Raw genomic sequence first — 71290 nt, 5'->3', positions numbered from 1 at the left:
CCGCAAGCCCACCGCAGGTCATGTAACAAAAAACAATCGATCAACTTCGGCCTTACCATATAACAAGCTCGGCCGAACAGCTGATCATAGCTGAACACTAGGGCAGATTTGTACTTCTCATCTCGCAAGCGCTTGGAGACCGCAACGCGGCCCCGCTTTCCACGTGTTCCACGTAAACGCCCCAAATATAGTCCCAATATTTATAAACACTACTTAAAGGTGTACCAGTGATTCAGGATAAGACAAAAACACGGTTTGGGAAATGGATTCATGATGTACTCGCTCATTATATACATTTTGTACATTTTAAATACAAAAAAAGTTATGGATTTAATAATAGCTAATAAAAGTAAGAAAATAATGATGTGAATAATATACATATTGTTATTATTAAAACAGAATAATAATCAGCATGCATTCAATAAAGACATTTAGCCCTTTTTTGGTGTGTGTGAGTCTGGGGGGTGGTAAGGGACCTGGATAATGGATAGGGGGCGCTGGCCCAAAAAAGGTTGAGAACCACTGCTGTACAGTGACTGTAGCTGTGCCCATTGCGTCACTGTGGCGCGACAAAGGCTCTTCTTCTTCTTTATTTAAGTAAATTTGGTTTTATATTTGCACATTCGGACTTCCGCGTTCAATAACTTCATTAATATGCATTTAAAAAGGCTAACTTCGGTTAATTATCATTATCGACTATTATGAGCACATACTACAACGAGTTTTCTTTAGAACTCGACGTCTCTCTAAAGCAGATAAATACGCTTACCTCTATGGAGTGTTGTGACGTCATCATTATTTTAGGGACCATCTACAAATTACATGTTACGATTCACTGTAAATGGTACTCATCAGAGAACAAGACATAATAAAGGTTTATTTGGACAAACTCTTAAATAAATTTGAAATATTTCAAAATACTTTAAATGCATTTATATCAATAATAAATGTAAATGTATTTTGTAATTTTCTAAATTATAATTTTTCAATTATCAATTATAACTGTAGTGGTGTTTCAGGAGTGTTTATCATCTTGATCTTGTGTGTTACAATGAGTTTGTGTTTACCTAATATATGTGTGTGTGGTGTGTATAATTATTATGTATATATAAATACACACACATGCCTGTATTTATTTAAGACAAATGTGTTATATTCAGATACAAAATATGTTTTACTATATATACTGTAATATTATTGTTATATACATATATATATATATATATATATATATATATATATATATATATATATATATATATATATATATATATATATACAGTATAAACATGCAAATGTTTCTTAAATATATACATGTATGTGTGTGTATTCAAATATACATAATAAATGATCAGAGTGTCTATTTACACCAAGTGCGAATAGCATGCCTGGTTGGCTCTGCCTAACAATGCCAGTGTAAGAGTGGACTCCTGCAGATGGTTCAATCTGCAGGGTTGCCAGAAGACTAAAGAAACATTATCAGAAAGATGGAAGAAAACTGAACATTTCGCGTCTATTTCCATCCACTGCAACAAAAGGCAGGTTCGAATCCGCCTTTTGCAGAGCTTGCTCCATTTTCCCATCACATATCACATCGGAAAGGCATTTACTTTCAATAAAAATAAAGAAAATTTTATAAAAATGGAAATAAACAATTGCCTAAAGACATTTTTAAAGGGTTACTTCAGCGATTAGCATTAAGCTTTGTATCAGTTAAAACCCAGTAGTATATTCGAATGATCGTGCTTTTCTACTACATAACCAATTTAAAATACACATTATTCTTTCCAGCACTGAAGTACCCCCTTAATATTTCTAAAAACATTTATTGGGATGGGTTGGGGTTAGGGGTAGGTGTAGGGAGAGCTTTTATTGTCCCATTAAGGCGGCATCCATTTAATAACTTTAATAAAAATAATCATTTACACTATGTTATTATTGCATCCTCTTAATGTACAACAGTACTGAGATGCAAATATTATGTATCTGTCAAAATAAAGTATACATTTTATGTAACTACTATTTACACATTTTGCAAAGAACTGCTACTTTCACATGGTGTAAATATTATATATCACTATTTTCACTTGGTATGCTATTTCACTTAGTAAATAGCATCTATCACTATTTGCACTTAGTGTAAATATCATGTATCACTAAGAAAATTTTATTTTCACTCAGTGTAAATATAATCTAGTTGCTATTAAAACTTAGCTGCTTAAATAGCCGCTGCCAATAATTATACACAGTACACACACACACATATTATGTGAACATAAACTTTTATTTTGGATGTGATTAATCACGAAAAGGAGGCTCACGCCGCTTTAAAACAAGTTGTAAAATATTTATTTGACCCTAAAGAACATACTACAAGTCTTTAATGTAATAGTATTTACTCTAGATGTTTGATTTATACCATCACTGTGTTCTATAGGGTTAATTTCAACCCAAATAATATGGATTTAGATTTACCTAAATGCAATAAGATTTTGTTTTCAGAAAGCCAGTCTCTTATCTTACAAAGGTCCTCACCCAATATCACTTGTATTTGCCAACATCCTTGGCCAACATCAGTCATCAGCATATAAAATAAATTACATTTACAAACGGCTTGCATGTCGTTTATGTATACGAGTAAGAAAAGGGGGCCTAAGACACTTCCCTGAGGAAGAATCACCGAAGGAGAAATATCAAAATTATCAAAATCACCATTATGGTGATCAGTGTTTGCTTTAGTTGGGCTCTTGACCCTTGACTTTTTCATATTTAATGATTAATTATATTAATTTTATATATTATATTATATATTAATTATACAGGATATCCCATACTTTCAATTATTTGTTCATTAGGGACCCAAGATTGCACGCTCCGGTCAGTGATATTCAGAAATCAAAAATAGGTATGATGTGCCACATGCTCCTTTCATTGGGCCTTTAGTTTGATCTATCCTGACGCAGATTTGCAGAAATACTATACTACACTTAATCTACTGGTCATAATGATTTCAGAAGAATCCAGAATAAATCATTTTATTTATCAGGTAAAAGTATATCATGCCAATTACATAATTAAACAATTAGAAGCCAATTCAGAAACAATAAATACATGACATCAATTGCTCAAAGATGACTCTAAAGGTCCTTGAACAGTCCGATATTCTCATCCAAAATTATAATATTTGATATAATATAGCCTTTTTCGCATTTGTATAGCAAGCGTTTTGTCCATTCAGAGCCACCGTACAAGCAAATGCCAAAATCCGGATTGGCGTCTGACAAGTTAATCCACTTCATCTCGCAGTAAAAAGCACTGTATGGCAAACAAAGTGCGGGATACAAAGTATTTGCTAGCAAAGCATCAAACTGAGCCACTGACATCCTCAAATAAACTTTGAATCGCTTGGGATAATCCTAACATTTCACAGATTAAGGAGCTGGTTTTAGCACTAAAATGCTTTGTGAAATACTCTTAGAGTCCTAAAATTAGGACTGACACACCCATTATTTTTTCTGCAAGTTAGGAGCTACTTTTAGCTTTAAGATGTTTTGTGAATACACAATTTTTTTTAAATATTTGTAGCTTATCTTGTTAGTAAGCCATAACTGACTGTAAACCTTATTTATAAATTATACACAATTTTTAGAGAAAAGTGTAAAAATATTGAATAATTTTTAGATTTGACCAGATTCTCATTCTTTCATTTGATCACTGAATATATCGGACCCTCGTCTGTTGTGGTGTTTTGTGGATGTGTTGCTGTTGTGTAGATCAGTTCTGTCCTGCTGTCCTGTGTTGCTTCAGGCGACTTTATATTGGCATAATAATCACAGTCTGTATCTGTCACCTGATTGGTCGAGTGGGTGTGACCAGGGTTTGAATCCGGCTGCTGATTGGTTACTGTGGCATAAACAATAGAGACTTTAGGGCGGGTGTTGAGGTGTGATGCAGGCGTCTGATTGGATGAAGATGCAGTCGTCTGATTGGATGAAGACGTTACCGCGGTGGCGTCTGTGTTTGGAATCTCTTCATACATGCAGTCAGTCTGAAAAACAACACATACATCAATAATTTAATAGTTGATATAAATAATCCTAAAATCAGTGAACAATAATTGAACATGTATGTCTGATCTTCTACAGATAAAGATTTGAACACACACCTCTGTATTTTGATGCACACTTTGCTGAAATAAAGCTGAATGAAAACAGAGAAATACCAAGTCAATTCCCACTCTAAAACATAACTTAATAATGATAATAATAATAACAACAACAACAATAAGTCACAAACTGTACCTGTCCCACTTTTCCTCTTCCTCTTTTTCCGGATGAGGAACGTTCCAGAACACAGAATCAGAACCAGCAGAACCAAACCCAGACCACCAGCAACAGAAGCCAGGCCTGTACCAACATTATATTGCATAAAATACACTACTGATTCTGATTATACTGTCAAATGAACAATAACATTCTTATCATTGTTACAAATCATTTTTATTATAGTACTATAGCGTATTGTAATTATATTGTGTAACTGAAGTGAAACCGCAACGGTAAACCTCAACTCTTCAGAAGGAAACGCTTCTCTTTATGGTTGATGTCAAAGCAAGTTAACCACACCAATTTCCTTTCTCCAGAATGAGCTTATGCTATATGATCAAAGATGGGGCCGTTGCATTATGGGTAGTGTAGTTTGTGTGCTTACTGGTGTTTGGCTGAGAGAGTACATCTGTAGTATTTCCAGTTGTTGTTCGTGTTGTTGGTTCAGTTTCTATTTGATGAGTCACTGATGGAGAGAAACACCAGTGACGTGTGAATGTGCCGCTCATGCAGTCAGAACATGAACACACATAAACACAGCTCTAAAGTCACACACACAAACCATTCACATCATGTGAATATGAACAGAAGCTGTCTTTTTTATTCATAACACTGATTACTTACATTTTAATGTTCATTCTAAAGACACTTTCTTATCCCAAACTACTTGTACAGTTTTAATAACAGGGAGCAAACATCTGAGGACTTCAGTGTTCAACACAGAGCTTTAATCTCATATATAAATGTATTCAAGCACATTTAGATGCACAATATTCAATAAATAAGAGTCATAGAGCGACAGACAGAACTGACCTGACTGTGGATTCAGTTCTGTTGTACTGAAAGACGACGGTGTTTTTGAAGAAGGGCTGATGGTTGAAAACTCACTGGTCTTGTTTTCTGAAGGGTCACAGGAAATATCAAATAATGAATTGATCATTCACTCTAAGGGACATAATTACAGATATCAAAATGAACGACTCACCCTGTTTAACCTTCAACAAAATCTTTGAATAGACATCAGTTATAGACATATCAGTAGTTAAAGTCCTCTCCACAGCACACCAGTATTTGCCTTCATCCTCTGTTCTCAGATCAGTGATGGTGACGGTGAAAACTCTGGCCGTCGTGTCGTCAGTCAGAGAGAATCTCTCGTCTTTAGATGGAGATCCTGATTTAACCATGATGTTTTTATTTAACACTGAACACTCGCCTTTACAAAAATACTTTGGATTTGTTTCATATCCAGATTCATATGAGCATCTGATGTCAACTCTCTCTCCTCTGTGTCCTTTAACTGTCTCTGGAGCACCAACAACAACAGCTGAAAACACAAATATCATTATATAGAGCTGTTCTGTGTGAGCAAGTCATAAGCAGACCAGAATAACTTACAGATATCATCCATATGAGTCTGATGATCATGTGATAACAGAGGAAAAACAAGAGAACATGTCAAACTCTGTGTAAAAGAGCTCAGAGTCTCAAACTCACCTGTACAGATGCTGGAAAAGAGCAGCAGGACGTCCCACATGATGAAGTGTTTCGCTTAAATAAAACAACAAATTCTGTGTGACAGACGTTACGCTCATTCTCTTCCGTACTGAGTGAACAGTGTGTCAGCAACTGAATTAAACATTTCCTTCCCCTTCTGTCTCTTTAACCACATCCAGCTCTACAGGACATCTATAATGATTCACCAAAGCTGTGTTTTATTTGGTGCAGAGAGATTGAGGAAGGGATGATTCACTTCATTATAAGGGGGTAGGAGTATCTGTGACATATACAGTATGTCAGATGTGTTTTACACAGCATCCCAGTGTTGATGCTTATTGAATATTATAACTGCACTACTGCTTTATACGGCACATTTGTTTATTAAGATGTTTTATGATTTAGTATTCCCCTCTGTCTTCAATCTGCTGCACTCTGTGTCTCAGTTAATGAACAACTTCTAGGGTATATTAAATAGAAATGATGAGATAAAAAATAAAATATGGTGGTAATATGTGACCCCGTCTGTGAAACCCCGGCTAAAGTCGCATAATCTAATGATGAGATATAGAGCGTCAAAGTAGTCATAGCCATAAAAATGACCAAAACAGGCAATTTGTGTTTATTGCTGTGAATGATAGATTATACCAAGGGCTTTGAGATGTAGTACTCAATTTTTCATTTATAATATTATAAATACTGAAATAAATGATTTTATTGACGCTACGTTTTATTATTTTGCACCAAAAAATACCGGACGTGGGCTTCTTAAATATTGATTTAATGTTTACTTTCGACGCAGAAACAACTGCTGATTCTTATATCATTTTTTACAATTACAAAGTGCAAACAGACCATAATATCATTCCGCACGACCAACGATCAGGACAGTGTCGGGAAAGGCAAGAAAACGGCGACTTAAGCCGGGTTCCGATTTCTGTGTGGATTTCTTTGTGCCATCACCGACATTTCAGGAACAGCTTATTAGTTTTATAACTACACCTTCTGCCTATACATCCATCTTATTTTAAAGACATTTAATGGCTGCGACGTGTCGAAATAGTTTGGTTTTTGGATGCTGATGCGCTGGGTTTATGAATTCGCTCTCTGACAGGGCGGCAAGTGAAGCGCAAGGAACAGAACAGCTGATAGTTTAATTAATAATGATTAATATAGGCCTACTGTTTTTTTGTAGGCTAAATAAAGAACCCGTATTATATATTAATATAAAAAAGTTGCGTATGTCCTTCGGAAGCAAAGCTCTTGCGTCTGATGTTTTGGTTTCGGTTTGTAAACCTATACGAATAGAACATGCATGAATGAGAACATAAAGTGCAGGACGTGCTTTATGTAAAAGGGTTATTAAGCGCAATGAGCCATGAATAAATCATAATGAATAATAATCTAATCGAAAAGTGAAGATTCACAGTTATCACTAACTGTACAAAGTTTGAGACTGACCTGTTCACTTGGTAGGGCATTAGATTTACTTTACAAATGTTACACAGTGAGATTTTCTATGGATGTTTTATATATTAATGGATATATATAGGCCTATTCATTACATTTTCTACTGAGATTTCATTTTACTAATAAAGTTATAGTCTACAAATCATTAGAGTGAACTGACTTTGTAAATCAAGCTCTTGTGGTACCCCTATTCGTTTCAATGTTTCACACTTTTTGGACATGCACATTATAATAAATAGACTTGTTTTACAAAACTCTAAGAATTTTCCCATAAATGTGTCCTATATCACTGAAAATGGGAGAATCTTAGCTTTTATGTGGTATATGGCACGTAGTCAGAATAATAACGGTTCAAATGTTTTGCAATTTTAAAAATAAGCTTGATTTTAAAATTGGAATTTCTCAAAATCATGATTTTCTGAGGCCGAAATCCAAATAATTTTTGACATGGTCTTACTCAATCAATATTAAAGATATCAAGGTTATATTTTCACAGAATGTTCTTTACATTATGTAGGATGATTTTATGTATAAAACAGTGAATCACCAGAAAATGACTTTAGCTGGGTTTTCACAGACAGGGTCACATATGTGTTATGTGTTAAATGAAGGTATATTCATGTAAGATGTCAAGTTGAGTCAAGTCGAGTTTTATTTATGGAGCACAAGTTTAACACAACCGTAGTTGATCCAAAGTGCTTTACAATGCAATAAAAATAAAACAATACAAATAGAAATGGAGATAAAATCAAGTATCAAAATGTATACATACATAATGTAGAACAACAGCAAATTTAAAATACATACACAGCATCACTCGAACGCTAGAGAGGAAACACAAGTCTTTAAAATGGATTTAAAAGCCTCCAGTGATGGAGAGGTCCTGATGTTCAAAGGTAGACTGTTCCAGAGCTTTGGGGCAACTACAGAGAAAGCTCGATCAAATTTTGTTTTACAACGAGAACGAGGGACAGATAAAAGTAACTGATCACAAGACCTTAGTGACCTAGAGGCTGTGTATGGCCTGATAAGATCACAAATACAATATGGGGCCGAATTGTGCAGTGCCTTGTATGCGAAAAGAAGGATCTTAAAGTCGACTCTAAATTGTATTGGTAGCCAATGCAAAGAGGCAAGGACAGGGGAGATATGAACCCTTTGGCTGCTGAACTGAAGACAGTGCAGATTGAAGTAGGCCAACGTACAGTTACAGTAATCCAATCGAGAGGAAACTAGTGCATGAATCACAATTTCAAGGTCTTTACTAGAAAGAAAATGTTTCACTTTTGCTGTAGATCAGAGTTGAAAGAGCTACTCTTTACATGCTTGTCAAATTGGAGAAGAGGGTCAAAATGGACAGCAAGATTTTTTGAACGATTGTGTAGGTTGTTACTTAAGGAGCCTAACAGTGTTTTAATGGAGTTGTTGGTAGCAGCAGGACCCAGAAGAGGCACTTCAGTTTCATTTTCATTTAGTGAGTTATCTGTCACCCAGGTCTTGACTTCATTTGGGAATGCGTAGAGATGATCCAATGAAAAGTAATTTCCTGGTTTGATCAGAAGATATAGTTGGAGGTCATCGGCGTAACAATGATAATGTATGTTATGTTTCTGGAATATTGAGCCTAAACAACTTGTTCATAGGGTGTCTTCAATAATGCTCAATCATCACTTAATTAATCACTTAATTATCTCATTAACTCCAACACTGATTCAGTTTTACACTTAAAACAAGGAACACACCAAACGGACGCCGACCAACTAGTAGCGACGTAAGCAGACTGCAGAGTTGGCTCACGTCTCGGTCCAAAGTTGCCCTGACACACCAAGCCAACGCTTGACATCCGATGGCCAGTAGCACGTCCTTTCTGTGCCTGCGTAAGAGGAAATAGCTTTCCGTACCAGCTGGTGGCAGTCGTCTGTTTTCCTTATTCAAAGCGGGAAACCGGAAGAGCTACCCTGTATACCCTATATAAACAAAGCATATCATAATTTCGCTCACCACATTTTTTTTTCTTGTGCACTGGTTCGCTAGCAGAACAGCCAATCAGAACGATCAGATGGCCCGACTGACTGGTGTGGAACACACCGAGAAAACTTAGTTGGCCGACACACGAAAACTGCCCAAAGGCCGACCGTCGGCTTGGTGTGTTACAGGTTTAACAGCCTGTAGTGTGCACACTGAGCAGTGCTCATTTCATCTGGGCTAACACTTATGGGGTCAACATGGAAACGGCAGACAAAACTGGCTGTTAGACAACCCAGGTCAAACCCATCTGGGCCCACACGGCTGTGCTGGCTGGGAAGCGTCCCGTTAGCATGGCGGTGAGAGTTAGGGGGTTAACAGATTATATTCACAAACAAAACTTTGCCACAGATCAGACATTCTGAATTTTGACTTTAAATTACATTGTAGATTTATTTTAGACACAGAGACATCAAGAATCAGCATAGGAATCTCAAAAATGGTGACATGCTTTATGCCGTGTAAGAATGGATTTCACCTGAGAATGAACTCAAGAGATCTAAGGTGCAATAAGACAATAAAACTTCACTCATCTGAAGAGGAGATCTACAAGAGAAAGCAGGGCCCACCTGTTTCAACCTTATCTCCCCTCCCTGCTGAGTCCTGACCCTTTTCACCCTCCCTTTCTCAGGGCTCACACAAGCATGCAAATCTCACAGATACTGCAGACTCTTTCATGGTCAATATAAATACTTTTGATGCGAGTGGTAACGAGGTTTCAGTCCCACATCAGTAGAACCGGTTCAAATAAAGAAAACAATGCTTGTTCTCCGGGTGTGGGAGATGCTCATAGAGATCTTTTGATAAACATTTGCTGTCATCCCCTTCAGATAGGTGTGACCCTTTGGGCACGAGAAAAGTTCAACCCAAAAGCTTCATAAATATTTGGGTGCTGAATGTTTATTGTTCTTTTGTTCTGGGTGAGTATTTAAGGGGAATTGGCAAACCACTCAAGGAAGCATCTGTAACCAGAACTTCCCACATTGTTGCTGTGTGTCTCTATTGCCAGGTATGCAACTATTCTTATATTATTTTATAATTGGGTTTTCTATTATATGCTGATCAAGTTGTGTATGATGGATTATGTTTAATTCCTTAATTTGACATTTTTGCCTGGTTAAAATAAAACTTTCATCTTGATTTATCTTGTATGGTTCCGAAATCGTTATTCTAGTATGGATCGATGTAGAGTCCTTTATTACCGCAAAATCTAGGGTTATGATAGATCACACCGATGACGCCACGACTGAAGCATGGAGCGCAGCGTGCGCGATATTCCGATTTCTGACTATCGCTGGGTTAGCACGTTGTAGTCCGTGAATATTACTAAAATTACACTTTTTGTTGAGTGAGCATGTGCAACCACTTAAAGGTAAAATATTCACCCTGCACCCTCTGACTAATCACAGAAGTAACCGTTTTGTGTCCGTGAGCGCGCGAACCGGACGCGTCTGTCTCTCTGCGATTTAGGGTCTCTCGATGAACGAATATAAAAACTAGGAAGATATAAGGATAATCAACGATCTAAATTAAATCACACTTAATCATATGATCCGCAAATGTAACTGGTTTGATGAAATCACGTATATAATTGGGGTCAGATTAAATCATTCATGGAGTCAGATAATAAAGTTGGATCTTCACATTTTAATATCTTAAAGTGATTTTTACAGAAGTGCCAGAAAAGACATACACGCAGAAGTCCTTCACCCAGCTGCTGGATTTCGTCATTGAGCCAGTGGGTGGACTTTACAAAGTGGTGACCTCGACGTGATCTCCCAGTCTCAGGAGAGTGACGTCTTTTGGCGCGACAATTCAGATCCAAACTGAATGAGATGAGGTTTGAGGTTCTTCTTCTCTGTCTACAGCTGTCCTGGTAAGTTCATTTTGTTTCCTTTTAGAAAGTGTTGAGGGAAAGCCTAGACGCACCCAATATAGACACATTTGTAGAACGAGTCGGAATACTCATTATAGACCGGAGACCGTAGAAATCCGGTGGTGTTTAAGATATTAGCAAACAACATGGCTTATCAGGGAAATGCTAGTTCCAGCGTAGATCAGAATGTAATGGACGCTCTCTCAATACAATTTAAAGATCTCCTTTTTCGCTTGCGTAACAAGGGATTAGATTTTAATTGGAACAATGATCAAATTTTAGCCTGGTACAATACTGAGGGCCGAAAATTGGAAACTAAGGCTCCTTTTAAGAAAATTCTGGTCGCGATCGTCTATCTACTGCGTCGAAATGATTTGATAACTATTGCAGAAAACGAACGCGTGGTAGCGAGCATAAAAACGCTAGAATCACAGCGATCAGACGAGCTGAAAAAACTCAAAGCACAGGTCGAAGCATCTGTGTATGATAAACAAACTTGGGCAAGACAGGGCGACGCAATGGAAACACAAATGAAAAAGCTTGAAAAGAAGCGTCGATTAGATAAAAAGTACACGTCCGCACTCGAGGATTGTTGCAAATCCGCAGGATTTCCTGTATCTGCGGTAAGAGTCGCGGCGATCAACCGTAAATTGGGCAGTGAGATCAATAGTGATAGCGATGAAGATGATGTAGCAGCTCTCTCATTCAGTATGCAAGGACAGCTGGATTTGAGAGAGTGTGAACTTTCTTCAGCGCCCGCTAATGTGCAAAGCATGCCCGACGAGCCGAAACAACGTAGTCCTGTAATGACGCGAATTAAATCAGGAGCGGTTCTCAGAAAACCCGTGAAAATTGCTGTGCTTAAAACAATGACTAACGCTGATGATGAAGTCACTACAATTAGCCGTCCGTTAACGTGCGAAGAATGCACTAAACACAAAGAAGTTGTGGGAATGATGCCACGAAAAGGCCCTTTCCAACCCTACTGGGACAACTTAATGTTACAAGCATCGGTGTACAAATTAGAAGTCAGAGATGTTTGGCAAGTCGCCCTTCTTACTATTCCAGACGAGCTAAAACCAAAAATGCCCCGCGAATTGAGAAATGGCGAAATTGTAATCAAACTGGAAGATGAGGAAGACGATGAAGTCTATGAAAGACTGAGGGAGGTTTTATTAGAGTTAAGGGGGCCAACACACGCTGAGTGGAATAGGATTTTAGAAATTAAACAAACCAACAAAGAACCGTTTGAAGTTTATGCTGAACGCTTATGGGTAACATATAAAGAGCATTCGGGATTAGAGGATGCACAGCGTGATCAGGAAGTTTTACTGCAACTCCTGAAAAATAACGCTGGACCCCATATACAGCAAGCATTAGTTCACGGAGCCGATCCACCAGAGAATACCTACAGGTCATTGGTGGATTGGGCTTCGAAAATAGAAGCCAGACTAAAACAAACAAAGGCTCGTTCCATTTCTACAACACAATGGTTAGCGGAGGGGAAAGGTGCTAAACATCCTGAACCTAATTTTCAGTCTCGATGCCATTTTTGTAAGAAAAGTAACCACACTATCCAGAACTGTTTTAAGTTGAAACAAGTACAAAACAATCAAAGAATGCACTCTAAAAGTGACAGTGAAATTCTCAGGCGTTTGGGGGAGTTGATTGAAGGAAAGACAACTTCAAAAAACAGCTTTAAGCAAACTGAAGAGCAGCCGTCGAACCAAGAGAGGCCGTATAACAAATTACAGGCAGAGCTCACCGCACTGTTAGCAAAACATAGCGAACCCCAATAGGGGTACGTGGCCTCCGTTGCTATAGGAAGCGTTATCACAAGCGGTAATCGAATCAAAATACGAGCTAATCTTGGAGGCCGGTTAGTTAACATTCTCATTGATTCTGGAGCCGCCTGCTCTTGCACAAACATTCCGTTACCCCTAAGCACGAGAACAATTCAAATTAAAGGTATAGGCGATACTTTGATGACGGCAACACAAACAAAACCGGTACAACTCGATCTTGGCATTGTGGTGCTAACAGAACAATTCTGGTATTTACCAGATAATAGTGAAGGAACTGTGCTGGGAATGGACATAATGAGAAAACATGGCTTTGTAATTCATTGTTTTGAAAAGCAAATTGAACTGCAAACGAATAAAACTACAAAGAGATGCTTGCCTAAAGGCAATGCAAACGTTATGTCCATATCCAGTACAGATCCAGTTCAACTTCTCATCAGTAAACACAGCAATGTTTGGGCTGATCATGAACACGACTGCGGCCTTGTTGACTTTGAGGTTTGCATCGAAGGAGAGCCCCCTCCTCCACAAAAGCAATACCGCATTAAGCCAGAGGCGGAGGTCGCTGTTCATGAAATAGTACAGCAGCTCGAGGCAAGAGGAATAGTTAGGCGATGCAGTTCAACTACAAATTCTCCGTGCCTTCCTGTGCCAAAACCTAATGGTAAATGGCGTTTGTGCATTGATTATCAGCGTCTTAACAAAGTTTTACCTAAAGCGACACCAATAGTGGCAAATCCAGCTACCATCTTATCACAAGTTTCAACCAATGCTTCGTGGTTCACAGTGCTTGATATCAAAAATGGTTTCTGGTCTCTTAAAGTTAAACGACAAGACCAATGGAAGTTGGCGTTTACTGTAAATCAAATGCAGTATACATGGGAACGAATGCCACAAGGCCTTCACAACAGCCCAGCCATTTTTCACAGAGCTGTGGCAGATGTGCTCAGCCCCTTACTAGGGAATGGCAAGGTCGTTCACTATGTAGACGACATTCTGATAGCAACAGAAGGGCCAATTGAGAACCACTTGCAGCTGGTTGACGAAGTGTTACAGATGTTAGGTGACGCAGGCTTTAAAATGAACAAAGAAAAAGCCCAGATTGCACTAAAAGAGGTACACTATTTAGGATACATTCTGACCCAAAGCCACAGAGCTTTGACAGACGATAGGAAGAAATGCATTGCCGAACTGCCTCGACCTCATACTTTAAACTCGCTGCAAAAAGTATTAGGAACCGCAAACTATTTGCGAGAATTTATCCCTGATTTTGCAAACACCGCGGCACCGTTGTATTCGCTTCTAAAAGGAAAAACAAAACCAAGCGAGGTTCTTGAATGGACTGACGAACACGAACAAGCTTTTACTGATTTAAAACAGCGTTTGTGCTCAGCGCCTGCCCTGGGATTGCCCAATGTTTCAAAAGTTTTCCACATTCAAGTAGATGCGCATGAAAGCACACTAAGCGGAGTCTTAGCTCAAGAATATGGGGGAAAACTGCGTCCAATCGCTTATTATAGCCGGAAAAAATCTCTGGTCGAGCAAGGATTCGACGCATGTACACAGCATGTGCTAGCGGTGCATTGGATGCTAAAAACAACAGAACCCATTGTAGGTTTTCAGCCTGTTGTTGTACACACAATGCACACACCGGTACGAATGCTGTTACAGGGCCAAATAAAGGGAGTTTCTTCCCAAAGATTAGCGAGATGGCTAGCAGACATTCAAGCCCGTGAAATTACCATTAAGAACACACGAATTTTGCCACATCTGCTCGGGGATGTTGAGGGAAGTCCACACACATGTCAGCCTGTAAAAGAGGCACAAAGCCTTGTACATGACCAGCCATTACCAGGCCAAGCCCCTGTGTACATAGATGGTTCGCGATTCTGTCAAAATGGTCATTTTTATGCTGGATGTGCAGTGTGGGCCCCCCATCTTCCCGAAACAGATGCTAGGCAACAATTGTTGTTTAAATTACCATCTAACATATCCGCACAGGAAGCCGAACTCATTGCATTACTAGAAGCAATTAAAGCACACCCTGAACCGCTTTGCGTATATACAGACAGTCGGTATGCGTTTGGTGTTGTAACTGATTTTATGGCTCAGTGGCAATTGCGAAAATTCCTCACTTCTGCCGGAACGCCTATAAAACATTTCAACACCATAACGACCATATGGCAAGAAATACAAGCGCGAGAAACTCCCATTTCCATTGTGAAAGTGCGCGCACACATCAACAAAAATCCGGATGTGCATGAGGAAAACAATAATGTTGTTGACCAATTGGCTAAGCTGGCTGCTGTGAAAGGTGATCAGTGGCAAAGAGAAACACCCTCTGCTTCTGTAGCAAGTGCTGTCCAAGTCACACCACTTGACCTCAAACAGTATCAACAAGATCTGTGGGTCTCTGATGGAGAACTTGTACCTCACTTGAAACATGATCAGATGGTAAAAGTACTCGAAGGCATAGTAATCCGAGATGAAGAATTTGTCATTCCAGAAGCCCTCCAAAAACCAATAATCAAATTATATCATGATTATGCGCATGTATCGGCGAAAAAAACAACACAGTTGATACAAAATCAGTTTTGGTGGCCGGGAATGACAGCTGACATTGAAAGATGGTGCAGCACCTGCATGGTGTGTGCCACAATCAACCAGGGAAAACAAGGTCGAACAAACCTGCGTAGGCCAGAACCACCGAAAGGGCCCTGGGAGTCCTTGCAATTAGATTTCATTGGTCCGCTATCCAGTACCAAAGGGGGGTATCGGTATTGCCTCGTGATAATTGATAAATTCTCAAAATGGGTTGAAGCAATTCCCACTCGCAATAAGACGGCAAATACTGTGGCACGTGTGATGGCGAACCAAATCATCCCTCTTTGGGGAGCACCAATTCAAATTGAATCCGATCAGGGGACTCATTTTACTGGACAAGTAATGAAAAACATGTGCAAAATGCTGAACATCAAGCAACGATTCCACGTGGCCTATCGTCCACAAAGTTCGGGCTTTGTTGAACGGGTTAACCGCACGATAAAAGAAAATATTGCAAAGCAAATAGCGCAACACCAAAACAGGTGGATTGATGCTTTACCCACAGTTCTGACTGTACTGCGAGCAACCCCATCAAAAGCTACAGGCGTTAGCCCATATGAGCTTATGACTGGAAGGGTGATGAAGTTGCCCATTGATCCAGAAATTTCCCCAGCAGACCTGGGGCCTCTCATGCTTTCAACTCAGCAGACTGTGTTGGTGAAATTGCAAGAAAGATTGAAGGTGCTGTACGCACAGGCTGGACTGAAACAACAACAGTCAGACCTGTCAAATGATGCACACTTTAATCCAATCTCTGAAACAAAATTTTCAGAAGGGGATGTGGTGATGGTACGCGTCTTTGTGAAACAAAACGCATTTTCCCCTAGATGGCACGGGCCCTATGAAATCAAAGCTGTTTGTAACAGCTGCGTGGCCGTGACTATCAGAGGAAAATTAAGATGGTACCACATGTCCCAGTGTAAACCATTCAAGGGTTCAGTGAATTAATTATGATCTTCTTCCTTCTCAGGACAATCACTGCAATTCCATGGAGGCCGGACGCCCGGGAAATATCCGGACCAGCCTGCATCGAATTAGGACAACGCATCACACTCACACACACCTTAGGATGCGAGAGATGGGTATGGAAATACATTAAGGGGCCATTCACATCTTACACTCCAATTACATACAAAGAAGTAGTCACATGGCCCCCCGGATTAGCACCGGAACAAAATTGCGTCACAAAAATCTGCTGTAACGCGGGTTCTACCCATCTCCCATACCAAAACCTCACTAGCTACGCACAAGCACCAAAAATGCACCATAACCAGACGACCTGGGATCAATTTAAAGAATACCCAGATTCAAAAGTTGGTGGGATGGATGTATTTTATACGACAAACAATTATGGCACAGATCCCAGAAAATGTTATTCCATTACTGATCTAGAACCAGCAAGATATAGGTGCACACACAGAACAACACATAATGATACACATTTGAAGTTAACTGAACTTCTTTTTGATCTAATCAAGACACCGAGTAATATTGTAAAAACTTTTGTTTGGACCGGTCGGAAAGAAGGAACATATTGTGTGGGAAAATGTGAGGCAAATATGGACAATTTTACAAGCCCTCACAATTGTTCATGGACTTTAAACCATTGCTTTAATTTGACTACCTGTGGATACAGGAAACCCACACAGTGTCCAAAATTACATCCCACTCCTCCTGGTGGTCTGATCAAAGGAAATGTAAATAAGACGTTGCTTCATGATGTAAATCTTGTAATAACACATGTGACGTATAACATCTCTAATATTTTGTCTGCCTATGTAGAACACTGTAATGTTGATGACAAAACATACACATGGCTACAGTCACGCATCGATGATTTAGTTTCTGATTACAAAACTAGACTTGCAGTCCAAATTCCACCTGCTCGCACTAAACGAGATCTTTTTGGAAATATAGCAGGCCTTTTTGGTTCAGTCAATTCTATATCCAACACTTACAAAATAGCAGGTCAATCTCAATTTTCAACATGGTTGGAAAATCAGGTGGCCACTGGTTTTCAACACATCACTAATAGTAATGAGAATATTATCAAAGCTGTCCGATCTGAAGCGCAGGCGCTTCTGACGACCAGCCAGACAATTTTCAATCAGACCCGTACCATCGAGCATGACTTAGCCTGTAGGTTGTATGCACAAGATTTATTTACTGCAGCAAGACAAGAAATTTTAGATCTTCGTCTCCTTAAGACACCTAGACATGTTTTGAATGATCTTATTGAAATTTTAGATTTGCATAGATGGCTTGCATCAGAGAAAATGAAAAATATTAAGTACTCTGAATTATTATCGACACTAATGATGTATACTGGTACTGAATGTATTGGCTGTATTGGGTTCTTTGCCACTTTCCCTTTAATTCACCCAGATCAGGTTTACCTAGAGTCCACTACCATACGCTCTATTGGCGTTGTAGTGAAGGACCAAATTATTAAATGGGACCATCTGACGGGGTATATGACTTTGAAAGGCACTGAAACTTTGTTTACCACTCGCACCTGTTGTCATGAAACATCTAGTTACATTATTTGCACTTGCAACACTTTACAACCATTTTCTCCTAAAGACTCTAAGCTTGTTAATGTCCAGTCATTGCATGGGCATTCTGATGCTGTTCAAGTGTCTCACACACAGTGGTGTGTCGTTAGTGAGATGAATTCCTTCACCTACGGAGGTCTGACCTGCCCTGCGAACCACACTTTCTGTTTAGAAGTGAAAGAGGACTTTTCAATGGGTCAGATAAACATCCTGGGAAGGATACCAATGGACACAAACGTTTCCCCCTGGTGGGAGGACACTTTTTATGAACAAAGCACACAAGATTTGGTCAACACAATGGACTTGGTACAAGAACTGCTTTCACAGACGGAATATCATCTCAACCAAGCACAAGTAGAGGCAAATCTGGCAAAAAAGACTGCAGAGATCCTGTCCAGTTCCTCTACCCGCTCTGCGCGGGAGGCCTACACCTGGTGGGACTGGATGTTCCGTGGATGTGCCATCGCCAGTGTGCTCATCTTCATATTCACCCTCTGCCAGTGCTGTTACTTCCGATGTCTTCTTCGAGCGATGCGCACTTCAACCAACGTGGCCATCGCACTCAGCCCCTTACAGGTGCCAGCCCTACGAAAAGTGCATCTATAAAGAAAACGTCAAGAAATCCCTGGAAGTGGCCCTTTGGGGACTGCTCTGAATCTGCCCCAATGGACCAAGGGCGGTCTGTAAGAATGGATTTCACCTGAGAATGAACTCAAGAGATCTAAGGTGCAATAAGACAATAAAACTTCACTCATCTGAAGAGGAGATCTACAAGAGAAAGCAGGGCCCACCTGTTTCAACCTTATCTCCCCTCCCTGCTGAGTCCTGACCCTTTTCACCCTCCCTTTCTCAGGGCTCACACAAGCATGCAAATCTCACAGATACTGCAGACTCTTTCATGGTCAATATAAATACTTTTGATGCGAGTGGTAACGAGGTTTCAGTCCCACATCAGTAGAACCGGTTCAAATAAAGAAAACAATGCTTGTTCTCCGGGTGTGGGAGATGCTCATAGAGATCTTTTGATAAACATTTGCTGTCATCCCCTTCAGATAGGTGTGACCCTTTGGGCACGAGAAAAGTTCAACCCAAAAGCTTCATAAATATTTGGGTGCTGAATGTTTATTGTTCTTTTGTTCTGGGTGAGTATTTAAGGGGAATTGGCAAACCACTCAAGGAAGCATCTGTAACCAGAACTTCCCACACTGTTGCTGTGTGTCTCTATTGCCAGGTATGCAACTATTCTTATATTATTTTATAATTGGGTTTTCTATTATATGCTGATCAAGTTGTGTATGATGGATTATGTTTAATTCCTTAATTTGACATTTTTGCCTGGTTAAAATAAAACTTTCATCTTGATTTATCTTGTATGGTTCCGAAATCGTTATTCTAGTATGGATCGATGTAGAGTCCTTTATTACCGCAAAATCTAGGGTTATGATAGATCACACCGATGACGCCACGACTGAAGCATGGAGCGCAGCGTGCGCGATATTCCGATTTCTGACTATCGCTGGGTTAGCACGTTGTAGTCCGTGAATATTACTAAAATTACACTTTTTGTTGAGTGAGCATGTGCAACCACTTAAAGGTAAAATATTCACCCTGCACCCTCTGACTAATCACAGAAGTAACCGTTTTGTGTCCGTGAGCGCGCGAACCGGACGCGTCTGTCTCTCTGCGATTTAGGGTCTCTCGATGAATGAATATAAAAACTAGGAAGATATAAGGATAATCAACGATCTAAATTAAATCACACTTAATCATATGATCCGCAAATGTAACTGGTTTGATGAAATCACGTATATAATTGGAGTCAGATTAAATCATTCATGGAGTCAGATAATAAAGTTGGATCTTCACATTTTAATATCTTAAAGTGATTTTTACAGAAGTGCCAGAAAAGACATACACGCAGAAGTCCTTCACCCAGCTGCTGGATTTCGTCATTGAGCCAGTGGGTGGACTTTACAGCCGCAATGCATGCTGGGAGCCATGAGTTTTATACTTGCTGATTCTTGATGTCTGTGTGTGTCTAAAAACATTTTCCTGTAATGTATTTTGTAATAAAATTCTAAATGTCTGATCTGTGGTGAGAAAGTCTTGTTGGTGAATATCATCTTTTAATAACTAACTGTTCTGTAACTGTTTCTGGCTTTCTTTGCAACAGAATATGTGTTTTGATAAACACTGTTACAAAAACCACAAACTCACATACAAAGCCAAGAGTCAAACTGACCAACTAAACGAAACACCGATATCCATAAAGGTGACCAACTATTTAATAAAACATCTAAACCTCTGTTAATTCTCAATAATATCTCCTGCTGAGATCTTCAGAGATTTATTGACTTATCTTCAGTTGAGTTCAGGCTGTGTGGCTTTAAGTCAGTTGTAGTTGTTGAAGCAACATCACATTGAAACACTGATTCAATGCCATTACCATTGATTTTTGGATGGAATTCAACATTAATTGCGAGTGCAAACCTGAAGTTGATTCAGTGCAGTTAACGTTGATATACTAATATCTATTTAACATTGTTTTGATGGTTACTTGCTATCTGTGTAGGGTATTATTAGGAAATTTGGGTTTGTGTCATCCGCAGCATGTCCTGAAGGAGCCTGAGAAGATATAAAGGAGCCGTGTAGTGTTTTATGCATTATCTTGGCAAAGCTACTGCCTTTTGCACCTAAACTTCCTCACGGTGATGCTCTGATGCTTTCTTAGTCACTCATTCTGCCGCTTTTGTGTATTAACCCATAATCGCGGCGTGATGCTATATTTGACATTTCTATTAGCTGAACTGTGGATGAGGAGTACGAATTACAAAGAATATTGAATTGTGTGTCATTTTTACATTTTATTTACTTTTTTTAGTTTTTTTAACTTTTCTGGTTAGTAATATTATACACTTTATATAATACTGATAACAGTAAAGAAAACTTTCGAAATAAATAAATAAATGTAGATTTTACTAGATTTTTACAGTATTTTAAATTTATGGTTGATTCAAAATTCAAAGGCACATATACACACAATACAAATTACACACATCACAAAAACATAATTAATCCCCCCAAAAAGTACCTTAGTTACAAATATGTAATAAATAAATAAATAAAAAAACTAATATACAATATACTGATACAACTATTTGATCTAATTTAAAATAGAAATTGCAGGAGGAATAAAAGAGTTCCTGTAAGCTCTCTGTTTGGTCAAATGAGCTCTAAAGAGGCAACCTGAAGGAAATTAAACCAGAATACAATATTAAAGGCCATAAGTGATTCAACAAGAGAACGACAAGATATCCTGTCTTACATTAAAGCCCTTCCACCTTCTCAAAAGAAATAAGAGCTGTTGAGCCTTCTTATGAACACTATTCACATGCTGAGTAAAGGATAGATGCCCATCAGTATCAGTGCCCAATTGTGTGAAAGTCCCAACCTGTTCTACCCCCAGCCCAAGTGGTTCAGATAGAGGACGTAAGGTATCAGAACGACATCTCCCACAGCACAACTCCTTGGTCTTACTAATGTTCAACTCCAGTAAGCTTTCCTGGAACCTATGGACCATATAATCAATATATTGCCTCTGCCCATCTGTCATGCACGCAGCCAAAGCCATGGCATCAGCATATCTCAAAAGTGACATACCATTAACATCATACTTGATTTCATTCGTATAGATGGGAAATAAAATAGGAAATAGCACACAACCCCGAGGAACCCCTGTATTTACAAAAACACTATTAGATTTAGAACCATACATTCTGACATGTTGGGGTCTTTATCTGTTATGGATTAACTTGCAGTCTCTGAAGGGAAGTGAGTTTGTCATTGAATCATTTAAAAGATTAATTCCCAAACGCTGATCCATCCAATAATAAAACAGGTCGTGATGATTGAGACATCAACTCGTGATCTTTTAAATAGACTAAAACAATGACCATTTGTAAGAACCTCTAGTTTGCAGTTTATTTTGTTTAGTCGTCGGATGTTTTCGTGAATCTCAATTTATACAGAATCGTGGAGCATTAAGCGGACCCTCGTCTGTTGTGATGTTTTGTGGATGTGTTGCTGTTGTGTAGATCAGTTCTGTCCTGCTGTCCTGTGTTGCTTCAGGCGACTTTATATTGGCACACAAATCACAGTCTGTATCTGTCACCTGATTGGTCAAGTCTCCCGTTCGTTACAGTCTTTCTTCTATTAGATTGTAGTACAAGGACTTGGTCTTTGTAAAGTCCTTTTTTAAGTATTTGTGATATTCTTTATATCCTTCTAGATATGAGCATATGTCCACTCGTCCTCCCTCCGTTCCTGTCACTGTAATGTCCACAGACAGTGAACTGCTCACTGCACACACACACACACACACACACACACACACACACACACACACACATTACATATATTAATATTAGATAATAAACAGGTTTAGTAGCACTTACCCAACTAACAATTTTTGGTTCCCAGAACGTTCCCAGAACAAAGATTCTAACGTTCCCTATTGGTTCTCCAGGAAAGTTTTCTTTACGTAAATAGAACGTTCCCTATAGGTTAGGGGAACGTTGCGAGAACGTTATTAGATGGTTCCCATAATGTTCTCAGAACATTCTCCTAACCTATACATCCAGATATGCCTGTAGCCTACACCAGCAGCCATATCACCCTGTAGCCCAAGACTGGTTTCCCACTGAAGCTAAGCAGGCCTGAGCCTGGTCAGTACCTGGATGGGAGACCAACTGGGAAAACCAGGTAGATGCTGGTAGAGGTGTTAGTGAGGCCAGCAGGAGGTGCTCACCCTGTGGTCTGTGTGGGTCCTAACACCCCAGTATAGTGATGGTGACACTATACTGTAAAAAGCACCATCCTTCGGATGAGACGTTAAATCGAGGTCCTTACTCTCTGTGGTCATTAAAAATTCCAGGATGTCCTTCGATAAAGAGTAGGGGTGTAACCCCGGCATCCTGGTCAAATTTGCCCATTGGCCCCTCTCCATCATGGCCTCCTAATCACCCCCATTTATATATGATTGGTATTATCCCTCAGTCTCCTCTCCACCATTCAGCTGGTGTGTGGTGGGCGTTCTGGCGCAATATGGCTGCCGTCGCATCATCAGGTGGTGCTGCACATTGGTGGTGGTTGAGGAGATTCCCCCCTTCTATGTAAAGCGCTTTGAGTGCCTAGAAAAGCGCTATATAAATGTAACAAATTATTATTATTATTAAGTAACACAGTCTACAAAAAAATTGTCTACTTTGTTTATTGCTCAAAAATAAAATAATCATACAAAAATATTATTACAATAAATTTCATTTACAGAAAATGAATCTATAAATAAGCCATATATATCTTTTTTTTTAAAGGTCCCATGGCATGAAATTTTCATTTTATGAGGTTTTTCAACATTAAGATGAGTTCCCCTAGCCTGAATATTGTCCCCAAGTGGATAGAAATGTTGATCGGTGTAAAACCGAGTTCTGGCTGTCTTTCTCTGCCTTTGAGAAAATGACAGGCCAGACGAGCCAATCCTGAAGTCTCCTGTTTTGACGTCCAAGCAGGAACGGTAACCTCCCTTTCCTCCGCCCAGAGAATCTAGCACGCCAATGCAAGCGCTCAAGAGATCATGGCTTGTGAACGAGTGAATGCTGGCAGTTTCTCAGTGTTTGGATGTACAAATGAAAACAGAAGTCTTTTTTCAGTTCCTTCTGATCTGTGATCAGTGATTTCTGATGTGTAGCTAATTATTTATTATTCGTGCACACACTGCGGCTTCTCTCTCTCCCGACTGAACGGTGTTTTCGTGTTTTCTATCTTGTGAGTCAGTGTTTTTGTACGTCCTCGTCGCGTCTATCTGTTCTAAAATGTGCATACAGTCGTTTCTGCTCAACATAGAGAGCAACATATTTACAGATAAACCTCACACACGCCGAAGCTCCAGCTGACCGGTGGCCTTCAACATCCCCGACCCCCAGTACTGCATCTGGCCCACAGCGGAGGCACCAAACGCGGCGCGAGATTAAGCAGAAGGGGGGTAAGCGTGAGCGTAGCTAGGCTTGCCAGCTTTCCCCACAATAAACTGGATTACATTCGATTACTGCTGTTGTGTCTTTGTTTGCGCTGTGTACTCAATGCGCGTCACTGACGCTTTTCAAATGATAGGAACATGTCTAAAAATAATGCTATTATCAACACTTACTCGTAACTCGTTCATCTCGACAGCTGTAATGGTACTTTGCATGTGTTACAAAGTTGATAATAATGATGAAGACGGACTCGGCGTGACTGGGACTCGTGTTTATTCAGAACTCTCAGATACAAACACAATAAACTCGCGCTGACTGACAGCGCTCTCATAACTCAGTAGTTACTATAAATAACTTTGTTAGCAATCGCTTCGTCTCCGTGATGTCCAGTTCGGGAACGAATCATTCTTTTGAACCGGTTCTTTTTAGTGAACCGAACCAGTTCACCAAATCGGACTGAATCGTTCTAAACGGTTCGCGTCTCCAGTCAGCGCTGATCCATAATTTACTAAAGTTACTAACTTTCTGACATGAGTGACAGCCCCTCCGACTAGAAATAGACTAATAACCTGAAGTATATGCTGTAACTACAACAGCACTGAACTGAGACTGACAGAACTGATGTGAAGTGAACTCAGGTCCATCCGTCTCTCGTGCCTCGTAGACCTTGTTAAACCACGCCACCTCCGCTCATTTAAAATGCAAAGATGTCAGCCAATCACAACAGTGGCCGTTTTTACTGAAGTCTCACAGCAGACACGCCTCTTGAAGCAGGGCATTCAGCCACAGGGCAAACAGCAGTATAGAAAAAATGCCTTTTATTTCTAAATTATGACATTTTATGATGTAAAAATCATACTAACAATATAAGTACACCTCAGGAAACATTATAAAATAATAGAAAAATGCCATGCCATGGGACCTTTAAACAACACATATTACAAAATTCCATTGAAAACATATTAATAACCATGAACATGAAAATTCTAAAACTTAAGAGATTTAATTTAATAAATGTAAACAGGTCATATGTATCATATGCTACTTATTATCAAATAGAAACTATAGACATCACTTATTGTTCAGAACCATGAATAGTAATATTATTAAAAGAAATATAATTTGTATTTACAGAAACAATCTCTATAAACCATTTACATAAACCATGAACATATGTTAAACAACAAATACAAAATTGAACATAATAATCATGAACATGAATATTTTAAAACTTAGAGTTATAATAATTTAATAAATGTATATGTAATGCTATATTATCGTATACTAATTATTATCAAATACATCATGGTAAACTATAGCCACATGCTATTTTAAACAACATATTTACACATCATAAAATGAAATATGGAACAAATATTTCACTACACATCTTCAATTCCCCATCATCTGCAATTCTAAAACAAATAAACGAAAAGGACATGGGTCAAATTATAAACATTTCATTGTGCTGTTGAGTAATGTGTCATCATTTTACTACATAGGTAGGCCATTTTATTTTCCCTCACTCTACAACAAATCTTTAAAAGTCTTCACCTTCAGAACTGCCTTAATTCTACGTGGCATTGATTCAAAAAGGTGCTGAAAGCATTCTTTAGAAATGTTGGCCCATATTGATAGGATAGCATCTTGCAGTTGATGGAGATTTGTGGGATGCACATCCAGGGCACGAAGCTCCCGTTCCACCACATCCCAAAGATGTTCTATTGGGTTGAGATCTGGTGACTGTGGCGGCCATTTTAGTTCAGTGAACTCATTGTCATGTTCAAGAAACCAATTTGAAATGATTGGAGCTTTGTGACGGTGCATTATCCTGCTGGAAGTAGCCATCAGAGGATGGGGACATGGTGGTCATAAAGGGATGGACATGGTCAGAAACAATGCTCAGGTAGGCTGTGGCATTTAAACCATGCCCAATTGGCACTAAGGGGCCTAAAGTGTGCCAAGAAAACATCCCCCACACCATTACACCACCACCACCAGCCTGCACAGTGGTAACAAGACATGATGGATCCATGTTCTCATTCTGTTTACGCCAAATTCTGACTCTACCATTTGAATGTCTCAACAGAAATCGAGACTCATCAGACCAGGCAACATTTTTCCAGTCTTCAACTGTCCAATTTTGGTGAGCTCGTGCAAAATGTAGCCTCTTTTTCCTATTTGTAGTGGAGATGAGTGGTACCCGGTGGGCTCTTCTGCTGTTGTAGCCCATCCGCCTCAAGGTTGTGTGTGTTGTGGCTTCACAAATGCTTTGCTGCAGACCTCGGTTGTAACGAGTGGTTATTTCAGTCAAAGTTGCTCTTCTATCAGCTTGAATCAGTCGGCCCATTCTCCTCTGACCTCTAGCATCAACAAGGCATTTTCTCCCACAGGACTGCCGCATACTGGATGTTTTTTCCTTTTCACACCATTCTTTGTAAACCCTAGAAATGGTTGTGCGTGAAAATCCCAGTAACTGAGCAGATTGTGAAATACTCAGACCGGCCCGTCTGGCACCAACAACCATGCCACACTCAAAATTGCTTAAATCCCCTTTCTTTCCCATTCTGACATTCAGTGTGGAGTTCAGGAGATTGTCTTGACCAGGACCACACCCCTAAATGCATCGAAGCAACTGCCATGTGATTGGTTGATTAGATAATTGCATTAATGAGAAATTGAACAGGTGTTCCTAATAATCCTTTAGGTGAGTGTATATTATATTATATTATATTATATTATATTATATTATATTATATTATATTATATTATATTATATTATATTATATTATATTATTCGTTAATATACACATTGGCCCTCATTTATCAATCTTGCGTAGAAACGGGCGTATATGTTGGCGTAAGATTATGCTTACACTCCTCTCACCGCCTGATTTATGAAGCTGTGCGCACCTCTGAAATCCAGGTGTACGCAATACCTGCCTTTGATAAATGCCGCGGCTGAAAACGATCGTCATTAGAATAACACGCCCCTATATCTTGAAGTCTCTGCCTCCCCCACGCCCTCATTTTACGCCATGGACACTCGGAAGACGGCAATGAAGCGAAACTTCTCTGACGTGGAGATCGAGACCATCACCAGGGAAGTGGAAAAAAAATTAAATTGTTTTATTTGGGAGTTTAAAGAGTGGGATTAAAGGCGCCCACAAAAAGCTGTACGGTGGAAATCCAGTTTAAATAGCTTTTTGGATGAGAAATTACCTATCACAATTCATTATTTTACAGCATGTGTTTTGAAATAATATGCATTTAATTTCGTATCACATCACATGTATTGGGGTGTACAATAGTGATGATGATGTGATGTGGAGTACCATTCATTCACATTAATATAATTGCATGACAATTTGTTAGATTCTTATTATTATTATGATTTGTATTATTAATGACGCTTATTGTTATTTAGAAGAAGAATGTCGTTATTATTATTATTTATTTTATTATTATTTAAAAGAAGAAGAATGTCATTTTTATTATTTTGTCAGTCTGAATTATGTTCAGTACCAGTCCGTGCGCAGCTGCCGGGCCTAACCAACGTCAGGTAAAGCGCACAGGCTCGCAACTGGAGGAATACATATCAAATGCTTTGGTAAAGTCACACAAATTAAACATTGAAGTCCATGTTGCACAAAAATAAACACTGAAGTTTATAATTACTTCCCTATTCGCACGGGATTAGTATATGTGACCTCTGGTGATTTGTAATAATCGCAGAGAATGTCTGTGATCTTAATCCCGTGCGAATCGGCCATGTCTGTATATGTAAAGTAAAAATTCCCCCGCAAATGACCTACCATATTTCGCCAAACACTGAGGTCCTGTGATAATATTAGTCCCATGCGAATCGGCATCTATTTGGCCGGGATAAGGCGGATCGTATATAATTTTTGCAAGGTTTTTGTGTCCTGTGCGCATTTCTATCTTTATCTTTCACGAAGAATGGAGCTAGGCTGCATATAATGCGCATCGTTATGACTTCCCGTGCGGCCACGCGGATTATAGGCTAACTTTAACTTTAGAATGAGCACAATTTGGGAGTAATTGCTTGAATGGTGTGTTTAATATTATTCTTAATGAAAAACACAAAAACAGAACAGTACAATGACAACTCGCTTAAATTGGCACTTTTACATTAGCTTTGAAACTGAATCTTCCGTTGTATATTGTTATTATATTGCTCAGTTAGCCTACGTTTTTAATTGCGTCTGTTCTCTAACTGAACGAAATTAGGCTATTTGTATTACTATAAAACAATCAAAATGATATCGATACGACTGTTTATAATTTCATACAGCTATATAACGAAAAAACATTTTCAAGTAACATCATATCCGGGAGATAAGTCAGTAAATTCGAGTAAAATCACAGCTTATCCCGTGCAAATGCGCCACGCAAAACTCAGATGTGGTGGGGGAGTAATTTCTAAATCACAGGAGGTCCCCAGATAATACTTATCCCATGCGAATAGGGCTTTATTTGTTGTTGTTGTTGTTTTTTTTTACAGTGGGTCATAATATAGCATATCTTTGTCAGTGCGTTTTGTGGTGTTAGGAATTGTTTTTCTGCGCATTTTCGCACTAACTCAAAACGTGCGTACACCATGTTTTGAGTTAGTGCGAAAATGCGCAGAAAAACAGTTTGTACTGGTTCTCAGGCACCTCCTGAGCTGGCGTAGGATTTGAGCGTGCCGTACGCCAACGTCCATATTGATAAATCTCAAAGTCACCGTGGTTTTGGGTGTACGCCAGGTGTACGCTGGAAAATTGGTGTACACACTTTTGATAAATGAGGGCCATTATGTACAGTTGTGCTCAAAATTATTCATACCCTTTGTAAATATGATCAAAGAAGGCTGTGGAAAAAAAAATATGCATTGTTAATCCTGCTTAATTATTAATAAATATTAATTCATGATTAATTGTGAGCAGTGTGTATTAGAGAAATTAGATATTTCATAATGAGATTATTATTAGTATTATTATTAACCATTTACAATTCTTATTCTCCAATAAACGGTTGGATTTTTGTAAATTTTTAAAATAAAAGATCAAAATGATGAACAAAGCAGATTTATTTTCACAGCCTTCTTTGTTCATATTTACAAATGGTATGAATAATTCTGAGCACAACTGTATGTAATGACAAGTACATTTTATATTTGTAATTATTTCCCTGGTTCAGTAGGGTGTGCTTGTAAGAAACTTTCACCTTATAAAGACAGTCTAATCTTGTTTCTGTCAAATATGCCTGCTAGTTAATCCTGTCTGACTGTGTAGTGTCATTTTAACATAAAGCTTCCAGAGCCGTCCAAGTGTCAGTCTCCAGCGTTGCAGGCTCATGGACATGGGCTAAAAAAAATCTTGGCTAAACTCTCTGCAAAAAATAAACCTATATGGTATAATTTACTCATTACTACATGTGACAGCAGTGTTTATAGCACCTTAAAATGTAATTTACTTTACCTAATGTCGCTCCAGTCATGCATGACTTTTTGTTTCATGGAACAACACCTAGCTGTGACCTGTCGACAAAGCCCTTAAGACCACAGTAGAAGTAAAAGTTGTAACAATTTATCAATCCCCCCCCCCCCCCCTTTAATATCTAAATAATAGCCAAGTGAAATCAGCATTACAATGTTTCCAAAATGCTTCTAATTTATTATCTCCCCTTTATAGTGCTGCAGCTGCTCACCAAGGCTCTCTCAATTTAAAATGACACACTATCCCTGACATCACTGCCTATCACTGTTTTATTGTGTATGGGGATGTTCATGTTGAATTTGAGTGATGTTGATTATTTTGTTGCTTACTCTTGTGTGCATGAAGCTGAAACTATTCTTTACACTCTTGCTTTCAAAATCACCCCCCACCCCCTTTATTGGTCCTGCTATAAAACTATTTCCCCAGTTATATATTTTAATGCTGTAACAAGACCTTGTTCTGTTGTTCCATTTGTTCCTGTTTTAATAAAACTTTTTTTAAATGAATTGCTATTGTATTGTCGTCTTACCCAAGAGATTACAACCCAAAAATGTGTATGTAATGGTAAAAAAACACAAATATTTACACTGTCTTAACTGACTGCCTCTTTTTTATTTATTTTATTTTTTTCCCCCTAGTGAGCTGAATACAGAAGTGTTTTACCACTTATTAATGTGGTGCAGCTGTTTGAACACTAGACCTGGTTCCTTGACTACCCTTGACTTTTTCATATTTAATGTATTAATTTAGATATTTAATTAAACAGGAGATCCCATACTTTCTATTATTTGTTCATTAGGGACCCAATATTGCACGCTCCGGTCAGTGATATTCAGAAATCCAAAAATCCCACATGATGTGCCACATCCTTTCATTGGGCCTTTAGTTTGACCTATCCTGATGCAGATTTGCGGAAATATCATACTCCACTTAATCTACTGGTCATAATGATTTCAGAAGAATCCAGAATAAATCATTGTATTTATCAGGTAAATGTATAGCATGCCAATTACATAATTAAACAATTAGAAGCCAATTCAGAAACAATAAATACATAACATCAATTGCTCAAAGATGAGTCTAAAGGTCCTTGCACAGTCCGAAATTCTCATCCAAAATTTCTGCACGTTAAAAAATAATAAATACAACCTCACGTTGTCAAACACGTTCTGTTTACACACTGCCTTTTACGCATTTGTACACTCTCAGAAAAAAAGGTAAAGTGCTGTCACTGGGGCGGTACCCTAAGGTACAAAAGTGAAAAGGTACATCTTTGTACCTTACTCACCCCTAAATGGTACATATTAGTACCTTTTCAGATTTGTACCTTAGGGTACCACCTGACAGCAATGTACCTTTTTTATGACAGTGTAGCAAACGTTTTGTCCATTCAGAGCCACCGTACAAGCAAATGCCAAAATCCGGATTGGCGTCTGACAAGTTAATCCACTTCATCTCGCAGTAAAAAGCACTGTATGACAAACAAAGTGCGGGATACAAAGTATTTGCTAGCAAAGCATCAAACTGAGCCACTGACATCCTCAAGTAAACATTTCACAGATTAAGGAGCTGGTTTTAGCACTAAAATGCTTTGTGAAATACTCTTAGAGTCCTAAAATTAGGACTGACACACCCATTATTTTTTAGAGTTTCTCCTAAATCTGCAAGTTAGGAGCTACTTTTAGCTTTAAGATGTTTTGCGAACACGGCCCCTGGTGCACTAATTACAACAACAACAAAAAAAACATTAATTCACACAATTTTTTAAAATATTTTTAGCTTATCTTGTTAGTAAGCCATAACTGACTGTAAACCTTATTTATTTGTTTATAAATTATACACTGTAAAAAATAAATTGTTGAGCTAACTTAAAATAATAAGGCAACTTATCGCATTTGACTTTTTAAGTTATCTCAACTAATCTACTACAGTTAAAATTAACATAAATACTTGTGTTCATCTAATGAGTACCAGGTAGTCATTTGAACTTAAAACTCCTTGCCAAGTCAACTAAAAAATACAAGTTTAGCCAACTTGAAAAAATAAGGCAACCCATTGTACTCAATTTTTTAAGTTAAATCATTTTCTCCAGATAAAGTCAACTTAAAAACCTTCGTTCAGCTAATGAGTACCAGGTAGTCTTCTAAACGTAAAACTTCTTGTCAAGGCAATTAAACAATGTTTTGCAATGTATGCCAATACAATCGTTGTGTTTTCATTTCCATGTTTTATTTTCAAAGTTAACTTCACAACATTAACATAATTTGCCTTTTAATAGCAAAGAGCCATTATAAACAGGCACACCGTTTACCTATTTCACTCGGGCAAATGAGTCACAAAAGTTGCAACGAGAACCACATATAGCTAAACACCTCAACACGTCTCATGTCAACACAAATCTCAAATATGGTGATAATCAACAATTGTAATTCACAAAAATATGAACTCTGAACCATATGACAGCTAAATACCAGTGACAACAACAGCAGCAGCATTAATCAAGCCTGTTAATGCAAAGCAATAATAATTTTATATAGTTGCTACCAGAGATTTTTTTCAAGCTGCAAAGCATGCTGGGAACTGGCCCAACATTGTTGAAGGTAAACATGTTTGTTCAGATAACTCACTTTGTAAATATGGGACAAGTTTTGGACAAGTACTTGAGAGTTTTTTTTTTGTTTTAGAAATTAAATTTAGTTTTATTCTGGCTAAGTTGTACAAAAAAAAAACTTTTGTTAGTAACATTTTCTTCTAACAAATGTAAAAATAGATGCAGCTTGAAAAATGTATGTCTAAACATATTATTTATGCATTTTAATTGCATATACATTTTCCATGCATTTGGATTACATAGTTTTATCAAAAACAAATTAATAAACTGAATGTGATTCATATTTGTAAGTCATACATAAATGAAACAGGTACAATTTATGAAGTAGTTTAATAAAAATAATGTGATCAATATTTGTCATTCATACGTAAATGAAACAGGTCAGATTTCTGTAATAGCACACAGCAAAACACCGATGTTAAATAAACACTTCGAAGTGTTAATGCATGTGCTCACTACTGAGATAAAGTACCATTGAAGCAGTGTTGACGTTAATTAGATAATTGAGTGACGATTGAGCATTAATGATGAACACCTGATGATAATGAGCAGAATCACTGAAGGAAAGAGAAACAAGAACAGAAAAGAGAGAAACTTCCAGTCACAGCAAGTTATTAAATCTCTGAAGATCTCAGCAGAGGAGGATGAAACAACTCCACAAACAACAACTTCACACATTACCAACCATTTTGACTTAATTTCTGTAATTTCTGTTTTAATGAAAATAATAGTTTTGTTTGATGATCATCACCATGATGGTGATCAGTGTTTGTTTTAGTTGGGCTCTTGGCCCATGATTCTTTAACATTAGTTTTTCTCTGGCTGCTTTAACTATGTGTTTGTGAAGCACATTTGTTTTGGGAAAGAAAGCCAAGAGAAAATATTTTCAGGTGATCTTGGCTATTAATTGATGATGTCATCAAGTAGTGGCTGAATCACTGATCTCATTTGGAGGGCAATTATCTAGTTATAGAGATAATGTGTTATCATCTTTTTATTATGCATAGTAGCCATGTGATTGTACAGCACATGCTCCAGCAGTGCTGTGGTCTATTAAATAACTTGCAGTATTAAAAAAAATCATCTAGTGCTATAAAGGTTGTCATCTATAGCATTCCTTTGACACACACAGACATCAAGAATCAGCGTATGAATCTCAACAATGGTGACATGCTTCATGCTGCAGTGCATGCTGGGTACCACCAATCAAAACTCCCCCATGGGTCCCTGCATGCATTGCGGCATGAATAAATTATGCATCTGAATTGTGACTAATTTTCTTTGATTCTTACTATTTGCTTTTACTTTTGCTGTTTTTGTTTGACATTTTAGTTGCTTGCTTTATGTTCAGAGTTGATATTTATCTGAATATTTTTCATTGATTGTCACCATTGCTGAGATTCATACGTTGATTCTTGATGTCTGTGTGTGTCTAAGTGATACTGTAGATGAAACCATTTATGCACTATTTTATTAATATGCATATTATTTGATTACCACAACAGTGTTGGAACTCATGCTGTAGAATCAGATGTTACTATTATGAACAATTTAAAAATTGATAACACATTACCTAAACAACTAGACCTTTAGACTGAGAATGAGATCACTGATTTAAGCCACAACATGATGATTATGTCATCCTCAAAACATAGCCGACATCACCTGGACGCATGTTATATTGGCTTTTCTTGCCATACCACATGTGTTTCATAAATACACAGTTATAACAGTCAGAGACAAGAGTCAAGAGCACAACTAAAGCAAACACCATTCTCCATCATGGTGACTTCAAATGAAACTATTATTTTCATTAAAACAGAAATAAAGCCAATCTGGTTAGTAATGTGTGAAGCTGGTAATGCTATTTGTGGAGTTGTTTAATCCTCCTCTGCTGAGATCTTCAGAGATTTAATGTCTTTTTTTATCTTCAGTTGATTTAATCTAAGGCTGTGGCTGAAGTCAATTGTAGTTGTTGTGTTTCTCTTTCCTTCAGTGATTCTGCTCTTATCATCAGGTGTTCATCACTAATGGTTAATGATCACTTAATTATCTCATTAACATCAGCACTGTTTCAATGGTACTTTAACTCAGTAATGAGCACACGCATGAACACAAGGAAGTGTTAATTTACAATGGGTGTTTTGCTGACTATTACATAAATCTTACCAGTTTCATTTACATATGACTGGCATTTATGAATCACATTAAGTTTATAAATGTGTTTATGTAAAAACTATGTAATCCAAATGCATGGAAAATGTATATGCAATTCAAATACATAAATCTTATGTTTAGACATTTTTTTGAGTGTAGGTAATTATAATAATAAAAAATATTATTGCTTTGCATTAACAGGCTTGATTTATGCTGCTGTTGTTGTCAGTTATTTAGTTGTCATATGGTTCAGAGTTCATATTTTTATTGAACTACATGTTGATCATCACCATGTTTGAGATTTGTGTTGACATGAGATGTGTTGAGGTGTTGAGCTAGCTGTGCTTCTCATTGCAACTTTACGACTTATTTGCTTAAGTGAAATGGGTAAACTGTGTGCCTCTAAAAGGCAGATGTTATTCATGTTGTGTAGTTAACTTTAAAAAACAAACATGGAGATGAAAACACAAGGCTTGTAACTGTGTGCATTGCTAAATATTGTTTAGTTGCCTTTACAATAAGTTTTACCTTAAAAGATTACCTGGTACTCATTAGCTGAACAAAATTATTTAAGTTGATTTTGACTGGAGCGAATCAATTGAGCTAACTTAAAAAGTTTAGTGTGATAGGCTAACTTATTTTTTCAAGTTGGCTCAACTTGTTCCTTTTTTAATTGTCTTGACAAAGAATTTTAAGTTCAAAAGACTACCTGGTACTCATTAGATGAACACAAGTATTTAAGTTAATTTTAACTGGAATGGATTAGTTGAGATAACTTTAAAAGTTGAGTGCGATAAGTTGCCTTATTTTTTTAAGTTAGCTCAACTTAATTTTTTTACAGTGTACACTTAAAAAAAAAAACAGAAAAGTGTAAAAATATTGATTAATTTTATTTTACCAGATTCTCATTGATCACTGAATATATCAGACCCTCGTCTGTTGTGGTGTTTTGTGGATGTGTTGCTGTTGTGTAGATCAGTTCTGTCCTGCTGTCCTCTGTTGCTTCAGGCGACTTTATATTGGCATAATAATCACAGTCTGTATCTGTCACCGGATTGGTTGAGTGGGTGTGACCAGGGTTTGAATCCGGCTGCTGATTGGTTACTGTGGCATAAACAATAGAGACTTTAGGGCGGGTGTTGAGGTGTGATGCAGGCGTCTGATTGGATGAAGATGCAGTCGTCTGATTGGATGAAGACGTTACCGCGGCGGCGTCTGTGTTTGGAATCTCTTCATACATGCAGTCAGTCTGAAAAACAACACATACATCAATAATTTAATAGTTGATATAAATAATCCTAAAATCAGTGAACAATAATTGAACATGTATGTCTGATCTTCTACAGGTAAAGATTTGAACACACACCTCTGTATTTTGATGCACACTTTGCTGACATAAAGCTGAATGAAAACAGAGAAAAACCAAGTCAATTCCCACTCTAAAACATAACTTAATAATAATAACAATAATAATAATAATAATAACAACGAGTCACAAACAGTGTTGGGGGTAAGGAGTTACAAAATAACGGATTACAGTAACGATATTACTTTTTTGGGTAACGAAGTAAAGTAACGCATTACACTAAAAATATTGGTAACTACACTACTTTACTAGACTATAGGAACGCGCTTTCCTGTGTTACTCAAGCCGTGTTTGCCTGTGTGTAAAGATCTGATATGTTTAAGTGCTGCGTGCTAGCCTGGATGCCAGCCGAACTTAGCCCCGCCCACAACATTTTTACTCGGGCAGTTCGGTCTGGACTTGCTCAATAGAGAAGTAATTATGCCCGAACAGAAACTGTTCGGACCAATGAAATTGTCAGGGCGGGCTTTAGACGATGATGGACAGATGATAAACAGTGACGTAATCATCCACGTCATCAAAGAGCGCCTGGGTTGAATTTTTTCTTATCCTAAACGGAGAATATATGCATTGACCTTTACTATTTCTCTCAGAAATGATGATCGTGTTGGTAAGTACTCTGTGTCTCCTTAAATTCTTTTTTTACAACACCGGCAAAGTTCGTTTACACTCATCTTTTTCTTCTAACGTTAGGCTACTTATTCCAGCGTGCGTGCAGACAGGGTTGCCAAGTTTTACAATAAAACCCGCCCAATTGCTAACGTTCCTCAAAACTAGCCAAAAACAAGCCCAAAAGCTTTCCAGGGAGGGTTCTCCGGGAAAAAAAGGCATTTGGGGGGTAAAATATGTGTTATTTTGGAAGGACTGCCTGCTAAAATTTGCATTCCTGGGTCTGTATATCACATAATTGGGGTAGCTTCAACCCGTGGACTTGGCAACACAGTGCAGTTGAGTTCTGTTGACATTTGACTACTAACGTTATGCGTCGCTCGGTCGCTCCGTTGCTCTGATTGGTCGTAGGTCTATCCAATTGAGGTCTTTCCTGGTTCGGTTGAAACACGCCCCATAATCACAGCCCAACGGAGCAGAATCAGACTCATATTCTGACTAGAATTGAGTATGACGACGTCAGGCTAGCTGCGTGCACCGTTGCCATAGAGCAGTGTTTCCCAACCGAGGTGCCGTCTGACAAGAGCAGGGGTGCCGTGTAAAAGTCCTTCAAATTCTCTCTTTGTAAACTTTGTTCAATGCATATAGTGCTGCAGTATGTTCGAATACCAGTCATTTTCGCCGTCATCACAAATGAGAAGTTGCGCGCGCTGTGAGAATATTTTGTGTCTGTACTGCACTCATCCGAAAGCGCGCACACGTCTCACAGTGCGCAAATATTGAGTTCTCTTTCAAGTTTTGCTCTTGAACGGACAAACTCACACAAAAACTATGTCAACATGCCCATCTTGATGAGTATCCTAGCAGACATAGTCTGTATGCCTTAAAACGACGCATATCCGAGCATTAGGTCCAAGATTAGGTCTTAAGCTTGGAACATACTCTGCAAGAACAAAGACATTTGTTCGTTTTCTCGAGGTGGCAAGAGCAAGAACAAAGTTCGTTCTGGCCAGGACGTTCCATACTTCACGAGAAAAGCAGGTGCCGAACATCTCCATTTCTCCGCATTAACCCCCCTCACTTTAAAATTCTGACCAATCACACAATAGTTCTTGAACACCCACAAGTAAAAAGTTCTGCTCAGACGATGTGTCGAGAACGAGCTGCGAGAACTCCCAAACCAGGGCTCCGAGAACAAAATGACGTCATTTTGTTCTCGGAGCCCTGGGAGCGAGAACTTTTTTCTCTGTTCTCGCGGAGTATGTTGCGGCCTTTAAAGGGGCAGTTTTATTAGGTCTTAAAGGGGCAGTAGCCTTTACTGCTGTCTGTTTAATGTCAAACAACAAAAGACAAGGGCATCACTCACTGCTCTTGATTGAATAGATTTTGTAAATTTAATAGGATTAATGTTTAATTTATACAGTCAAATATGCAATGTTATTTTACATTTGATTTCTGTACCTGAAAACTAATGTTAGACATACCTGAAAAACCTGAAAAGCATTGTTTATTTTATTAGTGTCTTTGCTCAATAGTATTTATTTGTGCTGCTGCTTGTATTTAAATTATTTGTTCTTATTATTTTCTTTATCTTTATTTGATAGTCCTTTTTGTTTGTTTGGGGAAACTGCCATAGAGCCATGATGTTTGTCCATATATCTACACGGTAAATTAAGAAATGGGAAAGTAAAGTAATAAGTAGTGTAGTTACTTTTCAAATACAGTAACTAGTAAAGTAATCTCATTACAATTTACAGATGTAACTAGTAACTAGTAACTAATTACTTTTTTTGAGTAACTACCCCAACACTGGTCACAAACTGTACCTGTCCCACTTTTCCTCTTCCTCTTTTTCCGGATGAGGAACATTCCAGAACACAGAATCAGAACCAGCAGAACCAAACCCAGACCACCAGCAACAGAAGCCAGGTCTGTACCAACATTAAATTGCATAAAATACACTACTGATTCTGATTATACTGTCAAATGAACAATAACATTCTTATCATTGTTACAAATCATTTTTATTATAGTACTATAGCGTATTGTAATAGCTTATATTGTAATTATATTGTGTAACTGAAGTGAAACCGCAACGGTAAACCTCAACTCTTCAGAAGGAAATGCTTCTCTTTATGGTTGATGTCAAAGCAAGTTAACCACACGAGTACGTGCCTCCACATGTTCAAACCAATTTCCTTTCTCCAGAATGAGCTTATGCTATGTGATCAAAGCTGGGGCCGTTGCATTATGGGTAGTGTAGTTTGTGTACTTACTGGTGTTTGGCTGAGAGAGTACAACTGTAGTATTTCCTGTTGTTGTTCGTGTTGTTGTTTCAGTTTCTATTTGATGAGTCACTGATGGAGAGAAACACCAGTGATGTGTGAATGTGCCGCTCATGCAGTCAGAACATGAACACACATAAACACAGCTCTAAAGTCACACACACAAACCATTCACATCATGTGAATATGAACAGAAGCTGTCTTTTTTATTCATAACACTGATTACTTACATTTTAATGTTCATTCTAAAGACCAAACATCTGAGGACTGAACCGTCAGTGTTCAACACAGAGCTTTAATCTCATATAAAAATGTATTCAAGCACATTTAGATGCACAATATTCAATAAATAAGAGTCATAGAGCGACAGAAAGAACTGACCTGACTGTGGATTCAGTTCTGTTGTACTGAAAGACGACGGTGTTTTTGAAGAAGAGCTGATGGTTGAAAACTCAGTGGTCTTGTTTTCTGAAGGGTCACAGGAAAGATCAACTTAAAACACTGACACAGAACTCATTTAAAATACAAACAAGCTTACAATATATCTCTGTTTTAATCAGCGTCATGTTGTGCAAAAGAAAGCACATTAACTGAAAAAAGTGTAATTAAAAGTAAAGATGATGTGACAGTGGTAAACATGCCTCTGTCCAAATTCTTTTCAAAATCAAAATGTGTTTATATTTAAGAAATACAATTAAGTTGTTCAATGAAAACATTGGAAATATTTTGGCAGTAAAACAAGTTCTGCTATTAACAAAATTAATCACTTACCCTTTTTAACCAGCAAATAAATCTCTGAATAGACATCAATTATAGCCCCATCAGTCTTATAAGTCCTCTCCACAGTACACCAGTATTGGCCTTCATCCTCTGTTCTCAGATCAGTGATGGTGACGGTGAAAACTCTGGCCGTCGTGTCGTCAGTCAGAGAGAATCTCTCGTCTTTATCTGGAGATCCTGATTTAACCATGATGTTTTTATTTGACAAACAATGCCCTTTACAAAAATACTTTGAATTTGATTCATATCCAGATTCATATGAGCATCTGATGTCAACTCTCTCTCCTCTGTGTCCTATAACTGTCTCTGGAGCACCAACAACAACAGCTGAGACTGCTGAAAACACAAATATCATTATATAGAGCTGTTCTGTGAGCAAGAGTAATAAGCAGACCAGAATAACTTACAGATATCATCCATATGAGTCTGATGATCATGTGATAACAGAGGAAAAACAAGAGAACATGTCAAACTCTGTGTAAAAGAGCTCAGAGTCTCAAACTCACCTGTACAGATGCTGGAAAAGAGCAGCAGGACGTCCCACATGATGAAGTGTTTCGCTTAAATAAAACACCAAATTCTGTGTGACAGACGTTACGCTCGTTTCTTCCGTACTGAGTGAACAATGTGTGTCAGCAACAAAAATAACCATTTCCTTCCCCTTCTGTCTCTCTAACCACATCCAGCTCTACACGACATCTATAATGATTCACCAATTCACCAAAGCTGTGTTTTATTTGGTGCAGAGAGATTGAGGAAGGGATGATTCACTTCATTATAAGGGGGTAGGAGTATCTGTGACATATACAGTATGTCTCAAATTTCGATCAACTTTTGATTTACAACGAGAACGAGGGACAGATAAAAGTAACTGATCACAAGACCTTAGTGACCTAGAGGCTGTGTATGGCCTGATAAGATCACAAATACAATATGGGTCCGAATTGTGCAGTGCCTTGTATGCGAAAAGAAGGGTCTTAAAGTCGTCTCTAAATTGTATATTTAGCCAATACAAAGAGGCAAGGACAGGGGAGATATGATCCCTTTGGCTGCTGAACCATAGTTTAAGGCGCTGATGCTTGCCTACAGAGCCACCACGCGCTCAGCTCCTGCATACTTTGACTCGATTCTACAAATCCACACCCCCACTAGAAGCCTTCGTTCAGCTAAGGAGCGAAGGCTTGTGGTACCATCACAGAGAGGCAAAAAATCCCTTTCCAGAACATTTTCATTCAACGTTCCCAGCTGGTGGAACGATCTGCCCACCGCCATCCGAAATGCGGATTCGTGACAACATTCAAAAGTCAACTAAAAACTCATCTCTTCCATGAGCACTTAACCTCTTAAAAAAATAAAATAAAAAACATAAAATAAAATCTTCCCTTTCCTGTTTCTCCTCCTCTTTCCCTCCGTACTCCAGCCTGTGCTACACTGAGAAATGTACACGGACTAGGTATTTCAGGCACTTGTTGCGCTCACTCGACTCTTCACGACCAATCGCTTATTGTACCCCCAAGTTGTAAGTCGCTTTGGATAAAAGCGTCTGCTAAATGTAAATGTAACCATCTGTAACTGAAGATTGAGGTAGGCCAACATACAGTTACAGTAATCCAATCGAGAGGAAACTAGTGCATGAATCACAATTTCAAGGTCTTTACTAGAAAGAAAATGTTTCACTTTTGCTATAGATTGGAGTTGAAAAAGCTACTCTTTACATGCTTGTCAAATTAGAGAAGAGGGTCAAAATGGACGTGGAGGATTTTTTGCATGATTGTGTAGGTTCTTACTTAAGGAGCCTAACGGCCCTTACGAAACAAAAATATATTGCAATATACTAGAATTTATATTGCAATACATTAGAAAATATATTTCAATGTATCAGAAACGTCCTCATATATTTGAAAATATATAGCAATATATGGATGGACAACCGATTACTATATATTAATTCATATATTAAAATACATTGATACACAAACAAAACTGTATTACATTATTGCATGTATGTTTATTGAAACAAAGTATTTTTTTTTATGAGTTAAGCAAGCCCACGGAAAAACGCCAGGCTAAGCGGCGCTCCTGACGCGGACAGCTCAGGGATGGGCAGTTCTTTCCAGGAGATGGCAGCAGCTCCTTCCCCCGGTGCAGGGCCGGGGGAGAATCTTTCGTTCAGCTGCTGGCCCCCGGGTCAGCAGCACCCTGTTGTGGTTAAAGAAAGAACTGACACCCCTATCCCTGAGCAGCCAGAGACCGGCGATGACAGTGTGCGCCACCCCCGGGTCCTGGCACTCGCATCCCTCTCTGTCGCCAGCCTCCTCTCAGAGCAGACCCCAGTGGAACGTACGTCCTTCCCTGGTCTCCTCTGTCAGGACGCAGCCGTTAACCGTGCCCCCACACCGGGACGCTACGCCTCCCACGTCCGGGCCGATAATGCTGCCTCGCTGCCCCACCCTGGGTACATCTGTGGTCCGAATGACCCCGCTGGTGCAGTTCCTGGGAGCCTGGCTTAAGCTTCCGGGACTGTCCCGCTGGGTCACGAAGACCATCAGGCTCGGCTACGCGATTCAGTTCGCGCAGGCTCCTCCCCGCTTCAGGGGAGTCCACCATACCATGGTCGGGGCCAACGCCCCCGTCATGCGTGCGGAGGTTGCCACCCTGCTGGCGAAGGGTGTGATCTAGCCTGTCCCTCCGGCCGAGATGAAGTCCGGCTTCTACAGCCCCCCAAATTGAGAGCAAGAGTGCGGTTCCACTGAAGTTATTTCAGAGGCTCCTGGGGCATATGGCATATGGCATCTGCAGCTGCGGTAACGCCGCTCGGACTGCTTCATATGAGACCGCTTCAGCACTGGCTTCACGATCGAGTCCCGAGATCGGCATGGCGTTCTGGCACACTCCGGGTCCAAGTGACTCGGGCCTGCATACAGACGCTCACCCTGTGGTCGAACCTCAGTTTTCTACGGGCCAGTGTGCCCTTAGAACGAGTTTCCAGGCATGTTGTCGTATCGACGGATGCCTCTACCACGGGCTGGGGTGCCATGTGCAATGGACAAGCAGCCGCGGGCTCCTGGACTGGACCCCAGCGCATTCTGCATGTCAATTGCCTCGAGTTGCTGGCAGTACGGTTTGCCCTGCACCGCTTCCGAGCGTTGCTGAAGGGTCAACATGTACTGGTCAGGACAGACAACACGGCCACTGTAGCATACATCAACCACCAGGGTGGTCTACGCTCCCACTGTATGTCTCAACTCGCCCGCCATCTCATTCTATGGAGTCAGAAGCATCTGAGGTCCCTTCGTGCTGTCCATATTCCGGGAGAGCTGAACCGTCCAGCTGACGAGCTCTCACGGTTTCAGCCTCTTCTGGGAGAATGGCGACTCCATCCCCAGATGGTCCAGCTGATTTGGGAACAGTTTGGCGACGCACAGATAGATCTGTTTGCCTCCCGCGACTCTTCCCACTGCAGCCTGTTCTATTCCCTGACCGAGGGCACGCTCGGCACGGATGCACTGGCGCACAGCTGGCTGCAGGGCCTACTCAAATATGCGTTTCCCCCAGTGAGCCTTCTCGCACGAGTCTTGTGCAAGATCAGGGAGGACAAGGAGCAGGTCATGTTGGTCGCCCCGTATTGGCACGGCCAGACCTGGTTTCCAGAACTCTTACTCTTTGCGACAGCCCCTCCCTGGCCTATCCCTCTGAGGAAGGACCTCCTCACTCAGAGAAGGGGCACCTTCTGGCACCCGCGTCCCGCTCTTTGGAACCTCTGGTGGTGGCTACCATCACTTCCGCTAGGGCAGAGTCCACGCGGCATGCCTATACATTGAAGTGGAACCTCTTCGTCACCTGGTGTTCTTCTCGCCAAGAAGACCCCTGGAAATGCCCGATCGGGTCTGTGCTCTCGTTTCTCCAAGAAGGGTTGGAGCGAAGGCTGTCTCCCTCCACCCTTAAAGTATATGTGGCCGCGATATCTGCCTACCACGACCTCTTAGAGAACAAAAAGGTAAGTCAGCACGACCTGGTCATCAGGTTCCTGAGGGGAGACTAAATCCTCCTCGCTCTCCCCTCGTACCCTCTTGGGACCTCTCAGTAGTCTTAGATGCTTTGCAGAGGCCTCCCTTTGAGCCTTTGCGGTCAGTCGATCTTAAGTTCTTGCCTATGAAGACAGCGCTCCTGACCGCATTGGCCTCCATCAAGAGGGTAGGGGACCTGCAGGCAATTTCGGTTGACGAAGCGTGCCTGGAGTTTGGATATGTGCCCAAGGTTCCCACCACTCCCTTCAGAGACCAGGTGGTGAACCTGCAAGCGCTGCCCTTGGAGGAGGCAGACCCAGCCTTGGCAATGTACGCACCCTTCACGCTTACGTAGACAGGACGCAGTGTTTCAGGACCTCAGACCAGCTCTTTGTCTATTATGGTGGAGAGCGGAAGGGAAGAGTTCTCTCAAAGCAAAGGCTGTCTCACTGGATAGTGGACACCATTGTTTTGGCTTACCAGCAGCAGGGTCGACCATGTCCCCTTGGGGTTAGGGCCCACTCTACTCGGAGTGTGGCCTAATCTCCTGGGCTCTAGCGCATGGCGCCTCGCTAACAGACATCTGCAGAGCTGCAGGCTGGGCGACACCTAACACATTCGCCAGATTCTACAATCTCCGAGTGGAGCCTGTGTCCGACTATGTACTCGCCTCTACTAGTGGCCGGTAATGGACTAGGCTGAGGTGTCTTCGCTTGCTCGCCATTCCACTCCACGGAGTGGATACATGCAATATTTCCTCAGGTGAGCTCTCAGGGAGCCCTGAGCTCCTCCAGCACTGTCGACGCCGACACCAGTAAGCCCTCTTGAGCCCAGACCCTCGTGTCCGGCCAGGTGCCCCGTGTGCATGGTTCCCCTCCGGCAACCCCCACACATGTATTTCCACCGTAAGCCTCCTCAGTGAGCGGGGTTCTTCCCTGGCGGCCTCGCCACCCCTGGGGTTAAAAGTCCTCCTTCGGTGAGTTCCCCAGAGTTTCCCATATGCAGCCCACAGCGGGTCATATGTGTACTCTCTAAGTCTTCCCTACGGGTAGATATCTTGGCATATCTCCACTGGAATATGCTTCCCAGTGTACCTTGGTATTCCTGTGTTAAGTGGGAGTCCTTCGTCCGTACTAGTCTTACCACAGGGCACTCGCTCTTACGCAGGGCACTGGAAGACAGCCAAGTGGCCTGATTGAATTGGGACCCCCATTCATTGGTCACTAACGTTACGTTGTAGTGACTGAACGAAAGGGAACGTCTCGGTTACGGATGTAACCCTCGTTTCCTGAGGAGGGAACGGAGACTAAACATCCCGTCGCCACTCCGCTGTACTGCTGGAACGGCCGGGAGTTCAGTCTTGGCTCCTCAGCAGGACAACGTAATGCGATATTGCCACGTACTTCCTTTTATACCCACGCGGTGGGGCGGAGTTACGTATGCAAATACCGCATGCCCATGGCATTGGCACTGCCATTGGGCGTTGTTGAATTCTCGAAGATGATAGGCTTCTAAGCGAAACCCCCATTCGTTAGTCACTAACGTTACGTCTCCGTTCCCTCCTCAGGGAACGAGGGTTACATCCGTAACCGAGACGTTTTACTTTGCAGTAGACACATTGCACCTTGTTCTCTTCTTTTTTAAGAATGTAATGATCCCAAACTTTAGAGATTCTCTGCCGTTTATGGACATCTTTACTCTCCGCCATCGCGCCAACTAAATTTAAAATGTATCACGCGTTATGGTGCTTCCTGAACATTGAACAGCTGTCCGTGTGAATCAGATCCCTGCGCGTATAGTGCGCGTCATAGGAATTTAATGAGGCTTCGAGGCAGAGTTTTTGCCTCAAGGAATTTTTGTAATCTAATAACTCGATTAATCGTTTCAGCCCTACACCAAACGGACGCCGACCAACTAGTAGAGACGAAAGCAGACTGCACAGATTTGGCTCACGTCTGGGTCCAAAGTTAACCTGACACACCAAGTCGACACTTGACATCCGACAGCCAGTAGCACGTCCGTTCTGTGCCTGCGTAAGAGTAAACAGCTTTCCGTACCAGCTGGTGGCAGTCGTCTGTTTTCCTTATTCAAAGCGGGAAACCGGAAGAGCTACCCTGTATACCCTATATAAACAAAGCACCTAATAATCTCGCTCACCACAGACGCTCACTTGTGTTTAGTTTTTTTTCTCGTGCACTGGTTCACTAGTGAAGGGATTGAAAATAATCAAAGATATTTGATATTTGAAATCCAACAAAGAAATTTGCTTTACTGTTGTCAACACATTTGCTTATCCGAAGGACCACCTGAAAGACAATAGAGAGGCCTGTAGGCTGCATGGGGTGCCACACCTATCCTATACAGTGGGGGAAGTTTGGGCTGATTGGTCAGTTTGAATGTTATGTGTGAGTTTGGTCTGATTGGTCAGTTTAAAAGAATACATTTGGTTTCAGTCACATGGTCAAGGAATAGATAAAGGATTGGAACTGTGGCTCTCTCTCGCTTTTCCTCTGGCTCTTGAAGTCATCTGGGCTTCTCTTCTTTGCTCTCTTCCTCTCTCTCTCCCCCACTCGCTTTCTCTCTCTCTCTCTCCCTCTCTCTCTCTCTCTCTCTCTCTCTCTCTCTCTCTCTCTCTCAGGTAACATTGTATTCATGCTGTGTACGATTAATGGTATAAGTTTATCATCTCATTCATCCATTTTGAAACTATTTTAAGTGTAACCATAACCAGATTTTGTCATTAAATCCTTTCTATTACGAATACTGTGCTAACTAGTTTTGATTTAGTATTGACTTTGAAGTGCTCCCTATTGCAATACAATATAGTCATATTATAGCAACGCTCTCCCACATATTTTGCTATTGTAACTGCGCTTATCTCCGTCGTTGGTATAAGTTGCAGTGGGTGGAAATAGACGAGAAATGTACAGTTTTCTTCCATCTTTCTGATAACGTTTCTTTAGTCTTTGGCAAACCCTGTAGATTGAACCATCTACAGGAGTCCACTCTTACAGAAATAAATTGGTCAAAAGGAATTCTGCGTGTAAGCCTTTTCAGCCTTTCGGTGAAGTTCTCTTAATTTATTGATATCTCATTTTAAATCTGACTCCATTAATAATTTTATCTGACTCCAATTCTAAGTGACTCCATAAAGTGTGCTATATTTAGAGTTTATCAGCTGATTTTACGATTAGTTGCGATTTAATTTAGATCATTGATTTTCTTTGTATCTTCCTAGTTTTCATATTCGTTCATCGAGAGACCCTAAATCGCAGAGAGACAGACGCGTCCGGACCGCGCGCTCACGGACACAAAATGTTTACTTCTGTAATTAGTCAGAGGGTGTAGAGTGAATATTTTACCTTTAAGTGGTTGCACATGCTCACTCAACAAAAAGTGTAATTTTAGTAATATTCACGGACTACAACGTGCTAACCCAGCGATAGTCAGGAATCGGAATATCGCGCACGCTGCGCTCCATGCTTCAGTCGTACCGTCATCGGTGTGATCTATCATAACCCTAGATTTTGCGGTAATAAAGGAGTATACATCGATCCATACTAGAATAATGATTTCGGAACCATACAAGAGAAATCAAGATTAACATTTATTTTGGCCAGACAGGAAAAGTAAATACGTAAACAAGAATCCATAGTACACAACTGATCAGCGTAAAAACATAAAAAACAATTGCAAAGCAATATGAAAATAATTTAAAAGAGTCATCATGTCTGGTACATCTACATGCAGTTTGCACGGGGGGTTCTGACTACAGAATATTCCCCCAGAGAGTTAGAACATCCAGCCTTAAATACTCCAACTAGAACAAAAGGGTTGTAAATATTTGCAACACCCCCACCTGGTTTTGGGGGAGTGGATCAGATATCTTTGAAGAAATTCCTCAAAGGAGAACTGAATTCTCATTAGTTTTCCAATCTTTCTAATACTACTAGTGACTGCAGTGAAACTGAGACCATTTTACCATTCGCACCGAGACCTTTAAAAAGACATCAAACATGAAAGGGATAAAACAATAGATTTACAAAATACATCATCACTGGTATATCTGCATTTGGTGACTTGAAACCAGGACAAGGAGAGGGCAAAATGGGGAGGGGGGAGGAATGTTTGTCAGGGTGTTGTCACAGTTTCTGTGAGATCTTCTCTCAAGATTAGTGACTTTTATTGTTCAATTGCTGAGGTGTGTATCTCAGCTTTTGTCTTAGCACCAAAACCGACTCTTACACTAGCAGAACAGCCAATCAGAACGATCAGATGGCCCGACTGGCTGGTGTGAAACCCACAGAGAAAACTTAGTTGGCCGACACATGAAAACTGCTCAAAGGCCGACCGTCGGCTTGGTGTGTTCCAGGCTTAACAGCCTGTATTGTGCACACTGAGCAGTGCTCATTTCATCTGGGCTAGCACTTGTGGGGTCATCCCAGACAACCCAGGTCAAACCCATCTGGGCCCACACGGCTGTGCTGGCTGGGAAGCGTCCCGTTAGCATGGCGGTGAGAGTTAGGGGCTTAACAGATTATATTCACAAACAAAACTTTGCCACAGATCAGACATTCTGAATTTTGACTTTAAATTACATTGTAGGTTTATTTTAGACACTCAGACATCAAAAATCAGCATAGGAATCTCAACAATGGTGACATGCTTTGTGCCGCAATGCATGCTGGGAGCCATTAGTTTTATACTGTGCTGATTCTTGATGTCTGTGTGTGTCTAAAAACATTTTCCTGTAATGTATTTTGTATTAAAATTCTGAATGTCTGATCTGTGGTGAGAAAGTCTTGTTGGTGAATATCATCTATTAATAACTAACTGTTCTGTAACTGTTTCTGGCTTTCTTTGCAACAGATTATGTGTTTTGATAAACACTGTTACAAAAACCACAAACTCACATACAAAGCCAAGAGTCAAACTGACCAACTAAACGAAACACCGATCTCCATAATGGTTAACCTAACTATTTAATAAAACATCTAAACCTCTGTTAATTCTCAATAATATCTCCTGCTGAGATCTTCAGAGATTTATTGACTTATCTTCAGTTGAGTTCAGGCTGTGTGGCTTTTACCATTGATTTTTGGATGGAATTCAACATTAATTGCGAGTGCAAAAGTAAAGTTGATTCAGTGCAGTTAACGTTGATATACTAACATCTATTTAACATTGTTTCGATGGTTACTTGCTATCTGTGTAGGGTAGTATTAGGAAATTTGGGTTTGTGTCATCCGCAGCATGTCCTGAAGGAGCCTGAGAAGATATAAAGGAGCCGTGTAGTGTTTTATGCATTATCTTGGCAAAGCTACTGCCTTTTGCACCTGAACTTCTTCACGGTGATGCTCTGATGCTTTCTTAGCCACTCATTCTGCCGCTTTTGTGTATTAACCCATAATCGCGGCGTGATGCTATATTTTACATTTCTATTAGCTGAACTGTAGATGAGGAGTACGAATTACAAAGAATATTGAATTGTGTGTAATTTTTAAAATTTTTAAACTTTTTTTTTTGTTGTTGTTAACTTTTCTGGTTAGTAATATTATACACTTTATATAATACTGATAACAGTAAAGAAAACTTTTGAAATAAATAAATAAATGTAGATTTTACTAAATTGTTACTGTATTTTTAATTTATGGTTGATTCAAAATTTAAAGGCACATATACACACAATACAAATTAGACACATCACAAAAACACAATTAATCCCCCCAAAAAGTACCTTAGTTACAAATATGTTATAAATAAATAAATAAATAAACAAAAATACAATATACTAATAAAACTATTTGATCTAATTTAAAATTGAAATTGCAGGAGGAATAAAAGAGTTCCTGTAAGCATTCTGTTTGGTCAAATGAGCTCTAAAGAGGCAACCTGAAGGAAATTAAACCAGAATACAATATTAAAGGCCATAAGTGATTCAACAAGAGAACGACAAGATATCCTGTCTTACATTAAAGCCCTTCCACCTTCTCAAAAGAAATAAGAGCTGTTGAGCCTTCTTATGAACACTATTCACATGCTGAGTAAAGGATAGATGCCCATCAGTATCAGTGCCCAATTGTGTGAAAGTCCCAACCTGTTCTACCCCCAGCCCAAGTGGTTCAGATAGAGGACGTAAGGTATCAGAACGACATTTCCCACAGCACAACTCCTTGGTCTTACTAATGTTCAACTCCAGTAAGCTTTCCTGGAACCTATGGACCATATTATCAATATATTGCCTCTGCCCATCTGTCATGCACGCAGCCAAAGCCATGGCATCAGCATATCTCAAAAGTGACATACCATTAACATCACACTTGATTTCATTCGTATAGATGGGAAATAAAATAGGAAATAGCACAACCCCGAGGAACCCCTGTATTTACAAAAACACTATTAGATTTAGAACCATACATTCTGACATGTTAGGGTCTTTATCTGTTATGGATTAACTTGCAGTCTCTGAAGGGAAATGAGTTTGTCATTGAATCATTTAAAAGATTAATTCCCAAACGCTGATCCATCCAATAATAAAACAGGTCGTGATGATTGAGACATCGACTCGTGATCTTTTAAATAGACTAAAACAATGACCATTTGTAAGAACCTCTAGTTTGCAGTTTATTTTGTTTAGTCGTCGGATGTTTTCGTGATTCTCAATTTATACAGAATCGTGGAGCATTAAGCGGATCATCGTCTGTTGTGATGTTTTGTGTTGCTGTTGTGTAGATCAGTTCTGTCCTGCTGTACTGTGTTGCTTCAGGCGACTTTATATTGGCATAATAATCACAGTCTGTATCTGTCACCCGTTCATTACAGCCTTTCTTCCATTAGATTGTAGTACAAGGACTTGGTCTTTGTAAAGCCCTTTTTTAAGTATTTGTGATATCCAAAAAATAATCAAACGGGAACCATGTGGGAACGTTAGGGGAACGTTCTGTGTTTACTGAGATGTCAGCAGAAACACACAAACTGTCAGCAGGAACTTCATTTCTTCATCAGTTCAGTTCAGTAAATCAGTCTGAAACTCTCTGCAGTTCCTCACAGCACTTTCTGAAACTCAAACACCAATAAAACTGCTCTCATCTGTCGGCGGAGAGTAAAATAATACGTTGATATTAGTGGTGGGCTGTTATCGCCGTTAACGTGCTGCGTTAACGTGAGACTCTTATCGGGCGATAAAAAAAATATCGCCGTTAATCTATTCTCAAAGTTGGGTTGGGAGCTGGGTCTATACAACACAAGCTATGATGACTTTCACCTTAAAGGGGCTATATGCGTTTTTCTGAAATTTAAACTCGCGACTGACAGCTGTGGCCAAAAAATAGAACTGCTCTTATTTTCTGCTCGCTCTCGCAGCGGTGGTGACGTCACATCCGCAGACAGCGCGGGAAAAGACGACCCGCCAGAAAATAGGAAAAATAGGATACAGGCTTATAGGTGCACCCACTGTGAGCGGACAAGGTGTCAGTATGCTCATCAGGAGATGTTTGAGTCATAAATGGTAAAATAAAAAGGCTATTGTTACGTTTATTTTGGGGAAAAAGTTGCATATAGCCCCTTTAATATTTTAGCGCGGATGTATACCTAGCCGAATTGCACTGTAGGGGCGAGAGAACGAGTCTTTGAACCTGTGTGTATGCGTACTAGTGTTGTCAAAAATATCCATATTTCGATATGTATCGATACTGAAATATCTGAAACGATACGATACTAATTTTCTAAAGTATTGATATCAGCTGCGCTCTCCTCTCCTCTCCGACCAGTACGATACTAATATAATATCAGCGACTCCATAGACTTCAACGGGGAAAACTGAAGTCAGTTAGAAGCACTCACATGGCTGATGTACTGCAGCCTCAGACTGAGCTTGATGATATAGATGTGACGTGAGCAACCTGTCCGACAGTTGTACGTCTTCCAGTAGTTGAGCAAAGGAAAATCTGAATCACCGAATCTTGTAGAGACAGAGAGGGTGAGCAGGAGCAACTTTTGATGAATGAAGCAAGATCTGCAACATCTCTATCTGCGTTTATGCCTCCACGTCCCCCCAATTGCCTCATAGACAGTAAAAGATTGCCTGCGAGCTTCTCCTCGGGTCTGTACGGTAATTTGCTCAACAGCGCGTCACAGTCGCGTGGTTATGACGCAATCGTTAGCCTATATTTTACAAAAACAGCTTCAATGGGGCGAGAGTGTAAGATACAAGGTAATGGAGCCTTTTATACATTGTCGTGTTTGTTTAGAAATAAACAATGGACGAATGGAGTCTTTAAACGACTCAGATGTAAAGATATTCACTGTCAAAGTGAGGCCAAAATGAATGGGAGTCAATGGGATGCTAACAGCAGGGCTTGGTTAGCAATGGCCTATGGAAGGTACGGTTTCCGGGGGCTGGATTACCCCCTTGGTTGCTCTCCACCGACTGCGCTGATCAAAAGCATGATGGGAAATGACTTGCTGACGACACAGCTTAATGCTTATTGGTTTAAACAACCGTGATGTATGGTTCTCTTTCAAAATGTTTGATTTTAAAACTCTGATATCATGTTTTTATGTGTGAATATTCCCAAACTCTCGGACAGTGCGAACTCTCTGTGGGTTATGTGATTGTTATCATATGTATAAAAATATATACAAAAACATAAGTAAAAATTATTGATAAACACGTCTTTCGAATGGAAATAAATAACAAAAACTTTGGGTGTCTTATTGTCAGGGTTTTTCCTGCATAGAGAATTATGAGGCGGCCGCCTCCATCAAATTTCGTGCCGTCTCCGCCTGTCGACAAAATTCAGACAGGCAATAACTTGCTCAGATTAGGCCTGTCATGATAATTAAATAATCATCGGAAATATATATCGTCACATGATCCTTCAGCAATCATTATTATATTATGATTTGCTGGTACAAAGTCATCTAAAGCCATTCCATAGCTGAATCTGAGGAACAGAATAATATTTACATCGTTATGTTAAAGCCACACTGTGTGATATTTTCCCCCATCTAGTGGTGAAAAGGTATATGACCATCCAGTGAATATCAGTTTCTGTTCCTCTCAATTCCGATTTCGTTTTAAAGACGGCATGAAATCAAATTTTACAATTCGTATTTTTATATGTAATATTTTAGTGTTTACTACAAATGATTTTATCTATTTACCCCCCCCCCCCCCCCCTCGAAACGACTTCTCTTCTCTCCCGGTCATGTGCTATGGCGCGAGGGCGGGGCTATCGCGTTGGGCGTTTCTGCACCGCCTCTCAGACACCTGTCATGCTGATCGCAGCAATTTGCAATTAGCAATATGGTGGTTAGATACATTTTTGGTTGCGCTCCTCAGGTCCTCTTTCCTTTCCCTAAACAACCTACTCTGCGTGCCCGCTGGCTCGAATTCCTGCATTTCGAGGAAGCAGGAATAACGGCGAATTCGCATTTTACAGAAGAATGTTTTAAGAATTTGATGCGATATAAAATGGGTTTAGTCCAAGTACTGCATTTGACAGACACTGCTGTCCCATCGGTGTACACAGTCGGAACGTCAACGAATGTGAAGGTTAGTAAAACGAATTAACTTCCTAACTAGAAAGAATCGTGTAACGTTTTAGTTGGATGTTCTGAAACGCCTCTGTGTGTTTTATTAGTCTGATAGCCACTTACACAAGATGTTGGAATCCAGTGTCCCGCCAAAACTATGACCAGCATCGGTGTACAAGCTACATTCTCTACTCCAAAGCCGAAACGGCGGAGTAAAGGCAAAGTTATATTCTACATGTGTATTTTTGATATTATGAGCAAATAATTATCTATGTGTATTTCGTTCATTTTATGTACCCCACCCCACTTTTGTGTTGAAATTTCAGCGGTCCAGGTAAAACCTTTGTGCCCCTCTGTGTCCTGCTCAACGGATGATCTTGGCGCCAGCTTCGTTCCTCCTTTTATAACGTCTACACCGATCAAAAGGCCACGGATGGGAAATATTGCAGATGAGATCAACAACACCTCGTCGGGTACAATAAAGGAGTCAACAACTTTGGATTCCACATACGAGCCTGATATCACTCCAGATGATAGTCAAAAGTAAGTTTATCTTTATGTTATGCTGTGTGCGTGACTGACTTTAGTGTATAGTACTTATGTGTATGTGCCCTGCTTTCTGTACAGGGTTTGCAAACCCCTCTACAGTGCAGTAAAATATATTTTGTTGACACAGTGAGAACATATCTGTGCAATAATATTACAAATGGTCATCTGTTTTTTGTGTGATATATATATATATATATATATATATATATATATATATATATATATATATATATATATATATATATATTTTTTTTTTTTTTTTTTTTTTTTATTATTATTATTATTTTATTATTATTATTATTATTTATATATATATACAGTGAGGAAAATAAGTATTTGAACACCCTGCTATTTTGCAAGTTCTCAAATTAAGAACTTGCAAAATAGCAGGGTGTTCAAATACTTATTTTCCTCACTGTATATATATATAAATAATAATAATAATAATAAAAAAAAAAAAAAAAAAAAAAAAAATATATATATATATATATATATATATATATATATATATATATATATATATATATATATATATATATATATATATATATATATATATATATATATATATATATCACACAAAAAACAGATGACCATTTGTAATATTATTGCACAGATATGTTCTCACAGTGTCAACAAACCCCAGTGGAGGAGCCAGCCGTACATCAAGAATATCCCAGCTGGAAATCTGCACTTCTGGAGCATCATACATACAAGTTCACAAGGTCTGTTTTTAATCTTGCCATGTATAAATCTTATGGGTCACTATTATTATTCCGCCATATCTTATATCATTGGATCATTGACTCAAGACAAACGATTTCATTTCCGTTATGCTAATATATTGTATAAATATATGTTTACGGTTCTCTCAGCTCTGCGCCTTGAATGTGTGTGTCCGAGGACATTTTTTATCCATCAAAAGGTTGTCCTCATACCAACCATTTTGTGGCACTGGAGGTCTGACCAGAAAACACTTTTGGAACAGGCAAAGCTATCTGGAAAAGCCATAGTTCTGGGAGGTGATATGAGAGCTGAATCACCAGGTAAGAATTTTTTTTTTTTTTTTTTTTTGCCATTTAACTGTTTAAACATGAAGCCACTATTTATGTTGTTAATAATAAGACCCTAAAATAACAATTACAAAAGATTTTAGATCCAAAGGCTGCTGGCAATATCGTCACTTATTTAACTTGATAAACTTAACAAACACATTATTTCCCCCCCTTCTCTGCTCAAGGACATTTTGCAAAGTACGGTAGCTACACAATGATGAGCTTGGATGACAACAGGGTGGTGGACATTCAGTTGGTGCAGGTAAATAAATAACTAAACCCTTTATTTTTTTATTGTACCTTTCCACTCTCCAGCAGGGCAGATTGAATGTGTTGAAGGAATAACAATTATTTTATTCTTTCAGAGTAATGAAGTAGGTGCAAGCCCTCGGATGGAACTGGAAGGGTTTTTGGGGAGCATCAACTTCTCAGAATCTGAAGGTATGAAGATTGGTGCACTTGTCACTGATCGCCATCCTTCGATTCAGAAGTACCTCAGGGAGCAGCGGCCTGACATTCAAAATTTTTTTGACACTTGGCATGTTTGTTCTTTTCAACATGAATTTCCCTTGCAGTAGTTCAGAGTGGATCAATATCACAATATGCAATATGAATACCTTTTGTTTTATAAATAAGATGGTTGGGCTACTTGGCTGTCAAAGTTTAAATTCCATCTGGCTAGCGTGTGCTTGCCTTACACATTGTCAAAAGGCGGATACAACCACATGACTTATGACAACTTATAAATGTTACATGAAAGGGGAAAGTTCTTGCTCTGTGCTAATTTGACATGTTCTCTGTATTAACTGCCCAAGGTCTTGCCAAGAAAATAGATGCTCTTGGGAAAGAACAAGCTTGTGGAGAAGTTCTTTCCTGGAGAAAGAGTGTGGTGAATCACCTCTACTGGTGCGGAGTCTCTTCAAAGTCCGGAGAAGAAGCTGTGGCAAAGTGGAGGTCAATAACAAATCATGTGCAAAATGTCCATCATCACAACAGTGAGCTATTTCCTGTGTGTGCCCATCTACCACTTGAGGAGCGAGCATGGCTGAAACCTTGTAAGTAGCTTAACGTAGCAGTAACGTATTATTTATTTGGGGGGGAAAATTAGTTTTTGATTTTCTCTAAAATAATTAGATTGTGATGCTATAGCCCCCCCCTCGTGGCATAGCACATGAGAGAAGAGAAGTCGTATTGATGGGGGAGGGAAAGTTAACGTATTTGATTAAAGATTATAAGGGTAAATTAATTTTTAAAAAATTAATGAAGTGCACAGATAAATCAGTTATAGTAAACACTACAATATTAAGAATACAAATTTTATTTAATCTTTAATCTCTCATTCAGGCACTAAAGCTTGTGAGAAATCTTGTGACCTCATGCTGCAAGGTCGTCTCTTGAAGGACATTGCAAAATTGAGCCCTCACCACCAGACATCTTCAATTGAAGGCTTTCATAGCCTGATACTGAAATTTGCACCAAATAATGTGGTATTTCCATTCTCAGGAATGTTGAGCAGGTAGGACAAGTGGTCTTCCATTTTAGTTTAAAAGTCTTTTCTTGCAATAAAAATATGGCTTCAAGACCGTGAACAGAGAATGCAATTTTTCAGTAATGGCATTCTCTTTGCATTCTGTCTAACAGGCTAATCAGTATGTAAAGTTGTTGATATTGCATCTTAAACTTTCTCTAAAATATATACCCTTTTTGTAACCTGTAGATTACTCCTTGCTGCTCTTCACTACAATGAGAACGCAGATCGGGAACCAGCACGCAACGAGAGTGGTGACATGGTGGTTCAAGTGAGATGGCCAACGTTCAAGAAGGGCAAATACAGCATTTCCAGCAGGAAAACAGCACCTACATACAGTAATTTGGACAACTGAATCAAAAATGTATATGTTGTTACACTTCAAAATGATAATCAGCACAAATTCACATCTAATGACCCAGTGTTTCAATTCCCTTAATTAAAGATGGCTGGGCATTGACCACTTACTTTTTCAACACTTTTGATATTGTCCATCCATACTCTTATATTCAATTCAATTCAATTCAAATTTATTTGTATAGCGCTTTTCACAATACACACTGTTTCAAAGCAGCTTTACAGAAAGTGCATTTCATAAATGTACATTGAAAAATGTTAGAAAGACAATGTTAAAGAAAAATGTTAGAATAAGTTAATCAATCATGTATTATTTTAGGCCATAACAACGCTGGTGTTGAGTCGTCTCTTCACAGGCGTCGAGTCGTCTCATCACAGGGGCATCTGAAGTCTCCATGAGAGGCTGGATACAAACTGGAGCTGACGAACTAGTTACCTTGGGACTAGTGTCCCGAGATAACAACAGAAAAGCAGATGGGAAATAATTAGCATAGCTGCTGTTCAGAATATTAATGCTTTTGATCCGATTTAACTGTAGTATTAAACGTATTTATAATGTGAATGCTTGGCTAAAGAAATGCGTCTTTAATCCAGTTTTAAACTGGGACAGCGAGTCTGAACCTCGAACAATATCAGGAAGACTATTCCAGAGATTAGGAGCTAAATGTGAAAATGCCCTCTCTCCTTTAGTGGACTTAGATATCCTAGGAATGACCAGAAGCCTCGAGTTTAGTGATCTTAAAGAGCGCGATCTTATATTGCCTCTCGTTTTACCAGGACGTTATTGTAAAATCATTTTTGCTGTTACATTAAACATAATTTTACCATTTTAGACTATGTGGACACCCTGCTGAAGATACTTTTTGAAGATGTCGTTCCCAACCCTGGCCCATACCAGGAACACATGAGTGAACTGAAGGTCCCTTACAATCTGTGTGCTGCCTTTGAAAGGCCCGACCTGCAGGACATTGGTCCTGCTTTGCACAGCATCCTTTGGTTGTTTCAAGTGAACATTTAATGTATGAGAGAGAAACAGAATTTGAGAGTCAGTGAAAGAGGGCAAGTATGCATGAAAGTATGTTTTTTTTTTTTTACAGATAAAATGAGCCAAAAGAGATTTAACCTGGACTGAAAGGTCCAATATGAAATGCACATGAAAAGGATACAATACTAATGCAACACTAGACATTGTTTATAAGAATCACAAGCTGAAGTGTTGTAAAATACATGAAGATACATGCCCAATGAGCATTTCACTGTCCAATGGTCATGCCTAACTGCAACATCTAGTATTGTATTAGTATTGTATCCTTCTCATGGGCATTTCAAATGTTTTGACCTTTCAGTCCGAGTTAAATCTCTAATATGCCTAATAATTCTGCACACCTGTATATAAGGTGTTTTTCTTTCCAGCCTTCATGAACAATTATATATCATTTATAAATGATTAAATACAAAATGAATAGTACTTGTTAAGATTTTGTTTTGGAATTGGTAAAATGTGCTGGGGGAAAAAATAGGATCAGAAATAACGTGCCTAACAATCCTGCATGAGGTGTGTAGTTTTGCAAAAAAAGTCAAATGAGAATGAAATGGTACAAATCAAGTCTTGGCATCATTTATTACAAACAATTGAAACACTATGATGCATGTAACCGAGGCAGTTGGCATCCTTGGTAATGTTCAGAAGGAAATGTATTTCTTATGGGATAACAACGCGGACACTCTTCCCCAGGTAGCCCCAGCACCACCTCACAAATGTCCTGTAGGCAGTGTGACGGTATCGTCTGAAAGTGGAATAGTAGTAAACTTCTCAACCAGTTACGATTAACAAATTGAGATGTAAAGTGTACATTACTGACATGACTTGTGCAGAATAATAGTAATGGCTCAGGTATTCAATATATTACTTACTCCTCCTCTGTAAGGTCGTCTTGGTCATAATCGCCATAGTACTGGAGCATTGATGCATACTCAACTTGCAGAACCCATGGATTGAGACAGACTGCTTCGAACCCAGGGTGTTGAGTCATGCATTCAGGTTGGGGGTGAGCTTCAGAACATTTGTCCATAACCTTTAAAACGGTAACGAAAAAGGTTTGTTGCAGTGATAAATATATAATATAACATCAATTATAATGTTTTTGGGTTTTCCTCTTTCTGATTTGTAGCAAGTTGAATCTATCCTCACTCTTTATCTACTGCTTAAATCTGTGTGTGTGTGTGCGTATATATATGTGTATACATATATATATATTGCTATTGTATCGTGTGTGTATATATATATATATATATATATATACACACATGTACACCCAGCTAACACACGACGTAACAGTTACGTAATTTATTCAGACTTTTTGGTAATTTCATGCTTACCAACTGACAACGTAGTCTCAACGTCGTTTGTCTGTAATTTCCTTACCATAAAATGACCTTCTCACAACCTTGTCAGTACGATCTCTGGACGTTACAAGATTACCATCAACGTTCCAGATACGTACTCCACACGTAATGTTTTGGTAATTTTATGACTCAATGACAACGTAACTACAACGTTGCATGCCTGTAATATCATTGCCATCAAATTACCAACACACAACGTCGCCAGTACAATCTCCTAACGTTATTAGATAACCAAGGACGTCCCAGATACGTACTAAATTCGTAATATATTGGTAATTCCATGACTTACTGGCATCATAAATGCAACGTCACCTGCTCGTAATTTCGTTACCATCATTTGCAGGTTCTTTATGTTCTGATTTATTATGTTCACATTATCAGAATTTGCCATTTAAACTGTGTAATTAAACGTCAGACACAAGATTGAAATTCCCTTTACGTTAAATGTTTCTTTTCAACAATTAAGAATATGAACAATCTTTTTATATACAGTGACGTGACCACACAGGCAATATTATTATCAATATTATTATTAACAATAGTGAACTTGACCATCAGTCGCGTCATCTTGGTCCCTCTCTTGGTTCGCGGCCGGCAGAGGTTCGTATAAATACGGGGTGATTTCTTCCAGAAAATGTAGCTGCTCGCCCTCGTTCTCATCATCAGGCTCCTCAATAAAAAATGCTGCATGTGATGTTACTGGCGGTGAGTCCGGTGGAGAATAATCCTCCACAACTGAGCGAAAACTGGCATTCAAATCTGCCTCCATTTTGTTAACAACGCCCAACTTCCAACGATCCAATTAATTCCCGAAGGACGAAATCAAGCCCCGCCCTAAATTTTTTCTAATTTCAGAGGCCGTTTCACTCGGATATACGTCACAATAAGGAGAAAAAGACGATCTCAACTTCCGTTTCATGCCGCCTTTAACTCCTACGGTGGCCGATTTAGTCCAAGTTTAACATGGCTTCCAGTTCGACCTCGTCCACATTCAACACGGTGCCATCGAGTGTTAAAACGCCAAAGGCGAAGCTTGAAATCCACGGGTATGTCCCTCTTTGGCTAATGTACTTTCAAGATGGAGGAGCAACATGGCGACCGGCATTCAAACCCTCACCCGTATGTATTTTCAATGGCATATTATAAACTTACGAGAATACTTTATTACTTGAAAGAAGTAAATATACATTAATGAGCACATATATATATATATATATATATATATATATATATATATATATATATATATATATATATATATATATATATATATATATAAGGTTCATTTTACATTAGCCCTGCGGTCTGTCCACATGCTATTATGTTCTTAAAGGGTTAGTTCACCCTAAACTAAACACAAATGAAGATATTTTAGTGTAAATCTGATGGCTCTGAAAGGCCTACATTAGCACAATGCACAGTTCACTCTCAAGACCCTTAAAAGGCACTAAAGACGTTGTTACAAAGTCCATCTCACTACAGTGGTTCTAAAATAACTTTATGGAGTGACAAGAATAGTTTTTGTGCGCAAAAAAAACCTAAATAACGACTTATATCATGATGACCGATTTCAAAACAAGGCATCATGAAGCTTCGAAGCGTTATGAATCAGTGAGTCGATTCAGCAGTTTGAATCGCCAAAGTCACGTGATTTCAGCAGTTTGACGGTTTGACACGCGATCCGAATCATCATTCGGCTCACTGATTCATAACGCTTCGAAGCTTCATGAGGCCGTGTTTTGAAATCGTCATCACTATGTAAGTCGTTATTTAGGGTTTTTTTGCGCACAAAAACTATTCTCGTCTCTTTATAAAGTTATTGTAGAGCCACTGTAGTGAGATGGACTTTGTAACGACTAATATTTAATTTAATATTAAAAATACTATGGTAGTCAATGGTTGCTCTATCTGGCTGGTTAAACACATTCTTCTAAATATCATCTTTTGTGTTCAGTAGAACAAAGAAACTCATACAGGTTTGGAACAAGTTGAGGGTGAGTAAATGACAGAGTTTTCATTTTTGGGTGAACTATCCCTTTAACTGGAGTGCATAAGGAGATTTATTGAGTGCCATATCAACTGACCAGGTGCCTTTGCGGGGACTTATTTAAAGACTTCGCTCCAGGCTATATTGGAGATGGAAGAAAAGGAATCCAGTGTGCATTTTCCTCAACCAAAGAGTTTGAGGATTACTGCTCAGCAGACTGCTTCATCTGTGACGACAATCACTACAGCCCCAAGGACAACTAGAGTTCATATAAAACTGCTTGATCTGACTGCTGTGATCAGTTTGTTGAACTTGCCAAACAAAATATCATTAAGAACTTTTTTTTTTCTTGGTGCTTTTATTATTTTTGCATTTTCCTTGAATGTGTACATGTATTTAAGTTTTTAAAAAGACCTTGTTGTTTTATAACTTTGTGATTAAAATTAGAGACAAAAACTTGACTCCTTTTTGCCTCCACTCAACAGAAAATATGATCTGAATGAAATAAAATGGCTTTATTTTAAAATGTTCTATATACACATTAAAAAAATAATATTACTTGTGGTGATGCCATGCTATTAATCCATCAAATTTGGGTTTAAAAGCTCTACAATTGTGTGATTTAAAATGTTGCATGTATGTAGAGTGAAACTAGGATAACTTAAGCATCACACATGTAAATAATTACTTATTCATCAATAATGACGTATTATTATTTATCAGTACTAGTACTTCACACGTTAGAATGTCATCCCAATACAATATTGAGCGTTCATGCCATTTAAGACCAGCGCATGCGCATAACTGAGATCGGTACATATTGGATGATCCAGCTACGTCATCGTGCTACAGGCTGCAGCGAGGACTTCTTGCACTTTTCCCCCCACAAAACCATTTTATGGAATAATTCCGATATTAAAATTAGAAATAGATCCCTTTTTTTTGATAAATGGTTTAATAAAAACATAATTTTTATTGTAAACTGTAATGGTGATCTGTTATCTTATGAGAGTTTTATGAATACCTACCAATACCCTGTCCCGTTTAAAGAATTTAACTCTGTTATAAAGGCTATTCCAAGTGGTTTAATATGTCTGATGAAAGCTTCCCTAACCCATGAGTCATGTTCTAAACAACTATCTTTATGTTTAGGAGGTTTTTCCCTTTTAAGTAAAGATTGTAATAACAAATGTATCCGTCAACTCTCTCATTCAAGAAATGTAATTACTCCAAGGGGGACATTTTTTGGGGTTCTATAATAGATAACATTAAATGGAGGAAAACATGGTTACTACCATATAAATATTGCATACCCAATAAAATGAGAGAAGTGCATTTTAAAATTCTGCATAATATATACCCTTGTAATGCACTTTTATCCAAATACTGTGATGTAGATGATATATGCACCTTCTGTAAAAATGAAAATGAAGACATCTGTCATTTGTTTTTCTCTTGTAAGGTATCATCAATTTTCTGGAATGATTTGAGCTCTTATTGTTTTTCTAAAATTAATATGAACTGTAATCTATGCATCAAGTCTTTTTGAAAACCCAAACAAATCTTTAGAATCTTCTGTTAACTTCCTTATCCTTGTGGCAAAGTTTTACTTTCACAAACAGGGTTTCTTAAGAAAATTCCTACTTGTATAGACTTCTTATGCGAAGTAGAGTATTTAATCAAATCACTAAGAATAATTGAAAATAGAAAATGTACGTCTTTTTTGATGAAATATGATGAGATCTTTCATGTTACATGATTATTTTATGGGTGCCTTTTTTATTCTTTATTAATTTTTTTCTTTTTTTCTCTCTGTATGTTCCGTTCTTTTTATTTATTTCCATTTTTGTCCTATGATTGTTGTTTATTAAGCATATTGTCGGAAAAATATAGATTTATAAGAGATGTGTGTTTGCACTATTGTAATTTGTTACTTCTTGAATGAATAAAAAAAAAAAAAAGATTTGGAGAAAAGAAGAGTAAATATCTCCTCTATTATATATAAAAAAAATAAAAAAATAAAAAATTCTTGCACTGCAGCCGACTAGTCCCGGCTGAATTTCAGGCGAGGGGCATCTCCAACAAGCCTATTGGTAGCTGTGCCCGTTGCGTCACTGCGGCGCGACGAAGGCTCTTCTTCTTCTTCTTCTTCTTCCTCTTTGGCGTTTCACGGCAGCTTAAATCCAATTTGTTGCAACGAGGGCTCGTTCGAATGCGGCGTACGTCCTTCCTTCCCTGGGCCGCGAAGAGGGAAAGTACGAGGATCATTTACGGCCTAGCCTAGCCTAGCCCATCTCCCGTTCGCAGGGATTGGGACAGCCCTCGTCGCGCCGCGGTGACGCAATCGCACTTCCATTTCGACGGGTGTAGCCAAGAAAGAAGGAAAAAACAAGGTTGCACAGAATTGGTGCACACAGAGTTTGACTCTCAACGCCTAAATCGCCAGTATTATTGGTGTTTGAGTTTCAGAAAGTGCTGTGAGGAACTGCAGAGAGTTTCAGACTGATTTACTGAACTGAACTGATGAAGAAATGAAGTTCCTGCTGACAGTTTGTGTGTTTCTGCTGACGGGTAAGTGCTCAAGATCTCTACTAAACCTGTTTATTATCTAATATTAATATATGTAATGTGTGTGTGTGTGTGTGTGTGTGTGTGTGTGTGTGTGTGTGTGTGTGTGTGTGTGTGTGTGTGTGTGTGTGTGTGTGTGTGTGTGTGCGCGCAGTGAGCAGTTCACGGTCTGAAAACATTACAGTGACAGGAACAGAGGGAAGACAAGTGGAGATCACGTGCCCTTATATAGAAGGAAATAAATACTCTTACAAATACTTTTACAAAGGAGTTTACAGTAGCCGCACCAGTTTAATAGAATCTGATGGAATAGAGACCTTTGCCACGAATGGCAGATTCTCACTGAGGGATAAACGTCAGAGATCATTTATAGTGACCATCAGTCACCTGAGGATGGAAGATGCTGGAACGTACGGCTGTAAAGCTGGATATGGAATTGAAAACTACCATGAAATCCATCTGGATGTGATCAGAGGTGCCTGATATTCATTAAAAACACTGTTTATTGTGTTATGAATGTATTTGAATGGCGTGACGGCTCTTCTTCATTTCTCAGCTCCAGAGACAACAAGGGCTGTCCAGATCTCAACATCCACCATTCATCCATTCACAACCGCCAGCTCTGACCACACCAGCACAGGTAACTACACACACACACACACACACACACACACACACACACACACACACACACACACACACACACACACACACACACACACACACACACACACTGACCACACCAGCACAGGTACCTGCACACACTAGGGCTGTTAAAATTGCTAAAAAATTACGTTCGAATATTCCCTCTAAAAAAAGCATGAATATTCAAACTATTCGAACATCTGGTTGTGCATTTTATCAATGACGCGCATTACGTCAATAACAGGACAAATGAATACAAAGAGACATAACTACTTGTATAGGTAGTCTATTTAAGTTTACATATATTTGACAACGTATTACCTACACAAAAACAAGTAAATCAACTAATGACCGCAGACCTCACTCTCTCGCCCTCACGCTCTCTGCGCATAACGGTTTAAATGAACAAACACATTTTGAGACTGATCAAGAGTTTTGTGCCAGCAATTTAAGGTCGTGACTCTTGTCAAATATAGCAGGCTTCACTCAGTGATTGAAACAAATATTAATATAAGTTTTCCAGCATATTATTGAACGCTCCGAGCGAGCTGTGCTGTGGTAAACATGGAACTTTTCCTTGACATGAAACGGTAAATAATCAAACCAGTGGAAGCAGTGCATTTATCCTTTATTCATGCAATATCTCTTCAGTCAGTACCTCGGTTCCATTGCTGGACAGAACTCCATGAAGCCCCATCCACGACACTGATCGCTCTCATGTCCTTACTTCACCACTAGATGGGGGAAAATATCACACAGTGTAGCTTAACATGGCTTCCAGTTCGACCTCGTCCACATTCGACACGGTGCCATCGAGTGTTAAAACGCCAAAGGCGAAGCTTGAATTTACGGGTATGTCCCTCTTTGGCTAATGTACTTTCGAGATGGAGGGGCAACATGGCGACCCGCATTCAAACCCATTACCCATATGTATTTTCAATGGCATATTATAAACTTACGAGAATACTTAATTACTTGAAAGAAGTAAATATACATTAATGAACACATATATTTTTGAAAGAACTAAGTGTTTTTAGCTAAAAATAAACAAAAAAAGTTACACAGTGTAGCTTTAATATCACAGCATTTTCTTTATAGCAGTTTTCAGAAAATTAAACGCGTTGCTTTTCTGTACGTAGCATGGTTTATTACTATGCATTAAAGAGAAGCGTTTTTCATGTTAAGCGTTTTAAACTGTCACGTCTTCGCACATCAATCTTGAGGGTGGATAATTAATGACACAAATTGTATTTTCGGCTGAACTAACCCTTTAATGTGCCATTTTACCGTTTTCTTTAGCACTTTCTTTGCTCTGCAGTTTCTGAGTGAATTCATCGTCACATGAGCGCAGCTTTACTTCATGTGTGTTTTTCATTTGACAGAAACTTTTATCCAAAGTGACGCTGTATCGATGCAGATAATAAAGTGTCTTCTAGGGCTGCAACGATGACGTTGACTACGAAAATACATCGACATGCGTGAAATGCGTCGACGCGTCACATTATTTACGTCCTAGAATCGAACAGATCTAGAATAATGGCGGCTTCTGCTCCCTGGCATATTGAAAATGATCATTTATCATATAAAGCCAGACCGCGACATTCAAAAGTGTGGGAGTACTTTAAACAGAAGCCGAATAAAACTGTGCTTTGTACGCTCTGTAACGCCGGTTTCACACAGCACGCGGTGGCAGAGCAGAAGCTGTGTGTGTGGAGAGCAGGAGTCGCGCGCGCCCTTTTCGCCAGTGTTCGTCTCACGCAGCTGAACCGTGGCATGTGTATTGCAAATACAGACGAATATTGTCCATTCTGTCACATTTTCCGGTGTTCTTCTCCGACCCCAGTACGTCTCATGCTTTTATTTATAATGGGCAGCATATATCTGCTTCAAATGCGACCGGGTCCCAAACACATATGCAAATATAACATGCCTTATATAGGTTGTTTACATGATTAAAGTAGTGTTAAAGTTAAGATATGCCTCTAGTTTTAATCATTTAAATGTGTCTTTGAAGTTTGGGCAAAAACTTCTGGCAGCTTTAGTTGTTGTTTATGCACATGTATATCTTCAAAATAGACGACTAGTTATACATTAACACTGCTGAAAGCTCCCGTATGTGAACCTTTTGCAGATAAATACAAGTGCATTTTCATTTACTATTGACACAAATCATTACGTAAATCATACTCAACTATTATAGTAATCAACATTTCCTAGTTAGGCCTACTCTGTATACATTTTATGATGAATAGTATCATTAGTTATACATAATGTTTAAAATGCTTCTTGTGTTCATATATTTCATTATAAAATGGCTTAAGTACACTACCCTTCCTGAAATACAATTAATATTGTCATCATTCATTGATTTCATGTTAAAATAATATACAAATTCACTACCCTCTTTGAAATGCAATAATCAGTAAAAAAAGAACATCAGATTAATCCGGAAAATAATCGTTAGATTAGTCGACAGAAAAAAAAATCGTTAGTTGCAGCTCTAGTGTCTTCTAATGTAATGTGATTATCAGTCATCAGTGTGACGGACAGAAAACACATCCTCCGTTCATATGCAGCAATAGCACAGAGCCAACAATGTTATGTGTGTTTGTCTACTGTGATTATATCATAGAACTGACTCGTCGAACAGAAACCGTAAGAACAACAAAAGGAAATACTACTATCAACCAAGCACACAAACTACACTACCCATAATGCAACGGCCTCATCTCTGATCACACGATCGCTCTTTGAAAGGAAATTGGTTTGAACATTTGTTGAGACACATTCAGCTTTCATGTGTTTAACTTGGTTTGACATCAACCGTAAAGAGAAGATATACACAATATAACAACTATATATTTACAATATTACTACATGTTTAACAGGACAATAATCAAAATGATTAATCAAAATGATGCGTACAGGCATTCCTGGTGCTGTCGTTGTGGTTTCGGTTCTGCTGGTTTTGATTCTGTGCTCTGTAACGTCACTCATCCTGAGTAAGAGGAATAGGAAGAGGAAACGTGGGACAGGTACAGTTTGTCTGTGGCTTTAAAGTCCTGTTTTTAGTGTTTGAATTGATTTGACTCAGTCTTTTCTATCTCTTCAGCTACAAATGTGCAGCACAACACAGAGGTGAGTGTTAAAATCTTGTCAGAAATACATTTTAAATTATAGTTTATTGGTCAACAGAGTGTAAATTATAGATGTATGTGTTGTTTTTCAGACTGACCGCATGTATGAGATTCCAAACACAGATTTCACCATGGCATCGTCTTCATCCAATAAGACGCCTGCATCTGTATCCAATAAGACGCCTGCATCTGTATCCAATCAGACGCCTGCATCTGTATCCAATCAGACGCCTGCATCTGTATCCAATCAGACGCCTGCATCTGTATCCAATCAGACGCCTGCTTCACACCTCAACAGCGATTATACTGTTTACCCCACAGTGACCAATCAGCAGCCGGATTCAAACCCCAGTCACACCCACTTGACCTATCAGGTGACAGACACAGACTTTGATTTTTATGCCAATATAAAGTCGCCTGAAGCAACACAGTACAGCAGGACAGAACTGATCTACCCAACAGCAACACAAAACATCACAACAGACGATGATCCGCTTAATGCTCCACGATTCTGTATAAATTGAGAATCACGAAAACATCCGACGACTAAACAAAATAAACTGCAAACTAGAGGTTCTTACAAATGGTCATTGTTTTAGTCTATTTAAAAGATCACGAGTCGATGTCTCAATCATCACGACCTGTTTTATTATTGGATGGATCAGCGTTTGTGAATTAATCTTTTAAATGATTCACTGGCAAATACAAATCACTTTGCGATGTGAAACGGGCAGTGTTGGGCACGTTACTTTAAAAAAGTAATTCGTTTCAGGTACTAGTTACTTCTTACAAATAGTAACTGAGTTACATCATTATAAAAGTAACTAATTATCAGGGAAAGTAACTACTGTTTTTTTTTTTCTCAAATATGTCAAATAACGTGGATATAAAATATGCTAAATATGTTAAATGAATGAATTGGACACAAAATAGAATAAATTATTATTATAAACATTGTACATTAATCTACAATATTGTAATGTTGCTGTGGGACAATGTGAGAGACACCTATCAAATTCAATACATTACTGTAAATATTATCAGTAGACCTACTATTATAGGTGGGGGGAAAAATCAATTCTTAGATGCATCGCAATGCGGACGTGGGCGATTCTGAATCGATTCACAAATGTAAAAAAAAAAAAAAGATTTTCTAAATGTTGCTAACGTAATAATACGGAACGAAAAAAGTGCATCACCCAGACAGTCTGTGGCTTGCTCATAACAGATACGCATGATGCAACCGGCGCCCTCAACATTAAAAGCAAGCGTGTGGAAGCACTTTGGCTTCTATGAAGGGGAAAATGACATTGCCACACCATATGTAAGTTGTGTAAAACGAAAATGAAATATTTTGGAAACACAACAAACATGAGGAATCACATTACCCGTTTCCACCCAGAGGAGGAAAAACGCTTGTTACCGGTAGTTGTTGCTGCCAACCAGAGGACCATTGAGCAGGCGATGGAGTCAAAGCTTCCACCCGGCTCGGAAAGGGCAAAGCGGATTACAAGCGCTATCGCTAATTTTACTGTCAATGTTTTGCGTCCGTATTCAGTCGTTGAGAACCAGGGCTTTCGCGCTATGTTGCACACTTTGGAGCCAAGATATAACGTTCCAAATATATTGGAAGTAAATTCATTATTGGTCATTACAAATACTTTGCTTTAAAATTACCATGTGAGAAAAAAATAAAATCTGTATAGAGAAAAAGATGCATCGATAATCGTTTTATAATCGCATCGCAGCCCTCTGAATCGTAATCGAATCGGATCGTGAGGTGCCTGCCTAGAGATTCCCACCCCTACCTACTATAGTGTAAATATTATCAGTACTATTCTACTCCTTTGGTAGTGGAGCTCACGTTATCGCCTGGGTTTTTAGCCACTAATTTTGTGGCGGCATGAGATGATGTGAGGCGATTCATTAGATTACACACCTGCAAACTTGCCGTTTTCTTGGTCAATTGGGTCATTTACGTGAATCGTGTAGAACCGGAGAGTTTTTTTTGGGGGGGCACGCATGTAACGTTACCGAACAGTTTCCGGGTGCACTCTTTAACAGTTCACAGTCGGCTTGTTTTAAGCGCGGAACACACTTCATACAGTTCCCACACGAACATATTAAGTATTCAGTCCATTTTATCACGAAATTCAAACGCTACATGCCGTTTTGACGCTCTATGTGGCGTGACTGGTCACTGATTACAGTTCAAGCGGCCGCGCAACGCGATCATCTGTGAAGGCGATCTATCATCTCTTACTAAAGAATAAACATGAATGACCATCTGAAGGTATGCTGAGGATACATTACAGCTTACTGTCATGTATATATGTGGTGTAATCGCTCAATCAGAGTTTCAACGCGTCCATATAACTGCTTGTAAACTAAACAATATCATGTAACATTAGCATCACATTTACCTCAGGCAGTCATTTAGTGTCCACAGAATTTTATTCACTAGAGAAATCAACTCTTTCACTAAATATATGCTCTATATTAGCCTATATATTCAATAATATTCTACTTAACTTGTTAGTGATGTCTTGATTATTTCATGCATGTTAAATAAACCTGTCATGAAAATGACAGACACTGTGTATACATTATTATATTTCAACAACAAATTGGAGAAAAAAAACTATTTCGAATTAGATTTAGAAGTTAATGCAACAACTGCCTTATGTGAAGTTTACATGTTTGCATACAATGTGTTATTTGAGTGTTGATTATTATACCTAAAAATAAATAGCAACTGAATTTAGGCTAATAGTTTGGGTTCTGTTGTTAACCTTTTAATATTAATGTGGGGCTCCCTATATAATTTACAGAAATATCTTCAATAAACTTTTAGATATAATTTAATTCATTCAAGGACAGACACTTCCCCCTCCCCCCACTGCCACCTTTTTTACTCAGGAGTTTGCAGGTCTGATTCTTAAATCCCAATAATCAATTAGCCATTAGCCATAGAACATTTTAGAGCCTCCCATCCAATAAATCGCAATAGTCCTTCTGCTTTGTTACTATTGATATGAAACAAAGTGTCAGATTTCAAATTACATCCATTTTATTATGGAAATCAAAAACATAAATACTGTGTTGGTGGTGTGGCGTGAGATCGCTCAACACTCAAAAAAGAGAGTACAAAATTGTACTTGTACTCAAAATTGCTCCAACCCTACTAAGCCACCATAGTATAAAACTCATGGCTCCCAGCATGCATTGCAGCATTAAGTATGTCACCATTGTTGAGATTCATATGCTGATTCTTGATATATGTGTGCATCTAAACTTTTCTCCCCGAAAATGTATTTAAAAATCAGAAATTCAGAATGTCTGATCTTTTGGCAAGAAAGTATGACACTGATCACCATAATGGCGACCAAACATTTTCACTAAAACATCAACATCTAAACCTCTGTTAATTCTCAATAAGAGCTTCTATAGATGTCTATCAGGGTTGGAGTCAAACTCTGCAGGACAGTGACTCTCTAGGACTGATCTTGTCTACTCCTGCTCTAAGTAGAGGAAAACAATGGTATAATTGTACCCTAAGGACCAATTGTGTACCTTTAAAGGTGCAGTTATACGTTTTTGATCCTGAATGAACAAAATTGTACCTCCACTATACCTTTTATTCTGAGAGTGAAGAGAAGCAGACACATGGACGGATCTTCTCTTCCTCCTTAATACCAGTTACAACGGCAAATAAACATGAATGAGCATCAGAAAATTAATATAGATTAAATGATCTTAGCAGTGCTTGCTTTCTCATATTTCGGTCTTTGATCTTTTAACTGATAAATAAAATGCAGCTCATATCTTTTGCTTTCTTTGACGTGAACTCCGTTAAATGTGTATATAGCGCGGGAATTGAAGATCGGACTTATATTCGTTTTGAGGAGAGGTGTATGGTAAGACGACCTGCATGTTTTTATTTTTATTTTTTTATTTGTTTAGATTGTGTAGCCCGTTTCGTTTCCAAGTGCCTAACCTCAACTTATAAAAAATGCCTTTTT

The 71290-nt window shown here is 39.0% G+C and overlaps 2 protein-coding genes across 3 annotated transcripts; both read left to right on the top strand.

Annotated features, from left to right (window-relative positions):
• Positions 1-17155: 17155 nt before the first annotated feature.
• On the top strand, positions 17156-18757 carry LOC307124236 (uncharacterized protein; the record flags this gene model as incomplete). Its single annotated transcript, XM_079813284.1, has 1 exon — positions 17156-18757. The coding sequence occupies one exon, from the start codon at positions 17156-17158 to the stop codon at positions 18755-18757; it is 1602 nt and encodes a 533-aa protein (XP_079669410.1).
• A 44224-nt stretch (positions 18758-62981) lies between these two features.
• Positions 62982-70573, top strand: LOC307124037 (uncharacterized protein). 2 transcript variants are annotated; one of them, XM_079813002.1, is made up of 6 exons: positions 62982-63489; positions 63641-63961; positions 64043-64126; positions 67059-67166; positions 67244-67269; positions 67361-70573. In XM_079813002.1, exons 1-6 carry the CDS (start codon positions 63450-63452, stop codon positions 67790-67792), a joined length of 1011 nt encoding a protein of 336 aa, XP_079669128.1. In that variant the 5' UTR covers positions 62982-63449; the 3' UTR covers positions 67793-70573. The 2 variants fall into 2 exon arrangements, with proteins under 2 accessions (XP_079669128.1, XP_079669129.1); XM_079813003.1 differs by lacking the exon at positions 63641-63961 and having other exon boundaries at positions 63256-63489; positions 67361-69880.
• The last annotated feature ends 717 nt before the right edge of the window (positions 70574-71290 follow it).

Source organism: Gobio gobio (assembly GCF_949357685.1).
Source record: "Gobio gobio genome assembly, chromosome: 3".
In the NCBI taxonomy this organism is placed as follows: Eukaryota; Metazoa; Chordata; class Actinopteri; order Cypriniformes; family Gobionidae; genus Gobio; species Gobio gobio.
This window is presented reverse-complemented; position numbering and strand designations above follow the sequence as displayed.

Bases quoted from the DNA above. Each gene is read 5' to 3' on its own strand.
- LOC307124037 (XM_079813002.1), top strand. From the start codon at position 63,450: ATGAAGTTCCTGCTGACAGTTTGTGTGTTTCTGCTGACGG. The intron at 64,127-67,058 runs GTAACTACACAC...TGATGCGTACAG, and splicing joins CTCTGACCACACCAGCACAG to GCATTCCTGGTGCTGTCGTT. The intron at 67,167-67,243 runs GTACAGTTTGTC...CTATCTCTTCAG, and splicing joins GAAGAGGAAACGTGGGACAG to CTACAAATGTGCAGCACAAC.